Source organism: Jaculus jaculus, chromosome X (assembly GCF_020740685.1).
Source record: "Jaculus jaculus isolate mJacJac1 chromosome X, mJacJac1.mat.Y.cur, whole genome shotgun sequence".
Classification (NCBI taxonomy): Eukaryota; Metazoa; Chordata; class Mammalia; order Rodentia; family Dipodidae; genus Jaculus; species Jaculus jaculus.
The window spans coordinates 8907208-8979296 of record NC_059125.1 but is presented as its reverse complement, the minus strand read 5'-3'; the positions used below and the strand labels follow the sequence as shown (position 1 = coordinate 8979296).

Below are 72089 nucleotides of genomic sequence, written 5' to 3'. Positions count from 1 at the left end.
AACAAATGATGCAGAGCTAATTTTCTTCTCTACACCTCAATCTTATATACATCAAGTCACTTTAGAGTAAATGATACCAGAAGTGCCCCTGTCTTTAAGAAGTTTAACTTTCTATGATTGCCAAACTTAATGCACATACTCTCACATGTGTTCCCACCATCAACCTGCCAAAGCTACTTAAATTAAACCTGACCAGAATCCATCTGCTCAGGCTAACTTTCATATCAAACCTGCTTTGGATTTCAGAGCCACACACAAGAAAAATTTCACTTCATTACCGGATAGTATAAATATAGTTCAGAATCAACTCTCATCATAGGTTAATGGATTTGTTTACATTACTGTCTTATTATACTGAAGTTAAAATTCAATTCAATTCACTGATATTAATTTACTCAAAACATTTATCTAAAGTCACCTTAAAATGTTTCATCATGTTAATTGTTTTTCTGTGTCAAATTTCCTTCTAGAGAAAATAAGTGTTAAAACTAAAGTTTATTTGTTAATTACTGACTTACATAAAACTATAATTAAATATCATAATCTAAAAAGGCAATTACTTTAAAAGTAATTAATTTCCTCTCTTGCTTAATGTTAAAAACAAACCTAAATGATGCCAATTCCAACAAAAAGGATGTCCGTTTGAACTTAGACTGTTACCAAGAGTCTTGCCCTTAAAATACTATTTCATTGTCTTTTTTCTTTTTGGAACTTAATTTTATTGATAGGATTTGAACTTTATTTTCAGAAGAAAAAAAGCAAACATTGAAGCAACTGAGAAATCTGTATGAAAAAATAGTGTTGCAGTCCGGTTCGCATTGCTGGTAGAAATCACCTAACCAAGAGCAGCTTTTGGGAAAAAGAGCTTTATTTTGGCTTACAGGCTCGAGGGGAAGCTCCACGATGGCAGGGGAAAATGATGGCATGAGCAGAGGATGGACATCACCCCCTGGCCAACATAAGATGGACCACAACAACAGGAGGGTGTGCCAAACACTGACAAGGGGAAACTGGCTATAAAGCCCATAAGCCCGCCCCCAATGATACACTCCCTCCAGGAGGCATTAATTCCCAAATATCCATCAGCTGGGAACCTAGCATTCACAACCTAAGTTTATGGGGGACACCTGAATCAAACCACCACAAATAGGAATGTTTATAAAGATGAGGTAGGGAACAGATTATATTACAAGCTTTTAGTACAAGATCCATTTTTCTAATTTATTAATTTTTAATATGAAGGTTGTGCACATAGACCCCTTTTCCCCACACCCCAAATCCGCTGAGGGTCTCGTTAGGTGGGGTTATTGGTGTTCATTGTGAGGACAAATAGGCCTCAGTCAGTCTCTGCAGAAATGGGGAAAATATGGTGTCCAAGGCTATTCTCACTCACCCTGAGTCTCCTACACTCTTTCCACTCTCCTCTTCCACAATGCTCTCTGAGCCTTCGGGGTGTAAATTAGAGATCTGATTCAGTATTTTCTCTTTTGACTCTGAACATCTCTCGTTATGAGGTTGGAGTGGCCACACTGCCGCCATTTCCATGGAACTAGTTTTCAGGCTAGCTGTGAAGACAGTAATTGTGTCACCACTTTCCCAGTAATAACTTCTGGAACTGTGCAGATGAGTTGGAGGTGATCCATCTTCTGGTAGACAGTCATCTCTCTCATTTTGATGTACTGATATATGCTTGTTCCCCCACATTCTCCTCCATCTGTAAAATAGAACAGAACCAAAAGTGAGGCCACTTTGAATAAAAGTGGATAATCCTAGTAATTAGAAAGAGATATTGATGTGTATAACGACTCTTAGAGAACAGTGGAAATTCTCTCTGGATCCTGTTGGTTTCCTGTGCTAGGTAATCTGGCTTGATTCCAAGAGCCAGCTGTGAGTTCACCGTACTAAACAGGTCTCAGGTCCAATCCGTGAGCAGTGGGTTACTTGTATCGTCTGTGTGCCACTATTAAGCAAGTGTATATACTTCTTGCTTGGCTGATTGATTTTGTGAGTGGCAGGTTCTCCTGCTTAATCACTTATCAATAGTTATTCTCCAGTCACTGTCACTACTCTTTCTAGCACTATGAGGGCTAGGTTGGGGGAAACTGGATTCTCTCTCAATTTCAACATGATCTCTTGATACCCTGTAGGTACAGGTTGTTGTGTCTACAACAATAGGCACTTACCTTTTAGCTATTGCACACAACCAAGTATTTTGCAATAGCCTGTATAATGTTGGGAACCCCAAGTTTCACCAAAGAACAGCTCACTGTGTGAAGAGAACAAAACTCTGTCTCTGGGAATTACCAGCCAGCACCCATAGTTTTAGGGTGATGCTTTCTTTCTTTTCTATAGCACCCTTATATTGTTGTCCCCCTCCTCATTATTGAGGGGTATGCCTTGTAGAGTGGTATTCCAAAATAAGGGTTTTTTGCAGGACAAAAGGTTTATTTTGGCTTACATACTTGAGAGGAAGTTCCATGATGTCAGGGGAAAATATTGGTATGAGCAGAGTGTGGACATTACCCTGTGGAAAATAGCAACAGGAAAGTGGGCCACTCACTGGCAAGGGGAAACTGGCTATAACACCCATATGCCCACTCCCAAAAATACACTGCCTCCAGGAGGTGTTAATCCACAAATCTCCATCAGCTAGGAACCTAGCATTCAGGACACCTGAATCAAACTACCACATTCTGCACCTGGTACCCATAAACTGATAACTATCCATGATGTGAAATGCAATACATTCAATTCAACTGTAAAAGTCCCCATTTCTCTTATCAGTCCTAATGATGTTCAAACATTCCCATACTTCAAGGTTTTTAACTAAGCTATAATGGCAAAGAAAAAAATCCCCAAAGAACCCATAGTGTCACATAATAAACATTCACACTGTAAAAGATGGCATTAGGCATCACAAAGAAATATTCAGCCAATACAAGATTTAAAACAACCAGTGCAAACATCAAACTTTGTAGGTCCAAGTCCAACAACTCTCACTAGTGACAAATTTCCTTGTCCGTTAATTCTAACCAGCAGCAGTTCTGTGGAGTTCCAATTCTGCCTCTGCAGCTAAGGTACTCACAGTTCTGGAAAACTTCATCTGGATCCGGCAGCTCTCTTTGGCAGGCATCTCATGGTCCCGGCATCTCCACTTGTTCTCCATGCAGGCATCCAGCAAACCTGCTTCACACTGCCCATGTCCATTTATAAAATACAAGACTGTGTTGCAAACTTGACCTTCTCCTTCCTGCATTTCTCATACTTCATAATACCAGATAGGGTGCCAATTTGTTAATGCAGTGGTGAGTAAAGCAGACTTTGAAGAACAGGACACTTCTTGAGCACTCATATCCCATCAAAAGACTACATTCTTCCCATTGCCCCAGTGCAGGTCAGCTGGCCCAATCTGAAAGGTTGTAATCTCAATTGCAGCTGAACAAATGAGCTCCAAAAGGCCAGAGCCGTGTAGTGAGGTGTCTAACAGCAATCCAACTCCTTAGTACCAATCTATTGGTACTTCTAGTTACAGTTCTTTGAGGAGTCTCCCTTCTGATTTCCACAGTGGCTGTAGAAGTTTCTTCCTGTACTAGCAGCAAATGAGGGTTCCTCTTTCCCCTCAACCCCGCCAGCATGTGTGGTCATTTGATGTTTTTGGGGGTTGCCATTCTGACTGGAGTGAGATGGAATCTCATAGTTTAATTTGTAAGAAGAGTTAAAGTCTTCCCTAATAACTGCTCAAAGTAGTAGACAGGTGTTATGGTAAAAGAGAAATGTTAATGATATCTTTTCAATATGCAAGAGTTCCCTTACCAAGCTGTTTCCATGGTTGTCTGAAGGTGTCTGTGTAGTTAGAAGGATAATGGAATTTCAGTCAGCACTGTAACATGACACACATCACAATGTATTTTCCCTGATTTGTTTTCAGGGACTGGTCAAGACCTCAATGAGATTGTATCTAAGAGATCTTTAAGAAGACAGTCACCAGGGACTCAAGAGGTGTCTGAGTGGTAAAAGGAGCTTGTTGCAAAGGGTAAAGGTCTCGGTTTGATTCCCCAGTACCCGTATAAAACAGGATACACAATTTGGCAAAGGTATTTCAATTTGTTTACAGATGCAAGTGGCTCTGGTATGCCAATTCTCACTCACTGTCTCTCATTCTCTGTCTTGATCTAAGTCTCATTTTCTTTGTCTCATATATATATTAAAGAATAGGGTCACCAGTATCAGGGTAAGTACCACTTTGATCCTGAATCACAGCAAAAGATACCTTCATCTGTAAAGGTAAGTGATGATGCCAATAACCAGGGTTCATTTTATTGAACCTTCTTTCATTGACAACTTCCATCATCTATGTTTCAGGACTCATATTTCCAAACATGATTGACATTTCTTCAGTGAATCCCTGTCTGCTTAATGTTGCCAGTAATAAGATTTGGTTGACATTTGTAAATGATAATATTTTTATTCATTAAAGTGGAAAAATGATATGGGATTCATGGAAATGCCATACAGTTAATCACTATGTTGGTGACTGGTCAGTGTTTGCCCACACCTCTACTAAAATGCTGTGTCCATGAATAGCAAGTACACAGGTAGTGGACAGCTGCAACAACTATGGGTAATGGAAGCAGTCCACTAGAATGAGATATTGAATAAATGGAAGTTTTCCATAAAGTGTGATTTAGAGACTGAATAACACCTAACAGTGAGGGAGCAAAAGTCCTTGATGGCCTTAGGAACATCTCCAATCAGTGCTGAAATTGGCCTTTCATACAACAGAATATCTAAAATACATACATGTAGGCAGGTATTAATAATGTTGTTAATGTTTCCTGTAACTATGTTTTTTTCTGGTAGGTTTGCAGGTATGACCTGATGGTATCACTAGTAGTGTATATAAAGACAAGTTTGCATGTTTTGTAACACAGAGGAAGTTAAGCTGAAATTGATTGTCAAAATATTGATCTTGAATCTAGTATTAATCCTAGGATATTTTGCAGGAATGCAAAAACAATCCTCTAGACAATACAATTAACTGAAATTTCCTGATAGAGTTGATGGATTACTTAAAAATGAAAGTGGCTAGAATCGTAAGTATGCTGGAAAGAATATTGTATCCTGAAACACATTTGTGCAAGTTTTCTTTTCTTTTTCATGTTCCGGGCATTGTGAAGTTAGTAAGAGTTGTACAAACTAGTAAAATGCTCTACCATTGAGCTTGGTTCTCCTCCTCCTGTCTAAGTGAGTGTCTCAGTTGCCTAGGCTAACCCTGGACTCCATATCCCCAGTAATTGGACTATTTGTGTCACCAGGCCTTGCTTAGGGTTCCTTAGAGATTCTCTTCATCTCAAAACAGTCCTAATCATGTCAGTGATAAAGTGGTTATGCCTCGGTATAGACTGGTCTTCAACATCCAGGTGAGTGAGGAGACTGTGCCTAACCTGGTGTTACTGTATGTTTTCAGGAGGTGTCTTGTTATTCTCTTGGCTCACATCCAGATATTAGATAAAACCACATTCATTCCTTACAGGTAATTATATATGCAGATATAGTTAATAAATTCACAATGATATCTGGCGTTTCAAAAAGATTTTTGGCATTTATACATTTTGACCTTCCAAATACAACAAGTTGATATCAAATCTTTTATGAATGCTTGCTAACAAATTATGTACAGTTAATGTCTATCACAGAAGAGGCATCAGTAGAGTTGGACATGATTAGCATTGTGTCCTTTAATATTGTTGGTGGAATTTCTACAGGTGTCCTCTCCGTGGAGTAAATGTTCTTTCCCAAGGCTGTGATCTTAACCCTATATAAATATCCATATGAGGTAAATGGATCCTGAAATGATATAATAACCTCATGACATTTAATATAGACAGGTAGAATCAGACAGAATCTTACTTGATTATCTTTGTTATTTTCACAAAGATAGATGAAGCTCTGACCATGTTTATAAGACATCTTCAAGAGTCTACTTGCTCATATCTTGGTACTTGCCCAAGGCATCCAGACTTACCAAAACAGGACACCTGATGTTCATCTACTAGGTAAGTTGTTGCAGGTTCCTAGGTCAAAAATTCATGGAGTCCTTAGCAAATGTAGCAAACATGAGTTCATATGATGCATATGCCCACAAAACATAGGTTGAACTTGACATGCAAGACCACTAAAATCAAGATTATTTTCATAAATTATAGATCTAGAAAGAATGGGATTTCATGAATTGCAGTTAAATTGGATGTCCTCCAAGCGTGTACTTAGACTTGAAGTTTCCCTTAATGGTTGTCAGTTGCCTGAGCCTGGATACATCAAGCTATATCCTGACACAGTTTATCACATCTTTTTGTACCCTCAATATATTATTGATGAGACCTTATTCCTTCGTTCATAAGTGATGAATGAAATGTACCACAGTGAGACCATGTAATCATAGATAACCAAGTGTATGAGGAATGGGTGACTTACAGGTTGCCACAACAAAACAAGGATTTTTCTAGCAACATTTCACATGTTGTGCTGCTTTGGGAGAGCCCATAGTTATTAAGACCTGGTTGTCCTATGTGCAAATAAGGAATGTTTGTGGCATGCTTACATTTCCCCTCTTCTCACATCTGTGTGCTTAGAACATGAATATATTTCTGACATTTCTAAGACTCATATACTTGTATCAATGTTAACAGTTGATATGTACTTCATACACATAATGGCAGAGTCACACAAAGAGTTTGACATAAAATTCACTGTATTCATCACAGCAGTGTGCATAGTGATATGGTTGCACATGGCTTCTCAAGCAAGTCAGAGGTCTCTTATAATTTCTCTTGTCCTTGGCAGTCTTCAGTTCTCTAAGGATCATGGAGTGAAAGTGACTTTATGATTGACAGACACCACATACACATTCTAGGATGCATCTTTCTGACAGAAGTCAAGGCATCACGATGACACAGATAATATCAAATAGAACATTTCTAGTATACAGGCTCCTGGGTTCCATCACAGAATAGGATGTCACATCTTCATTGACAGAGGAGTGTAAAAATGGTGTCCTTATCCTTCTTGTCACGACTCTTTTGTTGTTGCTGCTCAGGTAATATATGATGGGATGCTTTTAAATCCTAGTGTGAATGAGTATATACTTCTCAAGTGGTAGAGAAAATTTCTGATGAACCTGGGTGTGTTGAAGGTTTGATTGTGTCCACCTTGGGCAGAGTAGATAGTGAGTTTGAGAGAGGTGAACTTTATCCACTCAAGAAAAGTTTAATATCACCTATAATACTATTAACATGAAACTGATGTAGCTTTCCAATAACAATAATAGTTGGAAAGAGAATGAAAAAAAATAGCACAATACTGTCTGTCTTCAAACATATTAAGTATCTGTGTTTTATATTTACAAATTCTCTGGAAGAGAACATAGTTTAACCACAAATGTGCTTCACAGATCATGGTAATGATCAGCTAAGTGATGACGAGGTCCGACTCCAGTACAGATGATCTCATCTTCAGCACCTGGGACACTGAGGAGGTTCTGCTTAACCCCATATTGTCATGATGTCTTGCACTGCCAGGTAATGTGTCATCTAGAATACATAGCATGCTTGCCCATGCTGACCTCAGGTCCCTGTCATCCAGACTTGTTTCATAGGAACTTGGATACTTTCATATGCCCCTGTCATTAGTGGCATATATATGGATAGAACTGACATCTCTTCATACACAACTCAGTATGCATTTTGTTTGTATCCTGCCTGATAGTCCAGCATTTGATATTTTCAAAATAGAGGGGCATTAGCATTGGTCTCAGAAATTTTTATAGTACATACACGGAGACATCCCTCATCTAATTTTGGCATATAAAGACTCAAGAGATTAAGAGTTCTGTTATATTACGTTGCATGTGATTTGATAAATTTAAACAATGCAGAGACTTGAGAATATACAGTTGCATAGGTTGAATAAGAAATGCACCAAATCTGTTGCAGGATGTTTTCCAGGAAAAGATCAAGAGATGGAACAGTGCCAACAAGGGTATCGATTGACACATTGTTGGAATTAAGCTAACTGCTGATGTTGGCCTATTCATGAGCAAATGCATCTAATTTTGCTATTCATAGTAAAATGTTGATAATTTGCTCAGCCATCTTTGTAATCAATGTGCATTTGAACCTCTGGGTATGGCATGTTATTTTCCTTAGTAAGTCTGTTTAAGACCGATTTACATATTTGATAGGGTAGAGGTTCATTCTGAACTTTCCAATATGGGAGAGTTGGTAGCTTCCTGGTTCTTGGTTGTCATTATGGACCTTGAATCTGGTACTGAGCCCAGTCACGAAAGGGTGATCTTTCCTGAATCTATTTTAGCTAGAAGATATGGAGTAGGATGTTGAAAGCACAGTAATTTATAGCAGGTATCCTAATGTCATCTTGGTTAATTTTCCGATAGTGAATCTTTAGATAACTTCAGATTTTCATTTATTCCTGTAAAGTCTCAAAGTAATCAGGTATTTCCTTCAACATTTTTTTGCTTTTCCAATTATAATAAACTCCTAACTCCCTAAATAGGACATGAAACATTTTTTACTGGCTGTCAGACTATGTATATATATCTCCAATATTCATCCTTGTAGAGGCATCAGCAGGGTTCTATGTAATTCTCATTGTGCTCAATGCCCATCATTGAAGGTAGTAAGAGTTCTCTTAGCAGACTGTATCCATGGCCATCTGCAAGTGTGGAGGTAAAGTGGTTCCAAAATGATAACCTAATATGGAGGATTTGAATAAGGACAGATAGAATTAGATGTGTACATAATAGCTTTTCTTGGAATTGTATCTGACAGACAGTTCAAGACCTCCCAGCACCTTGAAGATATTATGAAGAGAGCCATTGCTCATATCTAAGTAACTGCAAGTATGATACTGCACAGAAGAGCTGATCTTCATTTACAGTAAGATGATGGTGTCCTTTACCTTTCTTTTCTTTCTTTTTATAATCAATACACAATCCTGTTAGGAGCTTATCTCAGACATCAAGGAGTCTTTAGAAAGTCTAGAGAACATGCTTTCATAGGATGTATCTGGCCAGGAAATATAATTTGAATCTGTAAATGTTGAGGAATTGAATGAATCAGTGTCTAATGTCATTGTGGTGGACCTGCCAGAGCAATAATAAGCTTAGTTAATTTTCAGATTCCAGGTCAGGGAAGGATGGAACCTGCCTAAACAGATGAGCTGGAAGTTGTCCAAATATCCAGGTAGAGTTACAGTATTCCTCAACAACATGCACGTGCCACGGTCCCGGTTAGAGCAAACTGTATTCTCACACATTTTTCTATGTCTTTTTGTGTTTCATATTCCCTGGACGAAAGCACAGCAACCCCAAACATATTGTCAGTAGAGCCTTGCTATTTCCTAGGTAAGTGATAAAGTAGACAAACCACAGAACTTATTGCTGGGTAAGACCATAGATATCTTTTCTCCCACAATGGGATGTATAGGACTTTCCAGCATTACGACTGGTAGTCAACAGACAGGTGGCTTCCAACTCTGCTCCACCTTAATTTCTGGGCCTTCCATGGCCAAAAATTGTTATAAATTTTCCCACTCCTAGTACTGAAATTTTTCTCACAATGATCTATAGTTTCTGGGTACATTAATCACCCCCACAAAATACTATGCCCAAACACTTTTTTTAACATTTTTTTTTAACATTTTTACATAATATTCATGCTTCAAATTTTATTTTTTATTTTTTATTTTTTGGTTTTTCAAGGTAGGGTCTCACTCTGGCTCAGGCTAACCTGGAATTCACTATGTAGTCTCAGGGTGGCCTCGAACTCTCAGTGATCCTCCTACCTCTGCCTCCCGAGTGTTTGGATTAAAGGTGTGCGCCACCATGCCCGCACATGCTTCAAATTTTGATTAACCCTCCTCCCTTCTTCTCCATCCCCTCCCTTCACTTAGATAAGACCATTTCACCCCCAGTATTCTCACCCTCTTCTTACATGCATATTATAAGCTTGCCATCAGCCCTCCCCTCTCTTCCTTATGTCATGACCCCTTTGAAATTTTCTGGCTGCTACTGCTGACTTTGCTCCAACTCCCATACAAATCTAAACATTTGAAGGAAGCATCCACACATTAGAGAGGACAAGCCCGGTTTGATTTTCTAAGCTTGGGTTACCTCAATTAGTATAATATTTTCCATATCCATCTTTCTCCCTAGAAATTTTATAATTTTGCTTTTCTTTACAGCTGAATTCAACCCCTTTGTGTAACCATACCACATCTTCTTTATCCAGTAATTAGTTAAAGGTTATCTAGGCTAGTTCCATTAACAATTATCTTAATAAAAAAGGGTAGAACTCTTAAGGTTTGAACTAAGGAGTGATAAAGCTGTTTCATGTGGTAAATTTATGTTTAGCTGTCATGATGTCCTCTAGAATACTTTATACAGTAACTGTCAATGCTAGTTTACATTCCCACCAACAGTGGAAGATCCTCAAACCCTTGCCAGCATTTAGTGTCATTTGATTTCTTGACATCCATTCTGACAAGGGAAGATGGAAGCTCAATATAGTTTTAATTTGTATATCTCTTATGGCTAAGTATTTGGAACCTATTATTATTTTTATATTTTTTATTTATAAAAGAGGGAGAGAGAGAAAAAAAAGAATAGCACACCATGGGCTCCTGTCACTGAAGACAAACTCTAGATGCTTGTGCCACTTTGTGTATGGATCTGGCTTTAGGTGAGTACTCAAACCCAGGCTGACGGGCTTTATAAATAAGCACTTTTAACATAAGAACGACCTCTCCAGGCCTAAGAACATGTTTTCACTATTTAATGGTTATTTGTACTTTTTGAAAACCTTCTTTTCAGTTCTATAGCCAATTATATCATAATATTTTATTTATTTGAGACAGAGGATAGAGAATAGGTGTGCCAGGGCCTCTAGCCACTACAAACGAACTACAGAAGAATGTGCCAACATGTGTATCTGGCTTAGGTAACTTCTGTGAAATCAAAGATAGGTCCTTAAACTTTATAGGCAAGCATCTTAACCACCAAGCCAACTCTCCAGCCCTATAGCCAAATTTTGATAGGACTTTTATTTTTAATGATTTTTTTTGGTTCTTTGTAAGACACAGATGTTAATCTGCTGCCAGAAGTACAGCGGAGAATGACATTCTTCTATTCTGTAGGCTGCTTCGTTGCCGTATTCACAGTGGCCAATGCTACACAAATGCTTTTTACTTTCATGAGATCCCAGTGGTTGATTGGTTGTCTTATATGAGGAGCAACTAGAGTTCTATTGAGAAAGTTGTTGCCCATGCTTATATGTTAACATGTTTCCCTATGCTTCCTCTAAGAGTTTCGGTTTCATGTCTGATATTTAGGTTATTGATCCAATTGAACATGATCTTTTGCATGGAAAGAGATAAGGGTCTACATTTAGATAGCCAATTTTCCTACTACTATTTATTAAAAGGAACATCCTTTCTACAGTGAATACTTTTCAAAATTGTCAAAACAAATTGCATATCTATAACTGCCTGTGTTTCAATCTGGGTACTCTATTCTCTTATTTACACAGCTGTCTGACAATTTTTCATAAGATAGCATATTTTCCCAAAACTTTTATAACAGAAATTTGATAGAAAGCAGAAACGTGATAAAATGGTTATAGTTAGTGAAAATAATATCTAATATTGTGCGGAGTTTGCTTTGCCACATTCCTCTTCACCCTCCTGGGTGAATTCTTTGCTAGTGTAGAAATGGGAGGGGATTCTTCATTCTCACATTGGAAACCTTCATATTTTCAGATGTACATTGAGAAGCCAGCTTTTGAGGTGCACACATGTGCAGTCACTCCCAGAGCCTATGTATATATCACTGGCATCACCCAGTGTGACTGGTAAAGGCTTATTTTTATTAAACCCATGCCTACTGGAAATATGTGTACATATAATCATTGAGGGAATTGTATCCTTGGTGGATATTTCTGTTTTATGACTTTCATTGTGTGTGTGTGCTTTGGTGTAAAAATTTTTCTTTACTGAGGAAAACGCAGGTATTTGTCCTTCTAGGATCTTCAGTGAGTGTTTTGTTTAGGTCTGATCCAGATAGGAGTGAGTGGGTTATAACCTCAGATGCACATGCTGTGGAGTTAGCAAGTGCAACACTGGTAATAGGGGAAATGGAAATGGAAGATCAGGCCTACTCGCTCTACTTGTGCACACAGTCTATCACGAGGGGACTAGGAGCTAGGAACCCTCGAAGTTGGCAGTAACCTACTGCTCCTGCAGCATGCATGCAAGGCTCAAACACCTCCATGCCAATACCAATGGTTCCAAGACCCAAAGGCCTGTTTCTGAAGCATACAAAAAGGGTCCAGGCAGCCCCATGCCAGCAGCAGGTTTATCTGGGGGGATTTTCCCTTTTACCAATAGGATGCAAAATACTCAGAACAGTCTCCCCCCCACACCAAATGTGTGTTTTTTGTAGACAGGTCTTCACTGTAAAGGACTTCAAAATGGCAGAAGTGGGCTGGAAAGATGGCTGAGCATTTAATGCACTTGCCTGGGAAGGCTAAGGACCCATGTTCGACTCTCCAGGTTCCACGTAAGTCAGGTACAAAAGTGGCACATGTGTACAAGGTAGTGCATATGTTTGGAGTTTGACGACAGTCACTGGAGGCTCTGGTCCACAAATTCTGTCTCTTGCATTAAAAAAGTTGCCAGTCTGTTAGGCTTACCTCACAGAAGTGTGGAAGTGACTTGTATAATTGTAATATGGGATCTTAAAAGGTTCCTTAAGAGATGAGTGACCCAGGCTGGGCGTGGTGGCACAGATCATTAATGCCAGCACTAGGGAGGCAGAGGTAGAAGGATCACCATGAGTTTGAGGCCAGCCTGAGAGTGCACAGTGAATTCTGGGATATCCTGGGCTAGATTATGTCCCTACATTAAAAAAAAAGCATAAAAGAAAAAGGAGAGGGTGAAAAGTGGCCCAAAATAATTGAGTCTCAAATATTAGCTTGCTGAGGGTTCTCTTAATGGTAAGTTTAGCCCTTTCCACAAGACAGAGTGCATCAGGTTGCATGGAGATAATTAAGTATGAGAGTTCTACTTATTTTCTGAGTAACTTTGGAGGTGAAAGTCAGACTGTAGGAAGCAAGCAGCCCATAGCTATAAATAATTTCCTGTGAGGAAAGCAATTAACTAAGATGTTGAGTCTGTTTGAGGTATTTACTGGAACTGGTAGAAATTTGAGCCCCCCACATGAAGATATGTGAGTGGAATTTATTTGACATTATTGTCCCAAAATAACTCCCTATGCTAGATAGAAAATTAGGAGTGGGAGTCTGTAACTCATAGGAGGTGATAGGGAGTGTATTTTGAGAGCTGGATCAAAGCACAGGCAGGTCAAGCTTGAGGTTGGGTGTGATAGACTCAACTTTGAAGATTTTGATCATAAATAATAGAAGAGACATTGAACCAGAGTTGGAGGGTGTTGTAATGGGGCCAGATAAATTCATTTTGACAGAAAAATACAGACTATCTTGTCAACAACATTATGGCAACCAAGAAATGTTTTGCCTGTGGGGGCTACAGCTAAGGCTGAGTGTGAGCATTAGCAAAACATCACCCATTTGGATTAGGAGCTATACCACATGGATCCATAGATTGACTCATGTGAAGCTGTTCCTTTTGTAGAGAAGTCCTAAAGTGGTTCATAACTCTAACAGTGCTCTTTTGTGTCTCAGTTTGAATGCTTTCAGGACAAGAAGTTATACTCTGGCCATGTGAATGCTTTAGCTGTCACCTGAATGAATGTCTTGGTAGACATGTGAGCATCACGTTCTCTGGATGAGCCATGTCAGGACAGAAATCCTGTAAGAAGCAGGTACAATTCGGGTTTTAATTCCAGGAATTAATTTACTTTTCGTCTACACTGTTTTTGCTGGGTGTTTAAGACCATGTAGGTGGCAAACAGTAACCTTCGTTCCTTTAACTATTAAGGTCAGTTGAGGCTCCTTCAGGGTGACTCTTAGGGACTTGGAAAGAGTCTCTTGACTCCTCCTGTCACGTTTTCTCTGCCAGGTGGGCTATCTGCAGGGATTTTTTTTCAGTGCCTTGCAGACCAGTCTTTACTTTGTAATGTGTGTTTTTTTTCGAAGGGTCAGTGTCAAGCTCTGAAATGTGATTTCATATGATTTGTATGGTCAGAGAATTTATGGTGAACCTGAGAATTTTGAGGGATTGATGTTATTGAGGCTCATTGCCACTGTTGTTGACTCATCATGGCAGTGGTAAGCAGTATTTATTTTGAGATTTCAGGTGAAGAATTGGTAGATTCTCCTGAAGGCTGAAGACTTCTGAGTCATCAGAACTTCCAGGGACAGGTGCAGTATCCTTTAATGATGGATGCCAGCAGGGTAATGGATCTGAGGCCTGATAGCACAGCCTGCTACTGACAAAAAAAAAAAAATTAATGATTTTCCCTTACATTCCCTTCATGAAATCACATTGACCTACAACATACTGATGATGGAGCCTCACTAATTCCTACATATGTGATGAAGTGGAACACCATCTCATGTCGTAGACACTGCCTCTTCATAGAGCGGATCTCTATGTCTCTAAGCCAATGCAACCACATGCATTCACTAAGACCTGATTTTTATTGCAAGCATGTGAGGAACACCTGGCAGTCTTATCATATGCCTGGTTTTTCATACATTCATGGCAGATGTATATTGTATGCAACTCACTACAGAAGTGTTCAGTGTCTATCATGGTGATGTGGCCATAGTATTTTCTAACTTTTTAGTGACAGCTTTTATGTTACAAAATATATTTTGATCATGACCTCCTCATATTAGTCTTTTGTCCCCCTTCCACTGAACCCCTTCATTTTCTCACTAGTCCCCCTTGCTCTGTACAAACGTACATGTTAGTTTAAACAGCCTTGTAATCTCTGCTTGCCTATGTCAGAAACATGTGTCCCAGGCAATAAGCAACACTAATGAATTTCTCCCCTTCTGCTGCTGTTAACAAATGCTAATTCACGCTTTAGAGACCCAACAGGTAATTCCTGGGTAAACAAACGACGCAAATAGTTTATCTCTTTTCTACACCTGAGTCTTAAATATCATCACTCCAAAGTAAATGATGCCAGGATTGCCCCTGTCTTTAAGAAGTTCGACGTTCTCTATGATCACCAAGCTTACCAAACACTCTCCCACATGTGCCCCCAGTTATTTAATTGAAACCTGACCAGAATCCATCTGCTCAAGTTAATATTTAACGTGAACCTGCTTTAGATTTCAGAACTACACACAAGAAAACCCTCAATTTGATTGCTACATACATATACAAATATAATTTTAGGCTAATGGATTTGTTTAAATTACTATGTTAGTATACTGAATTTAAATTTGATACCCTGATGGCTATTTACTCATAACAGTTACATAAACTTGATTCATCACTTTGATTCTAAGTCAGTCTTTTACTACTAAAAAGCAGTAAGTCTGAGTTTATTCCTGACTTTCATAAACCTATAATTAAATATCATATCTAAAATTTTACAATTTTAAAATAATTAATTTCATCTTGTTTCCAATTTAAACTGAGACCTTGAACAACTGTTGTTTTTTTCCATAAAGTACTTCATAATTCTCTTTCACAATAATAAAGTTTTGAGACCCTTACTTGCTATGTTCTTGGTTTTCCATATTCGTTTATATATGAATTGTTTTAACCTTCTTTCATAACTGTTATACCAAATGCAATAGGTTAAAATATATACATTAGAGAAACCATATACGTCAAGTTGATTGTTATTTCTTTATACTAGTATAAAAAAGAAAATCTGATATTCTAAATGCTAAGTTTAGTATAAAAAATCAATATGATATCTGATAGCAAAAATTTTTGTTTTGGATAATGAAAGTTTTTTGTTCTTGAAAATTTTTTTTGCTGAGATAAAATGATTAAATAGTAAAATATAAAAGGTGTCAAGGGGACAGTCCAGAGATGAAGCAAAATACGATTTGAAGGCATTCCAATATACCTTCCTTTTTTTTTTAAATTTAATTTATTAGTTTTCTTTTCAGTAAATACAGGCAGTTTGGTACCATTATTTAGGCTCATCTGTGATCTACCCCTTCCAATTAGACCCTCCTTGTTAATGAAAATGGGTCGTGCATTGTGGAGTTAGCCCCCAGTTATTGGTATGATAGATGTCTCTGCAAATCATGACCCAACATGTGACTCTGACATTCTTTCCGCCCCCTCTTCCGCAAAATTTCCCTGAGCCATGTTGGGTTCATTTTTGGTCTGCTTCAGTGCTGAGGTGTTGGGGGCCTCTGAGGCTCTGGTTCTCTGCTTTGGTGGGAGTTGATTTTTCTCTGCGTTGATCTCCTTCCCCTTTGTGCTGGTATCCAGTTCACAGGAAAACATCACCCTTGCTTATTTCGCCAGTTGTCCTTAGTTTCAGTTGGGCCCCTTCTGAGGTATGTTGGGGCAGCTCTCTTCTTAGGATCTGCATCTATCTGGAAAAGAGAAGCAGATTCTCCAACGGAGAGTAAGTTAGCACCCGGAAAATTGAGATAACACTTACTTTTTTGATAGACAGTATGATAGGTGTAGGCCCTCTTATTCCCCGTGATTGATGGTAGCTTGATATTGAAGAGTGGGCTTGTGTTTGGGTATGGTTCTGACTTGTTTCCCGGCTCCAGCTATGGGTCTAGTACCACTGAGTGGATCAGTTAGCCAAATCAAGAGCAATTGATTCCTCACCATGGCTGTGTACCACTATTGCACTTGTGTGGGCATCACATCCGGTTATTTGTTGCTAATTAGGTTAAACAATGTGTTGCTTGGACAGATCTTGGTCATTTCCCCCAGTCACCTATGTAGTTCTGTAGCAGACAGATTCAGGTTTGCTGAGATGAACTTCCAGACAAGCACAGTTATGGAGGAAGGAATATTTATTGAAGCTTAAAGATCCAGGGGCGGTTGCATAAATGGCAGAAGAAGCTGGCCTGCCTTCACAGGAACGAGTGGAGAGAGAGAAGTACAAGCCTAAAGGTCAAAAGCCACAGCACACTTCAGAAACTCCAGCTAGGCACACTTTGCATATGTTTAAATTGAAATCTGAAACCCACCACCACACCTTAAAATCCACCCAGTGACACTGCCTCCAGGCAGGTAGCTAAAGTTGCAAACTACAAAGAAATAAACAACTGATTATTTATATATATATTCAAACTATCACACTATGTATATAAGGTAACATGTTTCCCTATGCTTCCCTCCAGCAGTTTGGTTTCCATGTCTGATATTTAGGTTATTGTTCCACTTGGACATTTTTGTTTTTCATGGAGAGAAATAAAGTTCTATATTTACACTACTGAATTTAGATACCCATTATTCCTCGCACTATTTGTGAAAGTGGCTGTCATTTCTACACTGAATTATTTTTTACTTTTTTGTAAAAAAGAAAATTGCATACCTATACATGCCTGGGTTTCCATCATGTCTGTTTAGACAGGTTTTTATAAGAGTATATTTTCTCAAAAATATTGTTAACTGAAATTGGATAATAAGCAGAAATGAGATTAAATATTTATAGTTAGAGAAAATAATAACTATTATTGCATCCTGATCAGTGAGGAGATTGTTTTGCAATGTATATCTTCATCTTGGGTAACTTCTTTGCTAGTATACACATAGGATATGATTCTCCATTCTTACATTGCAACCTTCGTATTTACAGATGTACATTCTGACGTCAGCTTTCGAATTGCTCCCATGTGCAGTCACTACCTGTGCCAATGCAGATAATGCAAACATCCCCTAGTATGACTGGTAAGCATTTAATTTCATGCACCCTTCTATGCTGTAAATCTCTGTAGCGTAAAGGCATCAGCAAATAACCTGGTAACTTTTATAGGTTTTATGGCACATGCCATAGAATTACACAAGTAACCCTCTTTTTAGCTAAGTAGAAAGTTGTATGGACACAGCGTATGTTAATACCTTAATTTCTCTGCTCCTTGGCCCCATTCTGCTGAAGGCCCTAGATTTGCGGGTTATGAGATTGGAGAGCTGGTATCACTAGTTTTGCTACCAGTCCAGGTCATGTTTTCTTGCACATTCTTTATAGGAAACAAAGTTATTTCTAAATCTGTTGCCAGAAATATTAACCCTAACTAGCTAAATTAAACAGTCATAATTTACCCTTGCTGAATGACAGTTGCACATTGGAGATGTAGGCTGTGGAAAAAAAAATCAAAAAGTCAGAAAAAGCTATAGTAGAAAGTATATCAGATAAATTAAAATACATCCACAGTGGAAATCTCAGTACAGAGAAACTCTCTGTATAAAGACATTCCAAGAGGCTGCTTTTATGCACTGATAGTGGTTCATGTGGATAGTCAATAGAGTTTTAGTCTTGGTAGCCTAGGAAATTTACAGTTGGGCTTTGTTGTTTTTGCCATGCTCTGAGCCTACCCTACCTAGAGAAAATAACATCACACTCCAGACACATGTCTAACACTGAACATCCACATTGAGCCTGACAGATGATCAAAGTCTAATCACTGACACATATGACATGTACTGTACAGTTTCACCGGTAAGGATGTCATGACTGTCTTAGACCAGGCAAAAGAAAGGAGGTACTTTACTGGGGGGATGTGTGATTCCTTTAAGACAGTCTTCTGTGTGCAAAGTAACCATGTAGTACCACCACTACTACATTAGTCCCCATATAGTGCAGGCAGGAGAAATGTTAAGGCAGACAAGCATGTGTTAAAGTACAGATGGCATCACTGTGTGACTCCAGGAAAGTAGGTAAGGAGTATGAACATTAGAATGAGTAAAAATCCTGGACCCATCATAAGAGTACTGGAGTGAAGGACTAAAGATGGGGGATACAGTGCCAGGTAGGAGATGTTCTCAGTGTAGAATACAGCTCAATATATTGTTCCAGTATAACAAATATAGGATGCATTTCTTAAAATGGTTTGATTCATTTAGCATTTCCAGAGAATATGAAAAATTCTTGTGAAATTTTATCATAGAACACAAAAAGATGAAAAATCTTGGGTAATGGCTAGAGACTGGAGGTGTATGTTTTTTAAAGTATGTGTTTCGACAATAGTAAACAAATCACTAAAATATTCATAAGGCACACTATTTGAGTAGCTGGGTCATTACTCCATAAAAATATACCAATGGTGACAGGCTTTGGAACTTTACCACATTTGGAAGTATTAGCCACACTGACAGAGATGAGTCTGAACATCTTTACCTTGACCTTTTATTCTGTGTAAGTGTGTCATTATGTACCGGACCCTTCAGGTTTATGTGAAGAGATGATCTTGAAAGGTGAAATCAGACATGGGGCTACACTTAGCTAATGGGATTCAATTATGGCTTTGATCTTCTGTCTGAGGTATAATGAGGCAGATCATGAATCTTTGGATCTAACCAGAGGCCTATCTGGAAGAACACCTACTCTAAAGGAGTATAGTGTGGATGTGAGTTGTATAATGGGGAGTAATAAGGGATCTTAAAAGGCTCTTTAAATGAAGAGTAGCCCAAAACAACTGAGGCTCAAGTGTGAGCTTACTGATGGATCTCTTATGGGTTAGCTTACACATTCCAACCTTCCTCAGGACTGAGGACATCAGGCTTCATGTAGATAATAATTAATTTTGGGAGATCTTCTTATTTCCTGAGTGATAGTGGAGGTGAAATTCAAGACTGTGGGGTGAAAAGTACCTAAACCTATAAAAATGTGTCCTGTGAGGAAAGCAATTAACTTAAGATATTCTGTTTTATGTATGTAGATACTTACTGCGACTGCATGGAGATGTATGAGTAAAATATATTTGACATTATTGTCCCAAAATAAGTCACCTATGCTAGACAGGATATTAGAAGAGGGTGTCTCTAACTCATAGGAAGTGATAGGGAGGATGTTTTGAAAGCTGGGTCAAAGCACAGGCAGTGTGGGTCAAGTTTGAGGTGGGATGTGACAGACCCACCTGTGCTGGAGATTTTTATCATAAATAATAGAGGAGACATTGAACAGGAGATGGGGTATTTTCAAATAGAGCCAGGTAACTTCATTTTGACAGAAAAGTTGAGAATATTTTGCCAATAATATTATGGCAGAAATGAAAATGTGTGCCTGTTGGGACACAGGTAAGCTGAGTCTGATCATTATCCACACATCACTCATTTGGATAAATCTTAAATCAAGAGCTATAGCACATGGACCCATGGCTTCACTCATGTGAGTTTGTTATTTTTGAAGAGAAATTATAAACTGGTTCATTACTTTAATAGTGCTGTTTTGTGTCCCACTTTGAATCCTTCCAGGACAACAAGTTATGCCCTGGCCAAAGGAATGCTTTAGCTGTCACTGAATGAATGTCTTAGTAGACCTGTAACAGCATCATGTTCTGTGAATTAGCAGGAAAAGGGTCCTGATGAGTAGCAAGTAAAATTTTGTTTTTCATACCAGGAATTATTTAAATTGTTCTACAATTTCTGGCTGGGTGTTTAAGACCATGTAGGTGGCAAATGGTAACCTTTCCTTTAAGTGTTATTGAGTCTCCTTCAGGGTAATACTTATGGGCGTGGTAAGAGTCCTGAGATTCCTGTCAAATTTTGTCTCCCAGTAGTGCCATCTGCAGGCATGGCCAGTGTTGTGCAGACCATGTGGCATGTAATGGAAGCCTGGGGGTCATTATTCCTTTTCATAACTACTCTTTACAGGATGTGTATTAGTGTTCAAACTCTGGAGACTTCATGTCATCTCTGATCAAGAGGAAAAAAGGCCTGCTAGAGTTCTTTGAGTCAGCTCTTACAAATGTTGTGAAGAGCAAAAAGATATCATCTATAAAACCCCTCTTTGTTTTAATTTAAGACTATATTTGATTTTATATTAATGTGCTAAACATTGACCACAGAACTTTTTTTTTTAATTTTTTTTAACAAGTATGCAGATGTCATTTATTTGGTCCATAAGTACAGTATATTTGTTATTTGAGTCTTACAAAACATCAAATATAAATAACCTGAAACTGTAACAAATACACTAAAATTGGTTTCTTACAGACATCCCAGGCAGTATAAACTGAAATGAGTAAATTAACATTGTTTTACATTAATATACATAGTGCCAGTTGACATTTAAAAACAAGTCTCAATGCATAGCACTTCTTTGAATCTGTTCAGTTAAGAGTATAAAAATGGTTAGATCTAGGCTAAAAATAACTCTTCTTCTAGCCAAAAATAAAGGCATAATATTTATAACCAGGTACCAACTTTACTAAAGCACAATATTTTAAACTCTCAAATGATACCTAAGATATTTACATTGAAAGGCAACATGCATGGTGTTGTTTCAATGCATCACTGGTTTGTGCATAACTCTGTTCAAAGGGATTGAAATTTATATTCCTACTGTCAGTACAGCATACCGCAATGTTGCTGACGGTCCTAGCAAAACAAATGCTTTCAAAGGGAGCAGAATCATGTTCAAGTCACTGGTGTCAATGTTGCCTTCCCCTCTGGAACAAAGAACAAAACAGCCTGGTTCTGCCCAGATGAGCCATCACAGTAAGATCAGCTCAGTCTAATGCTATGATGTCATCGAGCTCTTTGGTCTGCTGTAGGTGTGACCTCTTGGCGCTGACATTCTCCTCCTCTCGTTTCCTCTTGTGACTCCTCTCATCTTCACCAGTGTCAGCATTATTGGATGAACCTTCTTCGTCTGAGTCAACGATGAGCACGTCATCTTGTTCTTGTGCTGTGGAGGTGGAAGGCTGGGCTCCGTCATCACTGCCATTGGTTATGCTTTTGGAAGCATCTTCAGTTTGTTTGGGCCCCACCTTTTCTGGGGCATCACCAACAACTTCAAATTCAACATCCTTCCCAAGGTCTTCACTGTGAAGAACGTTGATCAGTAAAGTGTAGTCCTGAAGGAAGTCATCAGCTTGGAGCCGGCTGCCATTTCTAATTCCAAATTCTGACAATTTCTTGTGATTATTAGCTTCCGTCTCTCCCTCTTCTGAAGATATTAAAATTGTTCCTTTCCCATCTTCAATTTGGACATCTGGTGCCACCATAGCAAATTTTTCTTTCACTATCTTATCTTGTAAGGTGAGAACGGTCACTTTATGGACATTCAGACGTACAGTCACCTCTGGCTTGCTGGCACATACGTAACAATTGGGGTTAGGAGGATCCAGCGCACAAGGCACAAGAAGTTTCTTTCTTGGATTTGGCTGCTTTTCAAAAATATTGTTCTACACTGGTCTATCTTTCCTGATAAGATCTTCAATCCTTCCAATACTATCAATCCAGCAATTACTGCATTAGTAGTTGCAATAGCTAGAATAATGTTCCCTGCCATTGATTTTATATCAAATCTGCTCTTCATATTCATGCTGAAAATATGCATCCTGAGGTTTGCGGCGGAGGTGACAAAGTCCATTGCAGAAGGATCATCCTTGTCCCATATGAGCTCAGCTCCATCCCCTTTTTCCGCTAAATGAACTCTTAAAGTCTCAATGCTCTTTGAAAAAAGACTGGCATAGCTCTTCACATCTAGAACCTGCTGGTCTTTCAGGCCTAACTGGGGCTCACTCTGCAGATCAGATGCATCAGCTTCTTCTCCTTGACTTTGTACCTCAGCCCAGTCCAAAGGAACTGGAGGTTTCCTTTTGCACCACAGTTTGTCCATTGTCAATAGATACCTGATATCATCTTTAAAAAGCTTGGTAAAAAGTTTAACTGGATCATATCCAGTTGACTTAGCCCATTCCTTAGTGGAAATACGCTTAATGTCTCCATCTTCATTAGATGTCTGGGCTCTGGCTTCAGCTTCTGTTGGTTCCCAGGAAGCTTCAGGGTCAGCTCTGTCAGGTGACACTTCTTGGTCCGCATCCTCCTCCCCAAACAGCTGGTTGAACAAATATTTTGCCCAAACGATGCAATGAATAGGTTCAGAAGGTGTATTCCGAATCATACAGCCAGGAAAAGTTCTCTGTGTTGGCTTAGGATGACATTCATAACACTCGGTTACACCCTTTTTTATAGTAGTTACTTGTCCAAGATAACCAGCAGTCCCACTCTCAATAAGAGGCACGTCAGCTGCCAAACACATCCTATTAACATGGTTTTGGGCAGCTCTGTTATCTAATGCATTCATAACCAATATAAACTGTCGAAAAAATTCCACATTATAGTCAGGGTTCATGATGCTGTCATGGTAAGCTACAGTGTTGGCTTTCGGATAAAACTGTAGTACACTTTCTTTGGCAACCTGTGCCTTTGATCTTCCAACGTGCTTCTTTTGAAATAGAAACTGCCTGTTGAGGTAGCTGACATCAATAGTGTCCAGGTCAATCAGGTCGATGTGGGAGAAGCCGGTGAGCACGAGGTTCTTGAGGAGCTCGCAGCCGATGCCGCCCGCGCCCACCACCAGCACCCGGCCGCCGGCCACCGCCTCAGCCAGCTCCTGGGGCAGCCCCCGCGACAGCGCCATGGCGGCCCGGACGTTCACGAGCCGCGGGCCGAGGCGGAGGCCTAATTTATTTATTTATTTATTTATTTATTTGAGAGCAACAGACACAGAGAGAAAGACAGGTAGAGGGAGAGAGAGAGAATGGGTGCGCCAGGGCTTCCAGCCACTGCAAACGAACTCCAGACGCGTGCGCCCCCTTGTGCATCTGGCTAACGTGGGACCTGGGGAACCAAGCCTTGAACCGGGGTCCTTAGGCTTCACAGGCAAGCACTTAACCGCTAAGCCATCTCTCCAGCCCAGACCACAGAAATTTTAAAAGCCTTAAAATATTGAACATTCACCATCTTTAAATTTTATCTTCCACCAAGCTGACTTACCCAGTATTTCTGCAGTAAGTTTATGTTTGACAATTTTGTATTCTTCCTTTTAAACACTTGGATACATTTTGTCTCAGAGAAACATCTCACTTCAACCTAAATAGATTTCTTTATCCAAAAATTATTCTTCTCTTTTAACATTGGTCATCAGAAATGTTTCCCTATACTTGGATATTCTCCTAGCTTCCTGTCTCCTACTCTCTCTCTCTGACCTGTAACTTTTTACATTATTTCCTCCTCCATGAAAATATACTAAAGAATCTAGTTATGAAATATATCAATGTAACCAATCTCCAGAATCATTAAAATAAGTATTGAATCTAACTTGCATAAGGAGTAACGTAACATAACAAACTGATTACTCCCCTGCATATTGCTTAACAATAAGATTTTTATGGGAAATTGCTGTTAGGTATATTGCTGCTTCCACATTCATGGAGGAAAGGATATATATTGAAGCTTACAGATCCAGGGGAAGTTCCATAATGGAATAAAAAGCTGGCCTGCTCTTAATGGACTAGGCAGAGAGAGAGAATCCACACGATCAAAAAGCCAGACCCATACAGCACAGCACACTTCACGCACTATAGGTAGACACACATTGCATATTTTTAGCTTGAAATCTCAAACCCACCACCTCTCCTTAAGATCCAACCAGTGACACTGCCTCCAGCCATTTGGCTACAGATGCAAATTACAAAGTAATAAAACACTGAATATATTGAAATCCATCTATTCAAACTACCACAAATGTGTATACAGCAAACAACTACATGGGTAGTAGAATTTCATAGGTGGTGTCTCTGGAGAGTTAGGAGACTATTAAAAGTTTGTGTCCATGGTCCACTGCAAGTATCCAGGTAGAAGAGCTAGATCATGAGTAGCTACATGGCCTGAGGTATATTAATGTGCATAGGCATAGAGACACAAGTTCTGAAAAGGTGTTTCTGAATGTGTTTCTTAGAGAAAAGTGAAGACCTCACAGTGCCATGAAGACATCCTCAAGAGTCAAATTGCACATATTATAGGGATTGCCAGTTGAATTCTGAATGACTTCCCAGAATATTTGATGATCATCTTCATAGGTACATGAAAATACTACCCCTAATGATTCTTTACCTTCCATCATGTGGTTTATTTTATCTTTCAATTTTTTTATTAACAACTTACATGATTTAAAAAATATCCCATGATAATACCCTCCCTCCCCCCACATTCCCCTTTGAAACTCCATTCTCCATCATATCCCCTCCCCATCTCAATCAGTCTTTCTTTTCTTTTGAGGTCATGATCTTTTCCTCCTATTATGATGGTCTTATGTAGGTAGTGTCAGGCACTGTGAGGTCATGGATATCCAGGCCATATTGTGTTTGGGGGGAGCATGTTTTAAAGAGTCCTACCATTCCCTTAGTGCTTACATTCTCTCCGCCACCTCTTATGCAATAGATCCTGAGCCTTGGAAGGTGTGATAGAGATATTGTAGTACTGAGCACTCCTGTCACTTCATTCCAGCACCATGATGCCTTCTGAGTCATCTCATGGTCACTGCCATCTGAAAAGTGAAGATTATCTACCAAATGTGAGAGTAGCATTAATATATAGGTATGAGCATTAAGAGAAATGCTTACTGGGCAGTTTGATACACATAGCATATACATTTAGCCAGACTACATCAGACACTATACCCCTACCCCTAGAGCTCACATCTACCCCTGTTTTAAGTTTTCAGCATCAGGGATGTATTCTGTCCCATGGAGTGGGCCTCCAGTCCAATTAGAGGGCAGTTGGTTTCCACCATGACAGATGTGCCACTATTGCACCCATTAGCTCATTTGGCCTGGCTGGCCAAATATAAGGCTTGCAGTATCCACTGTTGAGTGTCTTCACTGGTGATTTCTCTTTCTCCCATTGAACTGCATGCAGAATGGCTTCTTCCAGCTTTCTGCCAGCTGGTCTACATGGAGGAGGTCTTCAGCTCACTTCCAGCAGGATTTCTCAGTGGCCTTGCAGCCCAAGTATGTGGAGTTTTCAGCAATAGAGTCTTACCACCTATTCCTGGTGGGAAACCAGGGCATCAGCAATGGCCTATAATGTTTTGGGGGCATCAAGCTGTCCCTTGCCAACAAATTACTGGAAAGTATCCAATCCCTGGCACAGAAAATTTTCTAGCAACAATCTATGGCTCCTGAATGTTCCATTGTCCAAAAAAGTAGGTTTCCATATGATTTATTTATATCCTCTTATATTTTGATTAGCTCTCCCTCCACCTTTACTTCACTCAATCTCTTCCACTGACCTCACTTTGGGCCTTTCACCCCTGTAAATCCATTCTTCTACTTACATATATATAATACCATCCTGTTAAGTACCCCCCTTCCTTTCTCTTCCCTTTATATCTCTTTTCTAGCTTATTGGCCTTTGCTACTGAGATTTCTTCCTACTCACACAGAAGTCCAATCATCTATAGCTAGGATCCACATAGGAGAGAGAATAAAAGACGCTTGGCTTTCTGAGCCTCGGTTACCTCACTTAGTATAATCCTTCCCAGATCCATCCATTTTCCTGCAAATTTCATAACTTCATTTCTCTTTACTGCTGAGTACAACTCCATTGTATAAATGTGCCTTATCTTCACTATGCACTCATTAGTTGAGGGGCATGTAGGCTGGTTCCATTTCCCAGCTATTATGAGTTGAGCAGCAATAAACATGGCTGAGCAAGTATCTATAAGGTAATGAAATGAATCCTTAGGATATATGTCTAGGAGTTCTATAGCAGGGTCATATAGTATATCTATTTTTATCTGTCTTAGAAACCTCCACATGGATTTCCATAATGGCTGAGCCAGTTTGCATTCCCACCAACAGTGTAAAAGGGTTCCTCTTCTTCCACATCCTCACCAGCATTTATGGTCATTTGCTTTAATGATGGTAGCCAATCTGACAGGAGTGAGATGAAATCTCACCATATTTTTAATCTGCATTTCCCTGATGACTAGGGATATAGAACATATTTTTAGATGCTCATATGCCATCCGTACTTCTCCTTTTGAGAACTCTTTATTTAGCTCCATAGCCCATTTTTTAATTAGCTTGTTTGATTTCTTATTGAAGTATTTGAATTCTTTGTATATCCTAGATATTAATCCTCTATCAGATGTATAGCTGTCAAAGATATTTTTCCCATTATGTAGGTTGCCTCTTTGCTTTATTCACAGTGTCCTTTGCCATACAAAATCTTTGTAATTTCATGAGGTCCCAGTGGTTAATCTGTGGTTTTATTGCCTGAGCAATTGGGGTTATATTCAGAAAGTCTTTGCCAAGACCAATATGTTGAAGGGTTTCTCCTACTTTTTCCTCTAGCAGTTTCAGAATTTCAGGTCTGATGATAAGGTCTTTAATCCATTTGGACTTAATTCTTATACTTGGAGACAGAGAAGAATCTATTTTAATCCTTCTACAGATACATATCCAGTTTTCCTAGCACCATTTGCTGAAGAGGTTCTTTTGTCCCATGAGTATTTTTGGCATTTTTATCAAATACAAGGTGGCTATAGCTACCCGTATTTGCATCTGGGTCCTCTATTCTGTTCCATTGACCTACGTGTCTGCTTTTGTGCCAGTACCATGCTGTTTTTGTTACTATGGCTGTGTAGTGTAGGTTAAAATCAGGTATGGTGATACCACCAGCCTTGTTTTTGTTGCTCCATATTGGTTTAGATATTTGAGATTTTTTTTGTGATTCCAAATGAATTTTTGTATTGACTGTTCTATTTCTGTGAAGAATGCCACTGAAATTTTGATGGGGATTGCATTAAATGTGTAGATTGCTTTAGGTAAGATTGCCATTTTCACAATATTGATTCTTCCAATCCAGGAACAAGGGATGTTTTTCCATTTCCTACTGTCTTCTGCAATTTCTCGCTTGAGTGTTTTAAAGTTTTCATTATAGAGATCCTTCATTTCCTTGGTTAGGTTTATTCCAAGGTATTTTCTTTCTTTATTTTTTTGATGAAATTGTGAATGGAGTGATTCTCTGATTTCTTCCTATGTGTGTTTGTTGTTAGCATATAGGAAGGCTACTGATTTCTGTGTATTTATTTTGTATCCTGCTACAAGGCTATAGGTGCTTATCAGATCTAACAGTTTGCTGGTAGAGACCTTAATGTATAGGATCATGTCATCTGCAAATAATGAAAACTTGATCTTTTCCTTTATAATTTGTATCCCTTTTATGTGTGTCCCTTGCCTTATTGCTATGGCTAAGACTTCCAGTTCTATGCTAATTAAAAGTGGGACAGTGGACAGCCTTGTCTTGTCCCTGATTTGAGTGGAAAAACTTCCAGTTTTTCCCCATTTTGTAATATGTTGGCTGTAGACTTGTTATAATAGCCTTTATTATATTGAGATATGTTCCTTCTATTCCAAGTCTCTGTAGGACTTTTATCATGAAGGGATATTGGACTTTGTCAAATGCTATTTCTGCATCTAATGAGATGAACATGTGATTTTTGTCCTTCATTCCATTTATATAATGTATTACATTTATTGATTTGTGTATGTTGAACCATTCCTGCATCTCTGGGATAAAGCCTACTTGGTCAGGGTGAATGATCTTTCTGATATATTCTTGTATTCTGTTTGCCAATATTTTGTTGAGAATTTTTGCCTGTATGTTCATGAAGGTGATTGGTATCTATCTAGCTTTCTTTTTTTGTTCTATTATTGCCTGGTTTGGGTATCAGGGTGATGCTAGCTTCATAGAAGGTGTTTGGTAGGATTCCTTCTTTTTCTATTTTATGTAAAAGCTTAAGATGCAGTGGTGTTATGTCTTCCATGAAGGTCTGGTAAAATTCAGTAGTGAATCCATCTGGGCATGGACTTTATTTAGTTGGGAGATTTTTTGATAACTGCTTGGATCTCTATACTTGTTATAGGTCTATTTAAGTGGTTAATCTCATCTTGATTTAACTTAGTTTGATCATATAAATCAAGGAATACATCCATTTCTTTCAGATTTTCACACTTAGTAGAGTATATGCTTTTATAGTATGTCTCTATGATTTTTTGAACTTCTCTTATATCTGTTGTGATGTTGGTTTTTCATCTCTAATTTTATTATTTTGCGTCTATTCTCTCTTTCTTTTGGTCAGATTTGTAAGGGTTAATCAATCTCCTTTATCCTTTCAAAGAACCAACTCTTTGTTTCATTGATTCTTTGGACTTTTTTTGTTCCTGCTTCATTAATTTCTGCCCTATCTTTATTATTTCTTTCCTCTTACTGATTTTCAGTTGGCCTTATTCTTCTTATTCCATGGCTTTTAGGTGAAACATTAGGTTGTTTACCTGAGACCTTTCTAATTTCTTAATATAGGTACTTAAAGCTATAAATTTCTCTCTTAGGACTGCCTTCATTGTGTCCCAAAGGTTTTGGTATGTGGTGTTCTCATTATCATTTGACTCTATGAATTTTTTTTATTTCCTTCTTGAATTCTTCATTGACCATTCATCATTTAGTAGTATATTGCTTAGTACCCATGATTTTGTGTATGCTCTATAGCTTTTCTTGCTTTTAATTTGTAGTTTAATTCTATTGTGGTCAGATAGAATGCAAGGAATTATTTCAGTTTTCCTGTATTTGTTAATATTTGCTTTGTATCCTAATATATGGACTATTTTAGAGAATGTTCCATGTACTGCTGAAAGGAATGTATATTCTGCAGTATTTGGGTGAAATGTCCTGTATATATCTGTTAAGCCCATTTTTTCTATGGCTTTATTTAATCCAGTTGCTTCTCTGTTCATTTTTTCCCAGGATGACCTGCCAATTGATGAGTGGGTTGTTGAAGTCACCCTCTACTACTGTGTTTGATGTTATCTGTTACCTTAGTTCTAATAGCGTTTGTTTGATAAAGTTGGGAGCCCCCAAGTTAGGTGCATATATGTTTAGGATTGTTGGAGTGTGCCTTTAATCAATATAAAGTGACCTTCCTTATCTTTCCTAACTAATGTTGGACTGAAGTCTACCTTGTCAGATATTAGGATAGCAACCTCTGCTTGTTTTCTAGCTCATTTGCTTGAAACACTGTTTTCCAATCTTTTGCCCTAAGATAGTGTCCATCCTTTGCAGAAAGGTGGATTTCTTGGAGGCAACAAATTGAAAGATCCTGCTTTTTAACCCAGTCTGCAGACCTATGTCTTTTGGTTGGGGCACTGTGGCCATTGATATAGAGATGTTATTAAAAGGTGGGTATTTATTTTTACCATTTGTTTGGAATTTTTCCCATTTTACCTTTGCTTTCTAGTATTAACTAGTATTTAAGTATGGCTTGCTTTTTCCAGGTTGCTTATATGTGTGGTTTTCTTTCACTTCAGCATGGAGGATTCTTTCAAGCATTTTCTGTGTAGCTGGTTTTGTCTTCAAATATTCCTTTAGCCTGCTTTTTTTTTAATGGAATGTCCTTATATCTCCATCTATTTGAATGGCTAGTTTTGAAGGGTAAATTAACCTTGGTTTACTGTTGTTATCTTTCAGAACTTGGAATACATCACTCCATGGCTTTATAAGCTTGTGTTGAGTAATCTACTGTGATCCTGATGGGCTTGCTTTTTTATGCAACTTAATTTTTCTAACTGCTTTCAATATATTTTCTTGGGTTTGTATGTTTGGTAGTTTAATTATAATATGGCGAGAAGAGGTTATTTGCAGGTTTTGTCTGGGTAGTGTTCGAAAGGATTCCTGTATCTGCAATGGCACCTCTTTCCCAATTTGGGGGAACTTTTCCTCTATGATTTTGTGGAAATGCCTACTATGCCTTTGGAATGAAATTCTTCTCCTTTTCCTATACCCTTAATTCTTACGTTTGATCTTTTTATAGTGTCCCTAATATCTTCAATTTCCCATTCATACTTTCCTGTTAGTTTGTCTTTCTCTTTGTTGGACTGTATGAGATCTGCCACCTGGTCTTCTAGCTTAGATATTCTGTCATCTCCTTCATCCACTCTACTGGTGAGATTTTCTACTGAGTTTATTATTTCATTAACTTTGTTCTTTATTGCTAGTAATTCTGACTGTTTTTCTTTATTATTTCTATTACCTTATTTATGTCTATTATTGACCTGTTTATTGCATTAAATTGGTTTCCTGTGTCTTATTTGATTCCTTTGATTTCCTCTTTCATTCTTTTGATTTCCTCTTTGACTTCTTTGAACATATTTATAATCATCCTTTTGAAATCTTTCTCAGGCATTTCCTCTAACTCATTCTCACTGGATGTCATTTCTGATGCATTAATTCTTTTTGGTGGATTTAAATTGTCTTGATTTTTTCTCTTTCTTGTGTTATAATGTATATATTTTTGCATCTTGGATTAATTTAATGCTTGGATTCTCTAGTTAGCTGCATTATTATTAGATGTATCAATCAATCTGGTGTTATATATCTTCAGGGTAAGAGCTTTGCAGTGCTAGGTGTGGCTGTCAAGACTCTCAGAGTATGTACAAAAGTGACCCTAGGTGTTGGGTTTGCCTGCTATGAGAGTATTCAAGTAGGCTGAGTGGAACAAAAGGCAGGCCAATTCCAAATTTTAACTAAACAATGTACACTTTCTTTTTTTTTAAATTAATTAATTTATTTATTTGAGAGAGACAGACACAGAGAGAAAGACAGATAGAGGGAGAGAGAGAGAATGGGCATGCCAGGGCTTCCAGCCTCTGCAAACGAACTCCAGACACGTGCACCCCCTTGTGCATCTGGCTAACATGGGACCTGGGGAACCGAGCCTCGAACTGGGGTCCTTAGGCTTCACAGGCAAGCGCTTAACCGCTAAGCCATCTCTCCAGCCCCAATGTACACTTTCAATGAAAAACAGCACAGAGTGTTTATGCAAGAGTAGATATTATGACAAACAGATCCTCTAACAATATCACTGTCCCTTAGGGTGTGTGGTGCCCCACACCCTTAATCTTGTCAACAAGGAGGTTAAGATTTCTGGTCTGTTGAAGGTTCCAAGTCAGTTTGTGACCAAGTGAGACCCTTCCCTAATGTACAACAGAAGAGGAAGCAAAGCCACTATAACTCAAGCAGCAGTGAATAACAAGCCCAAAATATAGCTTATTTAAGAATGGAAAGTATGACCATCCATCAGATTTAACACATATAATTTATCTTGATATGGAAGGTGCAATTAGCACTTCTGGTTCAGGGCTATATACCAGTTTTATTAGGTGGGTACTGACCCTGTGTAATCCCAGTTACCTTTTGGGATGATTGTGTTCTCAGTTATGCTGTTCTCCTGCTTGGGTCCCTCTTTGGTGCACTGTGGGTTCAAGTAGGCTGCTGCGGTTATTGGATTGCTGCTCTGGTCACCAGTGTTGGGTGCTGTAATCTCCCTTCCCCTGGTCTCTGGTGCTTGCTGGCACTTGTGAAAACGGTGGGGGAGGGGAGGCTGTGGGTGGTGGCTCTAGTTCTCCCACTGGTCCATGTGATGCTCTTCCTCGTGATCTGCTCCTGCATTGTTTGCTGCAGTTCTCCATGTTTCTTGATTTTGCAAAGAGCTCCAGTGTGGGGAGAAAATCCCCTCACCTTGCTTTTCCTGTGGCTCAAGCTGAGACTTGCAGCTGTGGCCCCATGGACCTGGTGCCACCGCTGTTGGGGGCACTTCTGCCTACCTATGTGGGCTCTGGATACTCTGAATCTCTCCTTCTTCTCTGCTGCCGTAGGTAATTTCTTATACACCTCACTTTTTAGTAGAAGAGTATATTTTGCTGTTTTTGGGGTTTTTTTTTTTGCCTTTTCTTCCCTAGGCTTCGTTGGTGTGGTTCCTACACCACTGTCTTAACTGGAAGTTAGTTTTTATGATTTGCTCCAATCAGAACTTATCTTGTCAGTGTCACATTCTTTAATATGATTTCATATCATTTATATGGCCAGAGAATTTATGGTGAACTTGAGAATTTTGAGGGATTGATGTTATTCAGGTTCATTGTCACTGTTGTTGATCCATCAGGCCAGTAGTAAGTATTATTTATTTTGAGATTTCAGGTGAAGAATGGGTAGAATCTCCTGAAGGCTGAAGACTTCTGAGACATCAGAACTTCCAGGGACAGATGCAGTATCCTTTAATGATGGAAGTCGGCAGGGTAATTGATCAGAGGCCTGATAGTATAACCTGCTACTGACAAAAAATTGTAATGATTTTCCCTTACATTCCCTTCATGAAACCACACTGACCTACAACATACTGATGATACAGCCTTCCTCCTCCTTACACATGTGATGAAGTAGAAGACCATCTGATGTAAGATATGCATTTTATGAGGACTCAGTGTCTAGCCCATTGGTTAGACATTGGTTTGCATGTTTCTGAGAAGATTTCCCCCAGTGTCTATATTTGAAGTGACAACCTATTCATTCAGTATGTCCTGATTTTTATAGAAACAAAAGAGGATCCTATCTGGTAGGCTTATAATTCACCTGCTTTTTCACACATTCATGGTTAAAACCTGAATATGTCCCTAACAGCCTTGACCTTCAGGTATTATGGCAGATGTATATTGTATGCAAGTCATCACAGAAGTGGACCCAGGGATCCAAGAAGTGTTCACAGTGTCTGTCACGGTGATATGGTTCACAGTAATTTTTAGCTTTTATTGACAGCTTTCATACATTTACAAAGTATATTTTGATCATGACCTCCTCCAATTGCATTCTGTTGTCCCTCAAACTTTGCTCACTTCTACTTTCCCACAAGACCCCCTTTCTCTGTAGATAACTACATATTGGTTTGAACAGTCTTGTAATCTCCACTACCGTATGTCAGAAACATGGACCCAGGCACTGGGCCAAATAACAGCAGTAATAAATTTTACCAGGACACTCCCCTTCTGCTGCTGCTGCTGTTATCATAATGTTAATAACTCTTTGGAGACCAAACAGCACCTTCTGGGGTAAAAAAAGGTTGCTAAGAGTTTTTTTTTTTTCCCCTATACCTGAATCTTAGAGATTAAATCATTCCAGAATAAACAACTCCAGGACTCCCCCTGTTTTTAAGAAATGTAACTTACTTTCTCTATGATCACAAAACTATCAAACTCCCCCATGTGCCCCCCTCAGCAACCTGTCCACAAATATTTAATCTAAACCTGACCAAAATCCATCTGCTTAAATTAATATTTAACTAGAACCTGCTTTGGATTTAAGAACACCACACAAAAATATTTCAATTTGTTATATGATGTTGTACATATAATTCAGTTTTAACTTTTATAATATGCTAGTAGATTGGTTTATATTACTATATCTCATTATATTGAAGTTAAAAATTGATTCCCTGATGGCTATTTACTCAGAACATGTATATAAACTTAGTTTAAAATGCTTCATTACATTAACTATGTTTCTAAGTTAAGCCTTTAGTACCAAAAATATGTTTATTACTGGCTTTCATAAAGCTATTATTAAATATTATATCTAAAATCCTATAATTATTAAAGTAATTCATTTTCTCTTGTGTTCAAAGTGAAAATCAAAACTAATATAGCAATTCTGATCAAAGAAATAACAGTTTATCTGAGACTGTGAGCAACATTTTTCCTTAAATTCTTGTCATTCCATAGATTCAAAGTAACAAAGGATTGAGACACTTACTGTGTTCTTCTTTTTTTATATTCATTTATATATGAATTGTTTTAACCTTCTTCATGAGTTTTACACTAAATAGTACAGGTGAAAATATATAGCTACACACATACATTATAAAGTCAAGTTGATTGCTATTCCTTAATAATAGTATTCAAAAGAAAATCATATCAAAATTCTAAGTTAAGTATAAAAACTAATTTATATATGGAAATTGCTAATAAAAAGATATACAGAAATCAATATGATGTCTGATAACAAGACTTTGATTTAGATGACTAAGTTTTTGTTATCTAAAATTTTTTACAGAGATAAAATGATTAAACAATAAAATATAAAAGTTGTCAATGGGCAGTATAAGAAGAAGCAAAATAGGATTTAAAGACATTCTAATATATCATGTTTTGTTTTATGGATGGCTTCTCATGTGTCATGTGTCAACACAGAGTTTGTGAGACCGTGTCTTATGTGAGCTAAAAAAGGTTACTTGAGCATTCTGGCTGCCATGAGGCCATGTGTGCTGAACTCTGGTTGTGGAAATAACCCCGAGGCCCCCACATACATAATTTACTAAAATTTTTACTCCATAAAAGTGCCTAAAATAAATAAAAAGAAGATGAAATATCTAAATCATTCTAATTCTAGCAAATGTTCATTAGTAGATTTGTCATGTAACTTTATATAAGAATAATCTGAAGCCAAGCATGGTGGCACACGCCTTTAATCCCAGCACTCGGGAGGCAGAGGAAGGAGGATTGCCATGAGTTTGAGGCCACCCTGAGAATATAGAGTTAATTCTGGGTCAGCCAGAGCTAGAGTGAGACCTTACCTTGAAAAACCTAAAAAAAAAAAATAATAATAATATGGTTTGACTTATATTTCTTCATGAATAATGATAATAATAATGAAATAATAATAATAATAAAGGCCCCATAGTCCAAAGTAAGCTTAATTCCTAGTTCAAAATAATTCAGTGAAAATTAATATTAAATGCTCTTGTTTATAAATAATGCTAATTCCTTGCACACATACATTGTGAAATATCATAACTAAAATCACATTAATAAATAGTCATGGATTAAAAATATAAAATTGTTTGATACACAAAATGATTCCTGTTTACATGAAGTTACTCTGTGTGAGATGTTGAAGTACATTTAAACCCAAAATGTTTTAATTTGTTAACATATGTAATCAGTCTTAACCAAATTTTTATTGAAGTGACTGTGTTTTGATATCTGAAAACACTCCCATGGGTTAAAATACTTAAATTATTAGCATTCTAAAAATTAATGAGATATTTTAAATAAGGACTAATAGAGGGTTCTGTGTAATTTTATACTAAGTTAAAAATGAACTAAAAAGCTTAACCATGTTTACAAAACATCTAAATTATTCTAATACTACAAAATATAAGACACAGATGTAAATATTTAAAGGTTTTTAAATTGACTTTCAAAATATATTCATAACTAAATATATATTATAATATTGAGGAAGAAGTAATCATAATTTATCCTTTTTCTCAAAAGGCAGTTATAGTAATCAACACTGTGAAATAGACATTATAATTAGTAACCGTTCAGGAAATTAAAATAAATACATGTCTGTCAATACATTATCTATCATGATTCATGTGTGCTAAATGTTAGTCAAAATATGCTAGGTAACATGATTTTAAAAAGCACATATTATGGCCTATTAACTCTCTGAAAACAAACCTTTCAATTTTATACTAAATTTTTATTTCAATCACTATAACTTAGGTCCTCTAAAAATGCATCCAACATTGCATGTGCCAAAATATCCAAATTCCTGGGTCAAAATAAACTCTTTTTTTATAATTTAATTTTTTGTATAAAAATGCTAATACCACACAAACATAAACCTTGGATATCATATCTAAAGTTCATCTAATTATATAGTCATAAACAAACACATAAAGTTGCTTTATATTAATACCTCCAATACACATAAGATTAATTAATATATATTTATACCTGAAGGTTAAAGCAAAACAACTTTATTAAAGGTAAAGTCTCAATCAAGATGTTGTTTAAGTGATTGCCTCCACTCCGATATCTAAAATAACACTGATTTTTTAAAAGCAGAGTCTCACTTTATCACAGGCAGAATTGGAACTAAAAATGTAGCCCTGGTCAGTCTCAGGCTCATGGCAAAGCTCCTACCTCAGCTTCTGAGTGCCCCCAGTGGCGGTCTGACCACAGCTTCGCCCATAATCCAGCTGCTCAGTTTTCAATACTGATTATTTTTCTTGAAAATCAAATAGCTGATGTTAATTTACTTATAACAGTTAGATAAACAAACTCTACAATGGCTAATCAAATTAACTCTGTTTCTATGTCAAAATTTTAATCCTAGAGAAACTAATTCTTAAAAGCAAAATTTGCTTTTAGTGACCTTTCTTTCAGAAAGGTACAATTAAACATATCTAAAAGGCTATAAATTTTAAAATAATTTCCCCTCTTATTCAAAGATAAAGACAAAATTTAAATGATGCTAATTCTACCAAATGATCAATACTAGGTTTAGGATGTATGCTTTATATGAGAACAGTCTGGCTTTACTAAGCATAACTTGTTCTCTGAGGGTATGAACAATATGGAAACCTACATTTTTGGACAATGGCACAGCCAGAAGTAATAGATTGTCATTAGAAATTTTTTCAGTGCCAGGGATGGGATACCTTCCAATGAGTTGTTGGCCAGGGCGGTCCCTGAGGCCCCCAAAACATTACAGGCCATTGCCGAGGCTCTTGGTTTCCCACCAGGAATAGCTGGAAAGACCCTATTGCTGAAGACCCACATAGTCATGCTGCAAGGTTACTGAGAGATCCTGCTTGAGCTGAATGGAAAATCTCCTCTGTGTAAAGAAATGATAGAAAGGTGGAAAAGCTATGTTGCATAAAATTCCATGGGAGAGACAGAAATCACCAGTGGAGATAAACAACAGTGGATACTGGAAGCTCTACGTTTGGCCAGCCAGGACAAATGAACCAACAGGTGCAATAGTGGCATGTCTGTTTTGGTGGAAGCCAACCGCTCTATAATTGGAATAGAGTCCCGCTCCATGGGAGGGAATACATGCCTGATACTGAAAACCTAAGGCAGGAGTAGTCATGAGCCTTAGGGGTGTAACATCTGCTTTTGTCTGGCTAAAGGTATATGGAATACTCACCAAGCTGCCCAGCAAGCACTTCTGTTACTGTTCATATCCATGTATTAATGATGACTAAGCTTGTCAAATAGACATGGTTAAAAATCCTCATTAAATTAAATATATTTATGAGTTTATGAATCCATCAACATATTATCTACCATGGTTCATGAATGCCTCCAGTCTGTCTAAATATGCTAATTAACATAATTAAAATAAAACACATGTTATAGGCTATTGTTTCTCTAAAAACAAACCTTTCAATTTTATACAGTAATTTGATTTCAGTCAGTAAAATTTTGGCCCTAAAAAATTTTCAAACATTCCATGTGCCAAAATACCAAATTCCTGGGTCAAAATAAATTAACTCTTATTTATAACATTAAAATCTGTTTTTAAGCCAGGTGTGGTGGCACACACCTTAAATCCCAGTATTCAGGAGCCAGAGGTGGGAGGATCGCCATTAGTTCGAGGCCACCCTGAGACTACATAGTGAATCCCAGGTCAGCCTGGGCTACAGTGAAACCTTACCTCATAAAACAAAAAAAAAAATCTTTTTATATTAAAAAATGCTAATACCACTTAAAAATTAGCCCTGGATATCATATCTCAATTTCATCTAATTTAATAATAACCTAAAATTGTTTTATATTAAAAATACCTATAATACACATGAGATTAATTTATATATATTTATCCCTGAAGGTTTAATCAGAACAACTTTATAAAGATAAAAGCTCAATCAATATTTTATTTAAGTGATTATCTCAATTCTGATATCTAAAATAAGACTGTGTTTTTAAAAGCAGAGTCTTACTCTAGCACAAGCAGATTTGGAACTCCCTCTGTAGATCTGTTAGCCTCACACTCATGGTAATCCTCTTACTTCAGCTTCTGAATGCCTCCAGCAACTGTCTGACCACAGCTTCTGCCATAATCCAGCTGCTTGGGTTTCAATAGATGATCATGTTTTATGATAATCAAATAATTTATGTTAATTTACTCATAAGAGTTGATAAACAAACTTTACAATGGTTTTTCAAATTAGCTGTGTTTTATATGTCGAAATTTTACTACTAGAGGAATTGAATCTCAAAATCAAAATTTGTTTTCACTGACATTTCTTTCAGAAAGGTACAACTAAATTTATCTAAAAGGGTATAATTCTAACAGTAATTTCCTCTCTTTTCGAAGATAATAACAAAATATAAATGATCTTAATTCTACCAAATGATCAATATTAGGTTTACCATGAATGTTTTATATGAGAATAGTCTGATTTTAGTCTTTATAAGTTTTGTTGTCTGAGGGTATGAATAAGTCATATGGAAACTTACTTTTTGGGCATTGAATGGCACAGCCAGAAGCCATAGATTGTCACTAGAAAATGTTCAGTGCCAGGGATGGGATACCTTCCAGTGAGTTGTTGGCCAGGAGGTCCCTGAGGCCCCCAAAACATTACCGGCCATTGCCGAGGCTCTTGGTTTCCCACCAGGAAAGGCTGGAAAGACCCTGTTGCTGAAGACTTCACATTCTAGTGCTACAAGGTCACTGAGAAATCCTGTTGGAGCTGAGCTAAAAACCTCATCTGTGTAAACCATCTTACAGAAAACTGGAAAAAGCAATGCTGCATGGAATTCCATGGGGGAGAGAAATCACCAGTGGAGATAAACAACAGAAGGGCCAGCCAGGCCAAATGCGCTAATGGGTGCAACAGTGGCATGTCTGTTAAGTGGAAAACCAACCGCTCTCTAATTGGAATGGAGGCTCACTCCGTGGGAGAGAATACATGCCTGATACTGAAAACTATGATTGGGGTAGTCAGGAGCCCTAGCAAGTAACACGTGCTGGTGTCTGGTTAAATGTATGTGCTATGCTCACCAAACTGCCTGGTGAACACTTCTCTTAATGTTCATACCCATGTCTTAATGCTACTGTCACTTTTGGTTAGAGAAGCTTCTCTTTTCAGATGATGGTGGTCTTGGGATGACTCAGAAGGCACCATAGTGCTGAGAAGTAGTGACAGAGGAGTGCTGAGCACTCTAATATCCCTATGACACTTTCCAATGTTCTTGGTCCATTGTGGAAGAGGTGGCAGAAAGAATGTAAGAGCCAGAGGAAGGGTATGATTGTATAAGATGCACTCTTCCAGACACAAAATGGCCTGGATATCCATGACCTTAAAGTGCCTGACACTACCTACACAGGACCATCATAATAGGAGGAAAAGATGATCACATCAACATAAGAGACCAATTGAGAGGATAAGTGAATATGATGCAGAGTAGAGTTGCAAAGGCAAAGTGGTGGAGGAAATTACCATAGTTTATTGTCAATAATTATGGAAGCTGCCAGTAAAAGAAAATAATAATAATAAAAAACCCATATTCTAAGATAATTCCTATTATGTTAAAAAATAAATGAAATTTTAATGTTAAAATCTGTTGCTTATAAACAATGCTAATCCCATGTACACATAAACTGCTATGTATCATAAATCAAATCCAATTTAAAATCATTGATTAAAAACATAAATCTACTTTGATAAGCAAAATGCCTACAATGCACATCAAATTAATAACTATAATTCTTTCAAGATTAAGTAATTTTAAATCCAACATGTTTTAATTTATTAAGATATATTTATATATATATATATTTACATATATATAGTATCATTCTTAATCAATATTTTATTTTATTGACTGCCTCAGTTTTGATATCTCCAAATACTACTATTGATGGAAATAGTTAACACTCTAAATATGTATAAGACATTTAACTGAAGAAAACTTTTAGATGATTCTCTGTAATTTTATACCCAGTTAAAAATGAATAAATTAAAAATTTTTTAAATTTTACAAATATCTAAATAAATCACAGAAATATAAAATTTAAAATTTGAAGGCATCTATATAAAAGTATTTTGAAGTTAATACTCAGCCAGGCGTTGAGGTGCACTTGGGAGGCAGAGGTAGGAGGATCACCATGAGTTCAAGGTCACCCTGAGACTACATTGTGAATTCAAGGTCAGCCTGAGGTAGAGTGAGACCCTATATCGATAAACCAAAAAAAAAAAAAAAAGTTAATAGCACAACCATGTACACACACATAAATATTAAGTTCAAAACAATCATAATTCCACCTCTTCTTAAAAAGACCTTTCTAATAATCAACATTGTCAAATAGAATTAATAAACCCTCAGTAAATGAAAATTTATGTATGAGTCTATTGACACATTATCTAGCATAATCTGTGTGTGCCACTCTCAGTCTAAATATGCTAACATAATTAACATAATTAAAAAAACATTATGGACTATTGCCTTCCTTAAAACCAACCTGAAATCCTTGAAACAAATAATAGACCTACTTATAGTTCACTGGTTTTCAAAACTTTCTATAAACGTTGGGATTGTCAGCAGATTTAAAATTCCTTATATCCTCCCTAGGAAATCCATTATAAGCAAACTCATGGTCTACTTCAAGTCAACATAAAGAACAAACGGAGGGGGCGGCAGTACAAAGGATCATATAATTGCCCCAAAGTAAATATATGTTCTTAAAATTTTAAAAAAGTTCCTATCCCAAAAACTTTATTTCATAAAATATGTAATAGATGAATATAAACAGCAAGGCCCAACTCACTGTTATACCTTGGAAAGGTACATGCTGCAGTTTTTTGTTAACCGGAACCTTAGGGATTCCGTTTAGTCTAGTCAGATCTTAACATCGTCTGCCACTGTCATCATTCTGACTCAGTTTTTTGTGTTACTTTTAGATTTTAGTCCCTTCAAGAGAAATTTGTCCTTAAATTTTTCTAATATTCCATTGCCAAAATAAACTGAATTCCTGGGTCAAAATAAATTAGCTCCAAGTTATAAAACTAAAATCTGTTTTATAAACAATGCAAATGCCACATATACTTACACATTTGGCTATCATATCTAAACTTCTTGTATTTTAATTTAAAAATTATTTAAAATACCATTCAAAAACTTAAAATAAAAGTTTTTTAAAAGAAATATTTCTAATGTACATCATATTAATTAGTATATATTCATCTCAAAGTTAAATAATTTTAAGTTAAACAACTTTAAGGTATATGTAGCCTTACTCATGATTTTCTTTAAGTGACCATCTCAATTCTGATATCTAAAAAATGACTGCCTTGTGTAGAAGCAGAGTCTCACTCTAGCACAGGTGGATGTGGAACTACCTCTGTAGCCCAGGCAGCTCCCAAACTCACCGTGATCACCCTATCTCAACTTCTGAGTGCCCCCAGCAGCTGCCTGCCCACAGCCACTACCAGAATCCAGCTGCTCAGGTTTTAATAGGTGAATATATTTGTTTATATTATTATATCTCATTATATGAAAATTAAAATTCAATTCACTGATGCTAACTTACTCAGAGCAGTTGTATATAAAGTAAAAAAAAAAAAATACCCAATCAAGTTAACTATTATTCTGTGTCAAGCTTTTACTACTAGAGAAACTGCCTTAAAATCAAATTTTATTTTGTCTTACTGACTTTTCTTTTAAAAAGCTACTATTAAATATATCTAAAAGGCTATAATTGTAAAAGCAATCAATTTCCTCTCTTGTTCAAAGATAAAAACAAAATCTAAATGATTCAAATTATACAAAATGATCATTACTAGGTTTATCATGTAAGTTTTATATCATGATCTTGTTTTAATCATTATAACATTTGTTCTAAAATAATAACAATCACATTGAAATAATAATAATAAAGACCTCATATACTAAGATAATCCCAATTCCTAGGTTAAAAATATTACTGCAAATTAAAAACCATGGATGTACACGTAAGACTGCAAATATCATAACTAAAATCCACTTTAACAGTCATATATCAAACACATAAACTTAGGTCTGGAGAGGTAGCTTAGTGACTAAGGCATTTGCCTTTGAAGGCTATGAACCCAAGTTCAATTACCTAAGTTCAATTCTCAGGGCCCACGTAAGCCAGATGCACAAGGTGGCTAAAGGACCTAGCATGCCAATTCTCTGTCTGATTTTTTTCTTTCTGTCTCTCTCTCTAGTAAATAAATATATAAATAAAAAGCATAATTTTCCTTTATAAACAAAGTGCATCTAGTGTACATCAAATTAATTATGATATATTTCTCTCAGGAATAAATAATTTGAATACAGAAATATTTCAATTTTTTAAAATATATATCATAAAATAGTAAAAATAGAATTTACAGCAAATTAAAAAGCTTTGACATCTCAAAACACTCTTACAGTTTAAAATAATTAGCATTTGTAAAAATAAACATTTAATTAAAAGATCTTTAGATGGTTCTCTGTAATTTTATACTAAGTTACAAATGAGTAAAAGAAACCTAACACTTAAACCAATTTACAAAAGACATAAATGCCGGGAGTGGTGGCACACACTTTTAATCCCAGCACTCGGGAGGCAGAGGTAGGAAGATTGCTGTGAGTTCGAGGCCACCCTGAGACTCTGTAGTGAATTCCAGGTCAGCCTGGGCTAGAGTGAGACCCTACCTCAAAAACCAAAACAAAACAAAAAAAAGACATAAATAACTGACATAAATGTTAGAAAATTTAAACTCATATAAATATAAAATATTATAAAATTTTATAGCAAGGATTTCAAAATTTATAAGTAAATATATATTTATATATTTTTGAAATATCTAGACAAAATCAATCACAATTCAACCTCTGTTTGAAAAGTTCTTTCTAGTAATTAATAAGTGCTCAGCAAAATAAAATAGACTCATGAATCTATCAACATGTCATCTAGCGTGATCCATGCAGACTACATGTCAGTCATAAATATGCTAATTAACATAATTAAAAGATTACACATTATGGGATTTTGCTTCTATATAAACAAACTTTTCAATTTTACAGGAAATTTTAATTTCAATCATTATAACTTAGTATAATAGTATAAAAAATTTTTCAAAATTCCAAGTGCTAAACAAGCCTGAATTCCTGAGTCAAAATAAATTAATTTATAACACTAACTTCTGTTTTTATACACAATTCTAATATACTTATACATAAACCCTTGAATATCATATCTAAATTTCATCTATTTTAACAGTCATAAATAAAAACTGTGTTTCTATGTCAGGCTTTTACTACTGGAGAAACTAAGTCTGAAAATCAACATTTGTTTTCACTGACTTTTATTTTAGAAATGCAAATAAATATCATTCCTGCCGGGCGTGGTGGCGCATGCCTTTAATCCCAGCACTCGGGAGGCAGAGGTAGGAGGATCGCTGTGAGATAAAGGCCACCCTGAGACTACAAAGTTAATTCCAGGTCAGCCTGGACCAGAGTGAGACCCTACCTCGAAAAAAAAGGAAAAAAAAAAAAAAGAAAAGAAATATCATTCCTAAAATGCTGTAATTCTAAGAGTAATTTATTCTCTTATTTGAAGATAAAAACAAAATATAAATGAAGTTAATTCTACCAAAAGGCCAATAATAGGTTTGTCAGGTATGTTTTATATAAGAACAGCATGATTTTAAACATTATACCTTTGTTTTAAATCAAATAATAATAGTAAAAACCTCACATTGTAAGATAACCCTAATTACTATGTTAACACATTAAATGAAATTACAATTCTTTAATCTGTTGTTTATAAACAATGCTAATACCATGTACATATAAACAGCTTTATACTGTAGATAAAATCAATTTTAGTAGACATAAATGAAAAACAAAATTACTTGGACAAACAAAATGTCAACAATGTGCATCAGTTTAATTAATGTATTTCTCACAAGATTAAATCATTTTAGAGCCAAAATATTTTAATTTGTTAAGATATATATAACCAGTCTTAAACAAAATTTTATTTAAGTGACTGTCTCAGGATTAATATCTTAAAACATTCCTATCATTGGAAATAATTGAATAATATACATTCTAAAACTCTATATGATATTTAATAAAATAGATTTTAGGTGGTTCTCTAATTTTATACTGACTTTAAATAAATTTAAAAGTTTAAATCTATTTACAGAAAACCCAAATGAATTACACAAATCATCAAAAATTTAAATCATATGTAAATAAAAAATGTTTAAATTTTTTCAGTAATAGCAAAGCTTTCAATATGTATTATATATTTAATATATTAAGGTAAAAACAATCCTAATTCCACCTCTTCCTAAAAAGGCTTTTCTAGTAATCAACATTTTCAAATCGATATAATTAATAACCCATTAATAAATTAAATTCATTGATGAACCTGCCAACACTTTATCTAGCATGATCTATGTATGTCATATATCAATCTAAATATGCAAATTTACATGATTTAAAAAACTTGGGATATTGCCTTCCTAAAAAGAAACCTCAAATACTGAAAGCAAATAATAGATCTACTTATAGTTCACTACAAACATTGGGATTATCAATAGATTTAAAAGTCATTATATCCTATTTACAAAATGCATTATAGAATTATCTGAAAATTATAATTGTAAAATCTATATATAACCAATGCAATTACCATGAATGTACACATAACTCCAAATATCATAACTAAAATCCACTGTAGTTGTCATAGTTTAAAAACATAAATTTAGGGCTGGATAAATAGTTTAATGGTTAAGGTGTTTCCCTGCAAAGCCTAAGTGCCTAAGTTCAATAACCCTGGATCAATTTGCCAGGACCCATGTAAGCCAGATGCACAAAGTGGTGCAAGCGTCTGGTGTTCCTATGCAGCGGCTGAAGGTCCTGGCACAGCCACTCTCTTTGTCTCCCTCGTTCTCTCACTTTCTCAAATAAATAAATGATAAATAAATAAGGAATTTACTTTCATAAACGAGATGCCTCCAGGTCACAGCACATTAATTACTTAATGTTTCTCTCCAGAATAAATAATGTTAATACCAAAATGATTTAATTTGTTAATATATATAATCAAACATAATCAAAGTTTTACTGTTGTGACTGTCTCAGTTTTGATATTTCAAATACTCCTATAGTTTCAAGTACTAAAAATCAATAAGATATTTAATAAAATTCAATAAGAGATTTAATAAAAAGGTCTTCAGGTGTTACTGTGTAATTTTCTATTATGTTAACAATGATTAAGAACCTAAAATTTAAAAGTTGCTTACACAGGATCTTTATCAAGCCTACAAATGATATAAAAGTTAAACATATATACATATGAAATATTTTAAATTATTTAAATAACGATAATTTAAAAATATGTAAGTAAATATATATCTATATGTTTATAATGTTAAAGCAGAAAACAATCATAATTCAACCTCTTCCCCAAAAGGCCTTTCTAGTAATCAACATTGTCAAATAGACATAATTCATTATGTATCAGTGTATTAAAATATATTAAAATATAATGACAAATTATCTAGCAGGATCCATGCATGCCAGAAGTCCATCTAAATATGCTAAATTCTACCAAAATGTCACATATGTTTTATGGATGTTTAGTCTGATTTTAAGCATGTAGTCATATGTTTATACACAAAACAATCATAATCTCACCTCTTCCTAAAAATGCCTTTCTAGTAATCAATATTGTCAAATAGACATAATTATAATTAAAGACTCCTCAGGAAATTAATAAATATTTATGTCTTTTGACACATTATCTACCACAATCTACGCATGTCACATATCAGTCTAAATGTGTGAATTAACATGACAAAAATACACTTTATGAGCTATTGCTTTCCTAGAAACCAACCTCAAAACCTGAAAGTAAATAATAGACCTACTTATAGTTCACTGGATTACAAAACTTTCAATGATCATTAGGATTGTCCACAGATTTAAAACTCCTTATATCCTACCTACAAATCCATTATAAACAACCTAATGGTCTATTTCATGTCAACTTAAACAAATGGGGTAGGAATGTAGAGGATCCTATAATTTCCCAAGAACGAATATACAGTCTTATTTATTTTTAATTTTACTTCTCCAAAAATGTTTCATATTAAAAAAGTAATAGATGGACATAAGTAGCAAGGCCCCACTCATCATTGAACCTGGTAAAAAAGATGTCTTGCTGTTTTGTCTTTATAGAAATTTTAGATTCTATTTCATACAGTGGAGCTTTGCCACCATCTGTCACTGCCATCATTGTACCCAAATTCCAAAACTCAACTAGCTGAATGAATATCAGACCACCTCCAGAAAGATTTATCATGAATTCTACTCTCAACACCCTTCTTTATGATAAGCATCCCACATGGAGTGTCAGTAAAATTTTGGTAAACTGAAGTTAAAGATCCCTAAAAGCATAGGAACCCCTGAAACCCTAATATTTTTTTTTTTCTCACAAGTTGTATCACAGTGATTTTGAGTTACATATTACTCATAAAAAGTAAAATAGCTCTCTATATTAAGTTCTTTTTTTATATCCTTTACTCTGATCCAGAGCCCAACTCTATAAACTATGCAGTAATTGATATCAGCCATTAGTAAAGAAATAAAAACAAGTTGATATGTCAATCATCCTTACAGTCACATCCATAACTGTGGCTGTAACTAAGGCCACAGCTGCTCTTGCCATTTCCCTTCAAATATCCAGTCAATTACAAATGTACTTGACAAAGGGTACCACTAAGTTATCTGACCATTGTTTGGCTGGATGATCATCAAGAGGCCTGTGGACATGCTCTAAACAAACTTACAAAACAAAATTCAAATTGTGGGTCACTCCTGACTCAGCCTCTGATGATGACACTTGAAAGAACTTTCATGAACAAATAAATGTCTGTGTCATCTCTGAGTGAACTAAGTACCTCAGGAAGTAATTTAAGACTAAATTTATAGCAGCAAATTACAAAATTAAAACAAGTCAACCACAAAAATTTAATGGCCTAAAATGATGTGGCAAATTGATAAACTCTACATATTGTTTCTCTGGCCTCAATTTAAGATCTTGGGTCTTTTCTGCTTTTTAACATTGGCATTATGTTTTCTTCTTGTGGCACAAATGAGCATCTCTGTGATCATCTGACTCTCCAACACTGAAGCCATGCCTGCTGTCTCCAGGACAATCTCATCTCCCTACCCAGGATTTTGCTAGAAGAAATCCACAGAGTTCAAAACAAAAGGTCATTGGAAAGGCAGAGGGAAAGTCTTTAGAGAGGGAGGAGTGTATGTGTTAGAGAGAGGGAAGTATGCAATCTCCAGATGCATGTTACACTTTGTCAGTATGCCTTACATGGGTACTGGGGAAATAGAACCTGGGCTGTCAGGTCTTACATGCAAGGACCTTTAATCACAGAACCATCTCTTCCAGTCCCAAAGGTATTTTTTAATCTAGTCCATACATGCCTCACTGCAGAGTACTTATGTCCAGCCATAGATACTCTGTTAATCATGTGTGCTGAATTGCTGTTAACCTGCAAACCCAGTAGTAATAATCACTTCTTTTTACATTTCAGGTCATCAATCCCCTAAAACTATGAGCCAAAATAAACCTTTCCTCTTCTTCAAGTGTTCCTCTCTGATATTACCGACAGTCAGAGAAAATGGAGTTAACACATGTGTATCAGTGCATTTTCCATTGCTGTGACAAAAGAAAAAATCCACGACAAAAGCAAGAAAAAGTCAAACCCAAAGATCTTTGAAAGACTAAGATTTGTCCTCAACAGAAGACTTAACAGTATCTACCGACTGAGCAATATGGATATAGTATTTAAAATGTTGACTGAGAGATTACTCATAAGTTAAGGAACTTGGTGGCAAAGCCTGACTACATGGGTTTGATTCCCCAATATCCACATAAAACCAGATGCACAAAGTGGTACATGCAACTGGGGTTCATTTTCAGTGGCTAGAGGCCCTGGTGCACCCATATTCTCCCTCCCCTTGCAATTAAATGAATAAGTAAAGAAAAATATTAAGCCAGGTGTGGTGGCACTACTGCCCTTAATCCCAGCACTTGGAAGGCACAGGTAGGAGGATCATGGCTGAGTTCGACTCCCCCCCAAGACAACATAGTAAATTCCAGGTCAGCCTGTGATAGAATGAGATGGCACCTTGATAAACCAGAATAATTTTTAATACATTTTATTTATTTATTTAAGAGAAAGGGGGAGAATGGACATGCCAGGGCCTCCACTACCTGCAAACGATCTCCAGATGCATGCGCCCCTTTGTGCAGCTGGCTTACATGGGTCCTGGAGAATTGAACAGGGATCCTTTGGCTTTGAAGGCAAAACCTTAATTGCTAAGCCACCTCTCCAGCCCAAACTAAAACAATTTCAAAAAATTAAAAAAAAAAAGACCTAGGTATGGTAGCACAATCCTTTAATCCCAGGACTCAGGAAGCTGAGATAGAATGATAGGTATGAGTTCAAGGCCACACTGAGACTACATAGTGAATTCCAGGTTAGCCTGTGCTAGAGTGAAACCCTATTTTGAACGCACATGTGCGCGTGTGTGTGTGTGTGTGTGAAGGGAACAGCAACTGTAAGTATATCCTTGTAGGAGAAGGAGAAAATGATAAGATTAATCCAAAAGTAGCAGGGTTGACATAGGGTCATGTTTAAGTGGCCTACATTCATTGAGCAGGAATCTGAGAACTGTGGATGTATTCTAAGAAATCTACACATACCGAGGCTGGGTAAATAAAATCTGTGCTTGGACCCTTGGTTTCCCTTGAGAAAGAGATGGTAAGACCCTACTTCTGAAGACTTCTCATGCCTGAATGGCAAAGTCACTGAGAAATGAAACTGGTGCTGAGCAGGAAACCTTTTCACAGTATAGACCAGCCAACTGAAAGCTAGAAAAAGCTGTAATGTATGCAGCCCTATGGAAGACAGAACTCATCAGCAGTGAAAAAAAGTGGGCACTGGAAGCCTCAAGCTTGGCCAGACAGGCCAAATGACCAAACAAATGTAATAGTGGCACATCTTCTCTGGGGGAATCCAACTGCTCTTTAAATGGACAGAAGGCCCACTTTATGGGAGGGAATACATGACTGGTACTGAAAACCTAATCAAAAGCATATGGCAGCAGGGCATGGTGGCACATGCCTTTAATCCCAGCACTCCGGAGGCAGAGATAGGAGGATCTTGGTGAGTTTGAGGCCACCCTGAGACTACACTGTGAGTTCCAGGTCAGCCTGGAGAACCCCCCCCCCAAATAAACAAAATAAATAAATAAACCTTTTTCTTTTAATGATAGAAAGTAAATCCAAGGTAGTTGAGGTTAAATTATCATGAATTTCAAATTAATATTGATTTTTAAAAATTTTTGTTCATTTTTATTTATTTATTTGAGAGCGACAGACAGAGAAACAAGCAGAGGGAGAAAGAGAATGGATGCACCAGGGCCTCCAGCCACTGCAAATGAACTCCAGATGTGTGTGCCCCCTCGTGTATCTGGCTAACTTGGGTCCTGGGGAATCAAGCATCAACTGGGGTCCTTAGGCTTCTCAGGCAAGCCCTTAACCACTAAGCCATCTCTCCAACCCAATATTATGTTTTCTTTTTTTTTTTTTGCTTTTACAATGTAGGGTCTCCCTCTTAGCCCAGGCTGACCTGAAATTCACTATGTCTTTTCTGGCTGGCCTCGAACTCACAGCAATCCTCCTACCTTTGCCTCCAAAGTGCTGGGATTAAAGTCATGCACCACAATACCCACATTAATGTCAATTACTTTTTCTGAAATAACTTTATGGGTTTCTTTCCGACAAGTGTAAATACTCTGGTTTGCATTCAGGAAGAAGAATAGAGACAAGGCTGTGTTATAGTCAGCTCCAAATTGCTGGGAGGAACATTCGAACCAGGCCCAGTTGAGGGGAGGAAGGGGTTTATTTCAAGCTTACAGATCCAGGGAAGACGTTCCATCAGTGATGGAAGAAGCTGTTTTCCTATGTCCAAGCAGAGAGAAACAACCAAAACAGACAGAAAAAACAAAAAGTACCAAGTCCAAAAAGGGCAGAAAGCAGCATGGGCACCAACAGTGCTGACTTCTCTGCATATTTCTGGGCTGGAATTCAGCTCTATTCCCCAAACACCCCATAGGGCTGGACCCCAGGATCCACCCCCAGTAACTCCTCCTCCAAGTACTCAGCTGGAGACACAAGTTACAAGCTTTAATAAAATATCAAGAGTCTATGAGGGACATACATTCAAATTACCACTGCTTTTGTAGGAAGAGTGTATAATTTTGTTTGTGTTTTTCAAAGTAGGGTCTGGCTTTAGTCCAGGCTGACCTGGAATTCACTCTGTAGTCTCAGACTGGTCCTGAACTCGCAGCAATCCTCCTACCTCTGTCTCCCCAGTGGTATTCAAGGCCTGCGCCTCCATACCTAGCTTAAATTTTTCCGTGGTATATTACCCTAATGGTCCTATTAGGTGTGCAAAATGGGAACACTGATACCATGATGGGTGACAATCATTGGCTGCATGGACACGTTTATCCTACTGACTCATCTTAATTGAAATCTGAGAAGGCACATGTGAATTATGTAGTAGGCATACTGGGGCAGAAGCCTGCTCTGTGGTGACTTTCCATTTGATTATTTTAACTTTTGTCCTTGGTTGGATATTATTTCATCACAGGGCATGATTAGCCTAAATGACTTTTAAATTGCCCTGCTTTTTTCAAAAGGATTCAAGCTCCACAAATTAATTCTGTCCGTGGGTGATACAAAAATCCATTACTGTTGCTTTGGCAAGAAAACCAAGTTTACTGAATGCAAAATGAGAAATGTAAAACAAGAGCTCATCCAGGAAGCATATTTTATGTAGTGACGTGCCCACTGTTTTTGTCTAGATGACTTTCCTGAATAAAAGTAAGAACAAATGTATATACACCTTTGACAAAATAATGATATACAATATAACATCATGAAAATACAGTAACCAAGTATGGTGGTGCATGCCTTTTAATCCCAGCACTCGGGAGACAGAGGTAGGATCGTGGCCACGAGTCCCTGGGAAGTACAAAGACAGTGAGAGGCAAGGATCATAATGTTCAACAAGACCACCTACCACCAGCAGGGATCTCTGTGCTACCCTGTGATTTCCGACTTCTAGTTTTCCTTTGAGAAACCCCACCTGTCCTGAGCCCACAACCTCCTTGGATGACCACCACCTTGCTATGGAGTCTCCTCACTCCTTCCATCTGGCTTCCAGGTTATACTCTGAGTTCACCTCCCTCACATCACTGAGAGGGTGTACTCTGAGGGCCAAGCAGTAAGGGCATATGCTGAGAACATCATATTCGACCCTCCATCCTGAAATACCTTTCTTTATAATTTCCACTACTGTTTTCCAAAAGTTTATTTATTTGTGAGGAGAGAGAGAATGGGCACAACCAGGACCTCCAGCTGCTTCAAACAAACTCCAGACACATGTGCCACCTTGTGCATCTGGCTTTATGTGGGTGCTGGGGAATTGAACTTGTGCCTGCAGGCTTTGCAGATAAGCACCTTGACCACTGAGCAACCTTTCCAAGCCTCCCTTTTGTTTTTAATCAACACCTAAAAGTTTTGCATATATATTATAAGCAGTATGAGATTTTGAACCCATATTTTCTCTCCTTCTCTCAAATAAATAATGAAAAAGTAGCTGGGTATGGTGGCACGTGCCTTTAACCCCAGCTTTCAGGAGGCAGAGGTATGAGGATCCCCATAAGTTCAAGACCACTTTGAGACTACATAGTGAATTCCAGGTGAGCCCGGGATAGAGTGAGAGAAAAATAAAAGGAAATATAAAAGAAATATTTAATGCTCCCAGCTATCTTTAATGATACAGTGACAGTGAAGAGTTGTAAAATAAAGTCTTCTTACTATAATTTATGTGTCTCTTTTGTCTACCTGGATTTCTTAAGTCAACAATCACCTTTTCCCACATCTGTTCTTCACCCTAGCCTCTGGGATACAGGGAGAAAGACAGGAGGAAAATAAAGAAGAAAGGATGATGGTCTGAAGAGATTTCTCAGTGGTTAAAACACTTTGCCTGTGAAGCATAAAGACCTAGTTTCTCTTCCCCAGGACCCATGTAAGCCAGATGCACAAGGAGGCACATGTGTCTGGAGTTAGTTTGCAGTGGTTGGAGGCCCTTTTGCACCCATTCTCTCTCTTTGTGTCTCTCAAGTAACTTACAAAATTTTAAATAAAAGAAGGAATTGTGAGGGGAAAGAGAGGAAGAAGAGGAATGGAGGGAGGGAGGGAAGTTGTGAGGAAGGGAAAGAGGAAGGAAGGAAGGGGAAATAAGAAAAGATGGAATTAAGAAACAGGAAGGGATAAGAGGAAAGAGGAAGAAAGGAGAATGGATGGAGGAATAAAATAAGATTGAGAAGAAAGGAAGGATGGAGGAAATGAAGACAAAAAGAAAGATGCTTACTGGGCATAGTGGCATACACCTTTTATCCTAGAACTCGGCAGAGGTAGGAGGATCATGGCCATGAGTTCGAGGGCAACCTGAGATTTAATAGATTTAATAGATTTAATTCTAGGTCAGCCTGGGCTAGCGGAAATCCTGCATCAAAAAAATAACCAAAAGTAAAAAGAAAGATGCTTCAGAGAAATAAGACCACATCAGCATCATAAATTTTATACATTTAATTCTAGTTGGTCTTGTGCCAATATCTCTCCATTTTATTAGCTCAACACTAGAAAAATACTTCACTTTGCAAGAACATTTATTTTTTTGCCAATAACGTTTGTAGTAGGTATTCCATAGAGCAGAGTCCTAAAGAAGGTGATCTTAATACAGACATTTTTGGGTTTTGCTCAATTTCTGGTCTCATTTTTCCCCCTTTTAAGAAGACATGAGGGAGCTGGACAGATGGCTCAGTAGTTAAGGCGCTTGCTTGCAAAGCATAAGTACCCAGGTTCAATTCCTCAGAACTCACATAAGCCAGATGCACAAGGTGGTGCATGCATCTGGACTTCATTTACAGTGGCTGTAGGTCCTGATGCACCCATTCTCTCTCTCTCTCTCTCTCAAATAAATAAAAATAAAATACTTTAAAAAATAAAAAAGGCATCAGAAGAAATTTCCTCTTCATTTGGTAAAGCCTATTAAACAGTAAAAAAATTGGACTTCTCATTCATGTATCTGCATTTCAACACTACGAACCTGGAAGAATAAAATCCCTGTCTTGTCAATCAGTTTGGGTTATGCAGAGGAAGAGGACTCTGGAAGGTTCCTGGAGAGACACTGTAGAGTCCTTATTTGAAGTTGGAGGACTGAAGAAGGTTAAGTCCAGTTTCTGCCAAGGATGGTAACAACAGGGTAGATGTACTCACCAGAAAGTAACAAGGGCAGCCAAGAGAAAAAAGCACTACATTTTTCTGGAAACTATATCTATATATCTATCCATAGCTATCTTTATATATCTCTCTGTATAGATAGATATTAATATAGATATCTATCTACATAGATAAGATATTCACTGTTACATGACTATGAAAACTTTAGGATATATATGAAGTATATATCCTGGAGAGATGGTTAGCAGTTAAGGCACTTGTCTATGAAGCCTAAGAACCTGGGTTCAATTCTCCAGTACCCACGTAAGCTCGATGCACAAGGTGGCACATGCATCTGGAGTTTGTTTGCAGTGGCCGGAAGCCTTGATGTTCCCATTCTCCCCCTTTCTCTCTCTTCTCTTTCCTCTTGAAAATAAACATTTTTAAAAGGCTTTAAGAAACAGAAAGTAAATTGCATATGCCAACACAACAGATGTTGGAAAAAATGCATCCAGTTTGTAGTTTTGGGCACAAAAATTCCCTCAACAGCCCCAATGATCCAAGAAAATTAGAGATATTCAACTTTTATCCCCAATTGAGGATGAATCCGGACTAAGTGAGAGAACGTGTTCTAACCCAGTTTAAGGCATCAAGAGAACATTCGGTACTGATCCATCTACATAAAAAACTATTTTTTTGAATCTTGCCCCAATGCAATGTTAATGAAAGGATATGCAGTGCAATGCTCCATTTTCTTCTGTGAGCTTTCTTATGTATTTACTTATGAGAGAGGGAGGAAAGATAAATAGATAGATAGATAGATAGATAGATAGATAGATGGATGGATGGATGGATGATTGATAGATAGATAGATAGATAGATAGATAGATAGATAGATAGATAGAATGGGTGCACTAGACCTCTAGCCACTGCATTCAAACTCCAGACATGTGCTACCTTGTGCATCTTCTAGATTTACATGGGGGGCCTGGGAAATTGAACCTGGGTCTTAGGTGTTGCAGGCAAGTGTTTTAACCACTTAGCCCTTCTCTGAGCTTTGTAGTAGTTTCTTTTTTGAAGAAGAATTAAAAGTATATCTCCAGCTGGGCATGGTGGCACAGGCCTTTAATCCCAGCACTCAGGAGGCAGAGGTAGGAGGATTGCCATGAGTTCAAGGACACCCTGTGAATATAGAGTGGATTCCAGGTCAGCCTGAGCTAGAGTGAGACCCTACCTCAAACAAACAAACAAAAAAAGTATACCTCCTCCTTGGAAGGTTTTAAGAGCTCAAATTTCACTTGGGGTTCCTGAAATTATTTTGTAACATTCAATTCTTATGATATTTTTACTTATTGAAATTAATATTAGATCAAAAGAGATCTACATTTGGGATTCAAATCTGTGCAATGATGAATATTTAATTTTATGAGAAAGGGGAGGAGGGGGGAATGTAAACGTGAAAAAGTTTTTGTTTTGTTTTCTTTTGTTGTTTGTTTGTTTTTGTTTTCTTTTTCTGGAGTGCTGGGATTAAAGGAGTACCCCACCAGGCCTGGCCAGTGTGAAACAGTTTGTGACCCTAACCACAGCAAGGTACAGAATTGCATGTCTCAGGTGTTGTGATGGAGACTTTCAGAAGTCTCAGTCTGTTCCAAAGACTGAAAAGTAGTCCATTTTTGTCCAAGATCATTTCTATTTATTTTCTGAGCAAAGAAGTCAAAATATTTTGTTAGTGTACTTTGATGTTTTGAAACATTTATGAAACTTACTTTTATAAAATTCATTTATGGGTGGGAGGGAGAATGGACACACTACAAACAAACTCCAGATGCATGGTCTACCTTGTGCATGTGGCTTCTGTGGGACCTGGACAATCAAGCCTGGGTCCTTAGGGCTCACAAGCAAGCACCTTAACCACTGAGCCATCTCTCCAGCCCTCTTTGTTTCTGAATTATATTTTTAATATGGCTTTATCTGATTTGCTTTAATTTTATTCATTTGTATTGTTCTGCTTGTACCCTTTGTTGATTTCATTGGATTTATTTTTAACTTTTTAATTTATTCATCATTTTTTTTTAGGTAACTGAGATATTGGGCCCTTATTTGTGGCAATGTAAAGATATGTCTATGTGTTTTGACACAAATGATGTAATGCCAAGCTGTTTTGTGCACTGGCTGCATTCTGGACCAAGCTAAATGATTTTTCTGAATCACAGAATTCAGCTGAAAGTGAATTTACTTCCCAAACTCCTAGGCTGAAATCACAGAAACTGCAATTACCAACTCTATTCAGCAGGGGGCGCAATTTCTTCCCATAGTGTCCCTGTGTACAGGCTCCACCCCTTCCAGCATCTCGACTGTTCTCGCTTCCTTCCAAATATCATTTCTGGTGAGAATATCATTTCCTGTGAGAATGGAGAGCTGCCTGGAGAAGAGACATCACCCAGTGTCTGGAAACAAGTTGACTTTGGTTAGTGTGGTTTGCAAGGAGATGTTTTTCATTCCCAGTTTGAAAAGAAGAGCTTGCTGGAGATGGGGTTCCGTTGACAGTTGTGTTTTTCCTTTCAGCAATGAAAGTATCCAGCTCCACTTCAAAGGGTTCTCCTTGGGAATCTGTGGAGGTGCCGCCATGTTGGAGGACAGCTTCTTCAAGAGGTGATGTAACATTCTGAGCAGTTTGGATTTTCTAGATTGATCTAGAGTGGTTTAGGTTGCATTAGTTTCTATACCTTTCTCTTTAATAAGGCATTTCAGGCCTGGGATGCAGTTAAGTGGTAGAGAGCTTGGTGGTGGTGGTGGATGGGCAAAGCACTTTCTTCCGTCCAAAATGCTGTGACGCCTATAAGTGGAGGGTCAGATTTGTATAATTGCGTAGCTATTTAGTCATCCCGAAAATTTACATTTTTTACTTCAGGGATGTGAATACATGGTAGTATGTTGCTTTAAAAGTTATATTTGATGCCTTGAGTCCCATTCCTGTCAACTTACTGACAAAATATATTTACTATTAGTGTAAATAGTTTCTACTTATTTTCTGAGCCTTTAGCTCAGTGGTCTGTATTAAATAATTTGTTTATGCACATAGCCTACAGCTACATTTTCAATGATATACTAAAATTGTGCTGTGAATGAAGCTCAGTGGAATGTAGAGGAGAGTTTGCCTAGCTTGGCCAAGGCTGAGTGTTTGAATTTCAACATTATGAGGTGCAGTGAGATTGAGTGGCATTTGCTTTAATAAAAGGGCAATGGGTACTTTGACCATGGAAACAAAGTACAAGGAAAGTCAAAATTTTACCCAAAAAATAGTAAAAAGAAAAAAAATATCATTTTCATTTCATTGGAAAACACATGTTTAAGAAAATATTTTAACTGACCTAAAGTGCTTTTCAAAGTTACACGGATAATACCTATTAAATTTAGCATGGCCACAAGCAAAACCTCAAAATTGCTGATGTTTATCATTGTGAATTTTTGCTAATGTTGCTATTGATGAAAAATTGTAAGATACAAATCTTGCTAAATAAATGTGAAGTGACACTTCTCTGACCTGTACCAAAATTATGCGTGTAGAAGTGTAGTTTGTGACATTCTTCTTTAGTAAACATGTCCTATTGGTGAAATGGTTTATAGGGTGTTCATCAGAGACAATTTCATAAGTAATAGTATACATGGAAAAGAACCAAGCCTTTGTGTATGTATTTATATGTATGTATAAATAATTTGGGTGCTGAAATAATTACATAATGATATATTCTTTCAGAAGTATGCTATTTAAAGCCATATGATATACACACTATTAAAAATGTTTACAAGTGCAGTTAAATGACAACATAATACTCTTTTTTTTTAAAATTTTTAATTTATTTATTTGAGAGCGACAGACACAGAGAGAAAGACAGATAGAGGGAGAGAGAGAGAATGGGCACGCCAGGGCTTCCAGCCTCTGCAAACGAACTCCAGACGCGTGCGCCCCCTTGTGCATCTGGCTAACGTGGGACCTGGGGAACCGAGCCTCGAACCGGGGTCCTTAGGCTTCACAGGCAAGCGCTTAACCGCTAAGCCATCTCTCCAGCCCAACATAATACTCTTTTTATGGATTGTGGCAGATTTTGAGGAGCTCTAAAATAATGCTATATTTGGGTATTAATTTGCTATTTAAAATGTTGTATTTCCATATAGGAAATTTTATGTATTTATTTATTAAATCTTATTGATAGTTTCCCTTAAATGCTGCATTAAGGGAACTTTTCAATTTATTTATTTATTTTCAAGGAGAGAGATTGGAAGGAGGGTCAGAGAAAGAGAGAAGGGGCACTCTAGCACCTCTTGCCACTATAAATGTACTCCAGATCCAAGGTCCACTTTGTGAATGTGGATTTACATGCATAGTGGGGGATTGAACCTGGGCCTTTGCTGCTCGCCTTTGTATCTCTGCTTATGGACATGGTAGCCATCATGTTGCTGCCCTCCTTGTTCTTGCCGATGATTGTGGTGGTGTTCATGCTGCTGACCTCTGTTTCTGATGAAGGACCTGCTAATGGTCATTCTGCTGTCTTCTGACTTCCTACTCATTGTTGTTCTGCTAATGTGCCTATGTTCTGTGTGCCTGCAGATGGTCATAGAGGTGATCTTGCTACTGCCCTTTGTATCTCTGCTGATATTTGTAATGCTGGATATGCTGTTCCTCCCTGTGTTCCTGCTGAAGGTCAAGGTGGGCTGATGCATCTGTCCTAGGTGATACTGCTGGTATTCGTGCTGGTAGGCATACTGTTGCACTTTGTGTTACTGCTGATTGCCAAGGTGGGGGTCACGCTTCTGCATATGGTTGTTGTGCTTCTCATGCTGCTGTCCTGGGCGTTACTGTTGGTGGTATTCATGCTGGTTCCCTCCCTCTCTGCTGGTGGTTGCTGTGGTCATCATGCAGCCATCATCTGTGTGACTGCAGATGGTCATGCTGTGCCTACCGTGTCTCTGCTGATGGTTGTGGTGATGGTCATCCTGGTGCCCTGTGTGGTTATCTTGATGGCCATGATGCTCATCATACTGCTGTCCTGCTGATTGTCATGGTGATAACCATGTCACTTCCCTCTGTGTTCCTCCTGATGGTTGTAGTAGTGATCATACTGCAGCCCTAGGTGTTGCTGCTGTTGGTCATGGCAGCAATCATTCTCCTGACCTCTGTGTCTCTGCTGATAGTCATGTCACTGGTCATTCTGTCACCTCCTTCTTTCCTGCTGATGTTGGTGGTGATCATGGTGTTGTGCTACCTGTTCCTGCTGAGGTCCTGGTCCTTTTGTGTGTCCTCTGTGTTCCTGCTGAAGGTCACAGTGTGGGTGATACTGTGCCTACTGTGACTCCACTGATGGCTGTAAATCTGGTCATTGGTCTACACTTTGTGGAGGGTCATGGTGGTGCTCATGGCACTGCCCTGTTTTCATCCTGATGGTTACTGTGGTGATAGTGCTGCCACCTTCTGTGTCTCTGCTTGTAGTCGTTGGTAATTGTCATGCTGCTCAACTCTCTGTTTCTACTTATGATTGCTGTGGTGGCAGTGTTGCTGCCCTGATTTCCTGGTGGAGATTGCTGTGGTAGACATGTTGCTGTATCTCTACTGATGTTCACATTGTTAGATATGTTGTCACTTCCCTGTTTTGCAGCTGACTATCTATGTGTAAGAAATGCCACTGATCCTTGATCCTGCTGATGGTCATGATGGTGGCCATTCTGCTTCTCACTCGATGTTCTTGTGAGCTGTTAGTAGTGTCGATATTGTGCCACCCTGTGTGTCTGCACTGTTGAGCATGGTGGTATTTATGCAGTTGTCCTGTGTGTCTGATGATGGTCATGGTGGTGGCCATGCTTCTGCTGTCTATGCACAACTCTTTAACTCTCTCTGGGTGATGGTCATGATGTTGCCCTGTGTGTCCATCCTGTTGGTCTTGCAGCTGCTCTATGTGTGTCTGGTGATTGTCATTGTGATAGTCTTGTGTCTTACTTCTGTGTTCCTCCTGAGAGTCATACTGGTGATCAGGCTTCTGCTCTCTGTGTCTCTGCTGATGGTTGTGGTGTTGGTCATGTTGTTTTCACCCCTGAGATTATGGCTGGCTAAGCTGTAACTTTCTGTTTTTGTCTGCAAATTTTGGGTCAGCATTTCTCCTGTGGCATCAATTCTGTGAAGGATTAAGGAGAGTGGATATTCAGTTTGATTTTTTTGTTTTAGATGAGATTTGGAAGTTTTCAAGCTCTTTATATATCAGTTAGAAAGAGACATCGTGTACTCACATTCATGACATTTGTGTTAAATCACTGTTTTTCTTTTTTTCCAACCTCTTGAGATACTGTTCATTTTCTTTTTCTTTGTGTGTGTCGCTGGGGGGAGTGTTTGTGTATATTTCAAGTGTGAGTTCAGATGGAGGTGGCCCATAGGTACACAAGTGGAGGTCATAGAAGAACATCAGGTCTCCTTTATTGAGCTTCCAATTTTCCTTCCTTAGGACAGTCTTTGTCAGTAAACCTTGTGCTGCCATTTTCACTCCAGCTGGTTGAGCAGCAAATCCCAGAAATTCTTCTGTCTTCAGCACACTTTAGCCTGTGGTTACAGGTATCCTAGACCATGTCAGGCATTTTACGTGGGTGCTGAGGATCCATCTGAGATGCCCATTCTTTCTCAGCCAATGTTCTTTACCCATTGATTCACCACCAAAATACATATATTCCACACGCTCATTTCCAGGATTACCATATAATAGATATTAGTCTCAGGAAAATTAAATTTTTCTATTGCCTTATTTGACACTTTGTAAGAGTTTATTTTGATATAATTGAATCTTTTGTCCTTACACAGTATTCTGTATAAATTGTATATGTGCAAGTAAACACACACATATTTGAAGCATAATCACCATAGGGAATATAATACCCACATATTTTTGTGCAATCAAGATTTTCCCCTTGACCAAGATATGCATGTTTCTTACTCGCCTGCATATGGATGTGTTACTTTGTTTTTATTTTGGAATTATTTGATCAAGGAATGGAGTTAAGAGATTGCTCATATGATCATTTTTCAGGTGTTTCAGAGAATACCTGTTTTCCTTGTTTTTTTGGCTGTTTTGTGCTAATTTGCTGAGTGTTACTGTTCTAGTTTTGTATGTCCCTGCTCACTGTTGTTGTGATGATGATTTTAAATGATAGTCCATGTGATAGGCATGTCGCTCATATCTGTGTCATTGTAGCTTTCATGGATATACTAAGTCACACTTCTTCAAACTTGGCAACACACATATACAGAAAAATAATAGAATAATAGATCACAGGCATAAAGCTAACCTTTCTTTGTGTTTGTGTTTTGTTTTTCTGCTAGATTTTGATGGAACATAGTGGTTTGTGGTTGAAATAATAAAGAATTTGTTGGAAACTCTAGCTCTTTTTCTTCTTACATTAATGCATTTTTCTTTGTTTTGCAAAAGAAGTTACATGCCTGAAGGGGTGCAGTGGATTGTTGAGATATAGATAGTTCATGTCATCAAAACCAGAGATTGGCTCCTAGCTCAAGCTGACCTGGAATTCTCTATGCCTTGACATTTGTGTTCTGTTTCTGGTTCTTACTGACATGGAGAGTGTAATTCCTTGGATAAACTGTTAAGCTGTTGGCCTGGTTGCCAATTCCCTTTACCCTGGTGGGTCCTAAGCTCTCATTTTCCTGCCCCTGAAAGCTACAGCTGCATGAAACTTGAGGCTCTTTGTCATCTACACAAAGACTTCTTTCAGCCTCCTTCTTTGATGTGAGATACTCTGTGGGAAGTGAGAGTATCAAAAATGATTCCTATCACCAGGACTCCTACCATATGAGCTGAATTGACATAATAAAGTAATTTCTAATCTCTCTGTTATATTTCTCCAGCTTAGCTTTCTCCAGCCTAAGTTTAGGAATAACATGTGATGTTTCATTATACAAAGGGGATATTTTCACAAACACTGTTTAAAATTTTATTCATTTGAAAGTACTTTGGCTCATTCCCAGTTAAACTAAAGCATACTAAGATATTAAATCATTTTATATCAGGTGTGGTGGCACATGGTCATCACGATGGGTTGAGGCAAAGGATAAGGAACCAAAAGTCAGTTTGATAGACAAAGGGAGTTTGAATCCTGTCTCAAAACAGCATAAAAACATTAAACCATTTTAAGTAAACATTCTGTGTTCTGATAATTCTGCCTAAACTTACACATTACACATTTATTATGCAATAAAACAGAGATGTCTCTTTCAACCTTTGCCTATTTTAGGCCAGTTTAATCATCTTACAGTTCTCTAAAGAACAATATTTAAGAGCAAGGTATCAACATAGATCCTGTCTAATTATGTGTGGTCCATTGCAGTCATTGTAAGTATCTGTGCACTGCATGCCTCTTGTATCTGGATTTCCATCTCTTCCTATAGATTTAGGAAGTTTTCATCCATACTTTTATTACAAATAATTTCTATGATGTTGACTTGTAGTTTACCTCCTTGTATGCCCATAATTTAAACTTTGTTCTTTTCAGAGTTTCCCTACATCTCTCTCGTGTTCTGTTCATATGATTTTTAAACTACACTTTGGTTACTACTAATTGATCTAATTCCTCTTCCCTGTCTTCAAGGCCTGATTATCTCTCTTCCTTTTGATCCATTATATAGGTGAGAATTTTCATGGAGATTTTTGTTAGACTAGCTGTGTTTCTCTTTTTCAGGTTTATTTCAATATACTTTTTTCTTCTTGATTTCTGTCTCTTTTTTCAGTCCAGTTACATATCTTGGTATGATCTCTTTAATCTGTGTTCTCTTAGAGTTCACTTAGGTGTTTAGTTTTGTCACCTTTGAATTTATTCACAATATCATTGATGTGTAAATCTCTGTCTCCTTTACAATTATTATAAATATTTATTATCATTCTTTTGAATTTTGTCTGGAATTTCCTCTGTGTAGACATCTTAGGGGTTATCTGCTATGCATTTGGTTTATTTTGGTGGTGTTTTTGCTTGTTATATTGAGACCCATCTGGAGTCTGTGCATTGGACAAGTCTTTCTGGCATATCTGCATTAATAGTTGCAATGATGAGGCTGTTTATGCTCATTTGTCTTGGTTTTGCTTTGTGATACTGAGTTTTTGCGGTATTTCATATGTCTTCATTGTTGGGTAGGTGAGTTGGTCTCAATGCACTCTTAGCTATGTTTCAAAAGCACTTAGCTCCAGGGTCAAATGTTAGATATTCAGTTCCCTTTCCCCCTCCTTTGTGTTTATGTGGGGAAGAGGTTTGCTAAAGGCAATCTGAGTGCTAGAACACTGTGTAACCCTAGCCACCATTGCAGATTTCCTTCTCCATTGTTCTGCCATCTTATTTCCTTGAAACACTGTCTGTCACAGAACCTGCCCCTGCCATTTCTCAGTCAGACTGGATGATCAGATAGCTGCAGAGATCCTCCTATCTCCAATCCTTAAGCTCTGGGCTTATAGGCATGTGGAGCTATGCCCAGCTTTAAGTGTATGTTCTGGGGATCACCCTCAAGTCCTTATTCTTATGCAGCCAGTGCTTTTGCCCAGTGAGCCATCTCCCTATGCCCCATGATGTTTCTACCCTAGGAGAATTATTTATGTATCAATTTATTATTATTTATTTATCAATAACACTCAACAGTTTTCTGTAAAGTTCTGTAGAAAATTTTTTACATCGTGTTTTAAAGATCCTAGCAATGTTCTATCCGTTAGTGTTTATTGTTTTTCCATAAAGTTCGGTTTTAGTATTTAACACTACTTATTTATGGTAGGTATAAATACATTTGCTGTTTGTCCCTGAGGATTTTTTAACCTAGTTTTCTTTCTAAATTGATTACTTTTTTCTTTTGTAACAATTATGTAGTAAATAGTATTCATGGGAGTTGAAGGTTTTTGTCTCCAATATTAAGTCTGCTTTAGTCTTATGCTTGCTATCTTCTTTTACTAGGATCCCAACAAATGTGAATAATAGTTTTGACAGAGGGATGATCATATTGCTGTTATCACATGAGCAAGTTTTTGGTAATTTAGTGGCATAATACTTGCATCAGTATTTTAAAAGATATTTTATTTGCTTATTCAACAGAAAGAGGCAGGGGAGATAGGAGCACCAGGACCTCCATCCATTGCAATTGAACTCCAGATGCATGCTTTACCTTATGCATCTGGCTTACATGGGTACTGGGGAATTGAACCTGAGTCCTTAGGCTTTGCAGGCAAGCACCATAACCACTAAGCCATCTCTCCAGCCCTGCATTTGTATTTTTAGTCAGTCTATTTTATGTGGAATACCTTTATCGAAAGAGTGTGGTAATTTATTTCCAGTGGCATTTCTGTATATCCTTTACAAATCCCAGTACTTTTTGCTGTTACATGTGGACTGTAATTTTGAAATAATAGTGCATCTTGAATTTGTTATAGAATGAAGTATATTTTGCCATTCCTCTTATAGTATGTCCTATATTCAGTTTTTTTCTGAGTACCTTTTTATCTTGTAATTATTCATTAAAAATCATATTAAGAGACTTCCATTTAAGGTGGTGGTGTAAGAACTACACAAAAGCTACCTAGGGGAGAAAAAGCCAAAAAAAAAAAAAAAAACCAAACAGCAAAATATACTCTTCTACTAAAAAGGGAAGGTGTACAATAAATTATCAACTATAGCAGAGAAGTAGGAGAGACCCAAAGTGTCTAGACACCACAGAAGGAGGCAGAAGTGGCTCCAGCAGAGGCAGCCTCAGGTCCACCTGACCACAACTGCAAAGCTTGGACTGAGCCGCAGGAAGAGTCAGGTGAGGGGATTTTCCACTCACACCAGCCTCCTCACAAACTCATGAAATATGAAAGGAGGGCAGCAGGGACCAATGGAGCTGCTCATGAGAAAGAGGTTCACGAAGACCAGTGTGAAAACTTCAGCCGCCATCCTTTTAGACATATACCCAGGGGCAGTACAACTGGATCATATGGTCTTCCATTTTAGTTGTTTGAGAAAGTGCCATTTTTCTTTTCATGGTGGAAGTACCAGTTAATACTCTGAATAATAAGGTACAGATTTCCTTTTCCTACTACATTATCACTGGCCTTGGGTTACTTTATTGATGTAGACTTGAATGAATGGAATCCCCTAGATTCATGCCCAACATTGTGCTTCTGATCTATATGAGTATGTGGAATTGAACCCAGGTCCTCAGGAATTGCAGGTAAGGGCCTTAACCCCAAGTCAATACAGAAAACCAGGAGTGTTCTTCTCCCTTAATTAACTTATGAGGAAATTGACAGGACATACACACCTATTTGATAGTCAAGTGACCAAGAGATGTGTTACTCTTTTGTAGGGAGAATGATGTAATAGATTACCTGTGTCTTTGAGTTTGCCACCATATTTCATATCAAGGTATTCCAGTGAACAAGCAGATTGATGTGTATATCTCAGTGGAGATGCCCTCTCAAAGTCCAACCTTACTACTCCTTATAGGACTTCCACTTTACATGTTAACTGAGAGGTCTGTTTTAATGTTTGCTTGCAGGGCACCACCAATGTATTGAGAGTGGTCTGACAGATTCAGATGTAATGAATCATTCACCTCAATAAGGAGTGCTACCCTTAGGATGCAGTATCCAGTTGCCATAATAACTGTTGAAGATGGGCAGTATTTCATATCAGAGCGCATAGTTGGCATCATTATGTGAAGCACCTCAGTCATGGTGGAAGCAGATGTGAAGACTGTGCTCAAGGGTGTGAGTACAACCTTACCCACATGAATCATGGGTCCTAGATATGGTGGGCTTTGTAGAAGAGACATGTATTTCTTATTTTTAAAATATATTTATTTATTTTAAAAGAGTGAAAAAGAGAGAGAGAAAGTGGGCACACCAGGGCCTCTAGCTGCTGCAAATGAACTTCAGACATATGCACCCCTGGTGCATCTACCTTACATGGGTCTTGTGTAATTGAACCTAGGTCCTTTGGTTTTTCTGGCAAGTGCCTTAACCACTAGGCAATCTTTCCAGCCCTCTCATTTTTTTGTTTTCTTTTTAGAAATAGATTGACATGTTTATTTATCACCCAGTGTCTTAGTAGGCAGTGTATGTCATTGGCAACATGTAATTTAAAGGCGGACTGACATTCTTTGCTTGTCACACAAGAGGAAGATTTGTTACAAGGTTTATACTTTTCATTTTGCACAATTGCTCTTGCTTCTGATCCAAACATTCTTTTCCTTATTGTGGCAGTGTTTCACTCTTTTGTAGAATGACCTGAATCTCACTATTTTATTGAAACAGGAATCTGGGGTTCCTTACATATAGGCAATGCATCAATTAATAAATATGTTGGGATAGCTTGCCTAAGCTTTATCAACTTTAAGTCATGGGTAAGACATAAAATTGAATTTGTCAAGAAAAATTGCTATTATACAAAAATCAATTGCTATCAAGGTCAAGCTAAAAACAGTGGTTGTGAAATGGTGTTTTCTCTTTCAAAATACATTTGTCAAGGATTGTGTTAGAGTTTAGCTGTTTTGGCTTTATATATGTAAAGCAATAGTCTCATTTTTGGTATCTCCAGTCCAGTGCTTATGACAAAATTAACTCTTAAGACATATTACCTGCTTTAGGGTACAGCTTCCTGCTCAAAGCATGGTTCTCATCTGAACGAAATAATTTCAAGTTGTAGTTCTGTATCCAACATTGCCTGGGTAATTGATACCCACACAGGTACCTGGAGTAAGCAAAGATGTTTTCAAACACAGGTGCCAGGACTTTACACTGTCTAACTTGTCTTTTTGTTGACAATTTCTAGGTTAAATTAATTGGCTTAAATGTATATTATTTTCAAGACTGGTAACAGGTTCTGTAAGCATTTATAGCTATTAGATATTTCAAGGGTAAGATATACCTACTTTCTATGCTTCAGATATGGCCTAAGTTGGCCCTGAACAACTAAATTTAAACAGACAGGACAAACTGATGTTAAGCTCTTGTGCCATTTTTTAAACTAGGTCTATTTCAGCAATGAAATGTGGTATATATGTACATACATCCAGGTTGGTGTAATTTCCTCTCAGTGTATTAATAACCTATGTAGAAGCCAAAGCCAATTGGAATCACCGGAGCTAAAAAGGCCAATATTTTGGCCTGTGCTCCCAGGTCATGAGGCCACTAGAGATATTGGAACACTTCTACACTGGCCATTTGGTAAGTCACCTATTTTCCTGATCAGGGAGGATACGGAGACCCAGAAACAAAAAATCAGTGTACAGTCTGAAAACAGGAGAGTCACAACTGAGGAAAAATCAGTCCTCCTGGCTTCTCAAAGAAGGGAAAACTATTTGTCCAACAGGAGCCTGACTCATCCTAACAGACAACACCAGTATCAGAGAAACTGTAGGGCTACTCCTGGGTCCCTAAAGTCTCCTTTGGAGAGCCGATAGTGACCTATAAAATTAAATCCTTGATTAAATTTTGACTATCTGTTTGGTCTTAAACACTCAGAGAGAAATGTATAAGGGATGACTCAAATGTATGAAGGTTCTGATAGGTAACACAAGAGCTTTCCAAGAGGGGAAGTCCACAAGAATGATAAACCTGAAGGCAACAAGTTTCATTTGTGCTCACGTCTCATTAACTTCTTACTTTTATTCTTTGTTCCCAACATTCCATTCCAAGACTATGGTCCTGCACTGCATCAATACACATTCAGGGACCTTTAGAGTAGCTCCCCTCTCTGGGAGAGACTCTCTAACTGCCACAAACAACTTCGTGCCCCATTCAGCAGGAAATAGTTCACTATCTGATGTCATCGTCCCTTGTCCTCTAATAGCAGTTAGAGTGTCTTCTCATGAGAGTGAGGAATGAGAAGGTGATATAGTTAGGATGACTGAACCCCTGAAGGTAAAGGTAAAAATAAAATAAAATAAATTAAATTAAAAATAAAATAAATAAAATGCAGGAAAGTTTGCACTTACTAGAACTCAAAGACGCCTGACTTCTTATCTGTTGTGTAGTTCCCTAGACCTGCTTTTCCACAACTGTATCCCTCCTGGGAAAGCGATCTTACAAAGGATTTAGATGTTGTGATTCATCAAGTTCAGCTCCTGGAACTTGGTGTCTTCCTGAGACCACCCCTAGCTGGGTTCACCTGAGCGGGAAGAGAGACTACCACCATAAGGTTATAAGTATATTTGTATGGGGAAGGCAGGCTTTATGAAAACTTGGGAACTTCCAGCTATAGGTGAGTTTTTCCCTTGGCTAGGCCTGGGCTGGCTCCCATGCCTAGGCTCGTCTGGGAGGATGTTCCATCTCTCTTTGTCAGATGAAGATAGTACCATGTTCTGTTGCTCAAAGGGGGATGATTGGAGGACATCTGGGACCAATGGAGAAGTTTTAATCTCCTCTTGATGAGAAAGGGATGGTTGTAGCCCCTTGGAAGTGATGGATAAGGTCCCGTATCCCCCATGTCAAAAGGGGATGATGGAAGTTCATGTTGGGCAGAGAGGGGAATTCCAAGGCCACATTGGGCAGAGGAAGGTGCAGGCTCTGCCTCATCATCTCCCCACTACTCACCCCAGTGTCGAAGACAGTGCTTTTAAGGAACTCCATGGAAGGCCAGGCAGCACTCTGTGTTCTTTCAATAGCTGTTTAAGGTAGCTAGCTGCAGAGGACACAGAGAAGTGATTTTTTTTTTTCAGATTAACACAGAAACACATTTTTTGAAGTAATTAAAGGTGACTCTGAACATTTGATCCTGACTTTAGCTATTTCAGGTAAAGAGAGCATCCAAGTGATAGAGACTAACTTACAGTACCAAGTTTCCTGTATTAAACCAAAACCAGTAATTTACTATTATTACCCTACTCTTTTGATAAATGTACCATCAATTAAGAAATTCATGAAGCTGGGAGTGGTGGTGCATGCCTCTAATCCCAGCACTCAGGAAGCAGAGGTGGGAGGAACACTGTAAGTTTGAGGCCGTGCTAAGAATACAGAGTGAATTCCAAGTCAGCCTGGGCAGAGTGAGACCATATCTCAAAAAAATAAAACAAAACAAAACAAAAAACAGTGTGCCACCTTTAAATTGCCCATGCTCTGGAAAATAACCCCTCACTCATTATCATGAAAGCAACACAAATTAAATTCATTGGGACACACACACATACACACAGTCATGAAAGCAGTACATTTATCTGAGAAGTGAAAAAAGGCTGAGTGGAAATGGGATAGGGACAAGAGAGAGTAGTACTATTTGAGTGAATTTGATGAAAATACACTATGTAATTTTATGGAATTGTCAAAAGTAAATAAAAAGGAACTTCACAAATAAAAACTGTAAAAGTATAATATGAAGCATGAAAAAGGCTAAAATAAGATATACTAAGAAATTTGTAGCAGGATGTAGTGGGACATTAGGGAGGTGGAGGCAAGGTCATCCTTGGCATTGAATATGAAGCCAGCTGGACTATATGAAACTGTACAAAGACAGAGCTGAGGAGATGCCTTAGTCATTAAAGTGCTTGAGGCACAAGCATGAGGATCTAGTTTGGATCTCCAACATCCTTGTAAAGAGCAAAAGAATGACACGTGCAACTATGATCCCACAGCTGGGGAGGTGGAGACAAGAGAACCCAGATCTTACTAGCTAGTGTGTCTACTTCATTCTGTGAACTCCTGGTTCAATGGGAAATCCTGTCTCAAAAAATTAAGTTGCCAGGTTTGGTGGTGTATGATTTCAATCCAGCTGCTCCGGAGGCCAAGGTTGGAGGATCACTGTGAGTTTGAGGCCAGCCTGAGACTACATAGTGAATTCCAGGTCAGTCAGGGTTAGAGAAAGATCCTACCTCAAAAGAACAAAAACAAACAAAAAGGTGTTTGAACAGTGTAGACACATATGTATCTTTGTATGCACATGTCTCCACACACATATAAACGTGCATACATACGCATGCACACAAAGAAAACAAAAATAGCAAGAAAATTATGGGTCAGGTCTGTATTCCAAGCTGTAATCACTTGAGGGCTGAAGTGGGAGAATGGAAAGTTCAAGGTCTTCTTGAGCTGCAATGGGCAATCAAGATAGCTCCTGCAACATAGAGTTATCTCAGAGTGAAAGGATTGGAGATAAAGGTCAATTATAGCATACATGCTTAGCATGTGTAAGACCCTTAGTTCATTTCTCAGAACTGTCAAAAAAAGACAAAAACACAAATCAAAAACTTCCCAAAGTGGGAATTGTCATTATTTTCATAAGATATTCAATATTCAAAGTTTTACTTTTAATGAATTATTAATTTGTTTTGATTTTCTAAGGTAGGGTCTTGTTCTACCACAGGCTGAACTTGTATTCAGTATGTAGTCTTAGGCTGGTCTCAAATCAAAAGTGATCATCCAGGCTGGAGGGATTGCTTAGCAGTTAAGGCATTTGCCTCCAAAGCCAAAGGACCAAGGTTCGATTCCCCAGGACCCACGTTAGCCAGATGCAGCAGGGGATGCACACATCTGGAGTCTGTTTGCAGTGGCTGGAGGCCCTGGCATGCCCATTCTCTCACACTCTCTCCCTCTTTCTCTGCCAAATAAATAAATAAACAAAAATAAAATATTTTTAAAAAAATGATCCTCCTACTTCTGCCTACCAAGTGCTGGGATTAAAGACGTATACCACTAAGCCTTCCTATTTCTTTTTGTTTTTGTTTTTGTTTTTGTTTTGGGTTTTTTGAGGTAGGGTTTTGCTCTAGTCCAGGCTGACCTGGAATTCACTATGTAGTCTCAGGGTGGCCTCAAACTCATGGTGATCCTCCCGAGTATTGGGATTAAAGGCATGTGCCACCACACCCAGTCCTATTACTTAATATTAAAAAATATATTTTTACATGATATCTAAACAAAAGAGAGACTAGGTGAGAGTAAGAGGGGATAGGATAGAGACTGGATTTGTGAAGAGGACAGTGAGTGAGGGAAGTGAATTATCATGGTTTATTGTCTTTAGTTATAGTTATCAATAATTTTTTTTTTAAAAATGTTTTCCTACTTTGTATATGTGTGTGTGCAGGTGTGTGTGTGTGTGTGTGTGTGTGTGTGAGAGAGAGAGAGAGAGAGAGAGAGAGAGAGAGAGAGAGAGAGAGAGAGAGAGAGAACACCAGGATCTCTCTTGCCACAGCATATGAATGCCAGATGAATGCACCACTTTTAAAAAAATCTGGCTGGATTTACTTATTTTTATTTTAAAATACTTTAATTACTTGAGTGAGAGAGGAAGAGAAATATAGACAAAGAGTAAGTATGGGCATGTGAGTGGAGATTAGAAGCCAACCTTGGGGAAGTGGTCCCCTCTTTCTCTCTTGTTTGCCACAAGGACACTCTTGTTATTTGACCCTGGGAAGTGAGACTAGTTGTCCTACTAGCTTCATGATTCTCATTACTCTACCTCCCATTGCTGATGGCACTTGAGATTACAGACAAAAAAGTGGACCACTTTGCATCCACTTTTCCTTGCATTTGGAGTTCTGAAGTCTGGCCAGCGGAATTGTGGATCAATAACTTTAAAACACTGATGCATCTTTCTCCCTCCAGGATCAAGTTACTTTAGGGAAGAATGTTGTCTTGGACTAACTGCTAGGTCTTCAACTGCTGTGAAGTTTCAAAACACCAACAATGATGCTGGGCGTGGTTGTGTACACCTTTAATTGCAGTACTCAGGAGCCAGAGGTAGGAGGATCACCATAAGTTTTGAGGCAACCCTGAAACTACAGAGTGAATTTCAGGTCCCCCTAAGCTAGAGTGAGACCCTACCTCAAAAAACCAAAAACCAATAAATAAACAGCAACAAAGGAAAAAAGTAAGATCAAGTTTCTTTTTACTTCATGACTTTCAAAGAAAAAGAAAATTTCAGAGTTCAAGTCAAAGAAGTGTCTGGAGATGACTTTATATGAAGAAACATCTAGGTTTCCATCTTAAGAGGTGCCTTTGGTAACTGAATACTTAGCTACAGTGTCTGATGAATAAATATCTTGTGCAGCATATCAGAAAGGAATACACAGTTCACCAATTATCCAGGTCTCTTCAATGTATGTTTTTTCCTTGTTATTGTTG

At 37.7% G+C, this 72089-nt stretch overlaps 1 pseudogene; it reads right to left on the bottom strand.

Moving 5' to 3' along the window:
• Positions 1–21031: 21031 nt before the first annotated feature.
• Positions 21032–23584, bottom strand: LOC101608784 (annotated as a pseudogene).
• Positions 23585–72089: the final 48505 nt, after the last annotated feature.